Genomic DNA, 72,089 nt, shown 5'->3' with positions numbered 1-72,089 from the left:
GTAAAAAATATTATGAAGCCTTAACAGCCACAGTAAGAGAATTTCCTTAAACTAGTTGTACATTTGGCAGCAACGTTTTTGCTTTTCCACATATTGCAAAACATTATAGTTAACTAAAGCATTTGTGTTTGAATATACAGTAGGAACTTACAAGATGACATACGTGGGAAAACACAATGTTGCTACAATGAAAGCACAAAAGATGAAGGGGTACTTATCCTTATAATTGCAAGGCAATCTCTACAAGTGACCCAGCTACACTGCATTATTTTAGGAACAGCCATTAATATGTCAATGTAAAGGCCATCGGCTTTTTGTTCTGTTGGTCAGTAACTAGACTTTTACCTACAGACACAACTTATCTGGGAAAACATTGTCTGTGGGCAGATATCCTGAGTGAATTTATTAGCTGTCAGGGTTTATCTTGTTTTCATTTGTTCAGTTCCTCTTCTGGTTTCTCTAATATGACTCACAAAGGAGGGAGCTTGTGCTGACAGCAGTTAGACCTGTTGAGTGTTTGGGGAAAGACATAACAATCACTGTAGTACTGCAAGACTACGCTCTCCAGAGTTCAAAGAGTAGAGCAGGATCCTGCATGATCTGAGCTTTCTTAATACATAAATATATTTTTTATATCATATTCAGCGTAAAGAACAGCCTGGAACTGCCGAGTGAGTGAGACAGGTGAAGGCGGACATGACCAGGTGCTAAGGGAAGCAAGAAGTGGAAGGTTATGGCAAGGATAGGTTGCAGTTAGGAGGTCAAAGATAGGTTAGAAGTTTGAAAAAGAGGTAGAGAGGTTAAGCTGCGTACACACTTCCAATTTTTGTCGTTGGAAAGGATCTTTCACGATCCTTTCCAACGACAAGGGAGTGCACGATGCATGCTCTATGGAGAGGGGAGGGGGAGAGCGACGGAGCGGCACCCTGCTGCGCGCTCTCCCCTTCCCTTTCATTAGGATCGGCTGTCGTCCATCGTCCGTGGATCCGGCAGGTCGGTCGTCCGGACGATGGAGGACACCGACTGTACACACGGCAGATTTTCGCCCGATAATTGGCCGATGCCGATTATCGGGCGATAAAAATCTGATGTGTGTACGTAGCTTTAGGTGTTAAAAGGGATAGGAAGGAAGAAGTATGGGGCAATTTTGGGGGGAAAAGGAAGCCTCCCGCCCACTCAAAAAAATCGGGGATGTATGGGGGTTTATTTAGGTGGTGATTGGGGTCCTCAAGGGGCATCTGTAAGTTGTATGTGCCAATAAAGAGAACCATCTCAGCAGTGGAAACTCTAAAAAGTCTATGGTAATTAGGGCCACTTTTAAGGTGGAGTGGACTCGTTCTTGAGTGGGCTTGCGGCTGGGAACAAAAAGTCGGTTTGGGGCAGCTCCTTTGAAGGCTATGGTGTGGTAAGCATTTCCTCTGAAGGCTTAAAATCAGGAAAGATGTAATACAGGCATAAAAGTTCCTAATGCACAGGGTTATTATTTTAAAGGAAGCAAAATGTTATTGGTATTGTATGGTTATTTATCCTATGTTTTATGCAAGTTGCAAATGTTAGTATTTAAATGTGTCAATACAGCAGTCATTGTGGCCATTTCTCCATAAAAGTAGTGTTTTGTCTTGGTTGAGGGGAAGTAGAATGAGGAAATGAAGGGTGGGGAGTGAGGAAGGTAGAGAGGAGGAGTGGTTAAGGACTGGTAAATTGGGTGGTGAGCATCCCAGCTGCCTAGGTCAAAAGAACATGTGGCATCCAGGCATGGAGAAAATATTAGGTTCACCTAAAGCACCATTTGGCAAAAGTTGGCCACCTTGATAAAAGGGACCTCATTGACCCCACAGAACTGCAGGAAATGTTTCTTATAGATTTAGTGTGCTGGCCTCTTCTCCATACTGGGTCCCTATCGTCCGAGGTCTCATTGGGGAAATTTTCTCAGGTTTTTTCACTTGGTTTTATCAGGACAGGAAGTGAAAAGAATTCTATAGGAAGGGTATAGACTTGTATAGGAAAACAAATCTTGCATGAAGCAAATAAAAGCCTGTTAACACAAGCTCTTACCTTAGCTGACTTCCTTCCTAGTGATAATGTTGTCATTGGGACAGAAAGTGAGAGTAAATCTTTGAAATAAGGCCTCTGAGAGCAAAAAAAACGATTGACATTTTAAGCTTTTCCAATTGTATCCAAAACGGAGAAAAAGTTTGGCTGCAATTACACTTTAAATGACTTTTTTTTCATGTTCCTGTTATGATTGTTGCCAAACACTTCTTCTATTCAAGTATGTTGGTTGACGATAGGTTCTTGCTGAGATAATGATTCATAGTAAATGTTTGGTCTGTTTTACATCCCGGTAATTAATATTCCATCAGTCCAAACCAGCAATTTTCCAAGTTTAGCTACAAAAGATGATTTAAAGCCAAACTCTAGGAACAAAAACTATACATGCAGTGGGACAACCCGTGCATTGCAAAGGGTAAATTGTTGTTTAGTTCCAGAAAATCAAAGAAAAACCTAAACTTACCTTATCCTTCAATACTGAAAGGGTTGGTATGCTCTTCTTCCATCTCATGCTCTGGGTTGTGGGTAGACCTTCAGTGTCCTGCCTTACATTGCAGGACTATTGGTCAAGACAATGTCAGTGCAAGTGACCACTGTATGTAGCTCAATAGGGAAAACACTGGGTAAATAAAACCTCTCCACCAGACCTAAACAAGTATTTACTTTTGCAATGTGGGGGTAGCCCCCGTGCAAGTGTATTTTTGTCCTGGAGTTAGGTTTAAACATATCACACACCAAAATATAGTAACTAATTTTGAAAAAAAGTTGTGGTCACTTATGTGATGGAGTACCATATTAATGAAGAAGCGAACGTAAAATCGTCTAAAAATACCAGTTTTGTAAGTCATAGTTATGTGGTCTATGTCAGCCATTCGCAACCAGGGTTCTTGTTCCTAGGGGGTTCCTTGATTTGCAGCTGACCTACAATTTGATGATGCCCACATAGTTTCAGCACCAATACTACATGGCAGAGCTAGCACAGTGATACAAATTAACTTTTTAGCTTTTTTAAAGGTGGCATTCTTACCACAGTCCATTAAAGAAGCATTTTTTGGAACATTTTTTCACTGACCTCCAAAAAATTGTTTGTTTAGGGTTCCTCAAGACATGGACAAAAAAAACAGGTATTCCAGTTTCTGGTAAACTTTATGCTGTGCATAGTATTTTAACTATAAGGAAATTGAATTTAGTTTAACTTTCCAAATCACTGGTAGAGAAAAGGAATGGAATGAGTGCTGCTTTCCAACATGAAGGTCTCACAAGTCATATGTAGATCTAGGCCAATAACATCAGCTCTGTCCTTCCTGGAAATCCCTTTGTTTGGCATTGCTCCAACACATAGGTTATATTGTCTGACGCGGTTATGTAGTATGTAATACTATACTTCTAGCAATTTGTATTCTCTTTATAGATTTTCTTTAAAGGGAAATTTCTATTTTCTGGCCATGCTGTGTCTTGTTCTGACTGAGCTCCATTCAGCTGCAGGCTTCTGCTGTGATGACTTCATGGACACCTGTGGTTCACCATATGCAAGGCCAAGTGGGTATATAATCCACATCCTGCAGGTGGAGATGACGTATTTCAAGACGTTCAGGACATTCGGGTTGGCTGTACCAACTGTTGTAGGGCTTGAACCATCCTTAACCAGGACTTAGTCATAGTACATTTGGAGCAAAGTGACTAATGTTGTAGATGGACAGGACCTATGGGCAGGAGGGAAACGCCACAAATATACTTGAAACAGAGCTTTTATATAGCTGTCTAAAAGGATACTTAGGTTTTTTCAACTTTTCTGGATGAATAACCTGATAAACTGTAGTCAGGTGGATAAGACAAAAAGGAATGCAGCTTTCTAATCAATTATACAATAAATTTAAACATGAAGTGGACCTGGGATCAGCATCTTGCAGTCCCTGTATTAGACTCCCACTAGAATGAGAGAAGAAAAAGCAGCACAAGAAGCCAACAAGTTCAAAAAATAGCCAAAAGTTGGCTAATAGTAGTAAATAGTTGAACGATAGCTGATAGCTGATAGTTGAACGATAGATAGCTGAGCCACTTCATCTATGGACTGGTAAGCTGCAATATATTACTTTTTTGCTTGGGGGATTAGATATACTTTCAATCCTTTGGTTGTTTGGTAGCAGTGAATTGTACACAGTAAGCAGTAAAAGGTATGTCGTATTTAAGAAAAGAGAAGTTTGTATTATCAGGCTGAAATACTGCAAAGGGAAATTATTGGTGAAAAATTTTCCCAAATTGATCAAAAGTTTGGATAGATACCTTAATAAACACCTTTATGATAAAGCCTTGCTATTGGGCGAAGGGAAGGGGCTTGTGTCCAGTGGGGTGTTCATTTGTAAATTACAATAAAATATTTAAAAATAAGAGAGGTGGTGTCACAATTCTTTTATGTGGACTTTTATCTGAAAATAGGAATTGTTTAAAATGCAATCAGAAGGATCTACCAAGGTGCAAATAAAGAATAAGAGCATAGTAAAGAAAGTTGTAGATCAATTGCATGCCATGGGCCTGATTTAATAAAGCTCTCAAGGACTGGAGAAGATAGATATTATGGGAGAACATGGGCGATCCAGCAAACCTGGAATGCATCCGGCCCAGAATTGAAAACGTTTGGCAAATAATAGTGGTTGATTTTTAAGAAATCCATTCCAGGTTTGCTAGATCACACAGGTTTTCCCATGATAGCCTATCTGCTCTGGTCTTGGAAAACTTTATTAAATTAGACAGCATGTGTCACTTCAGGTTTACACTAATAACATATTATGTGTTTGTTTTAAAATTTCACGATTTTAGTTTTTCAATTGTATACAACAGAATGCATGCAACAAAACATTGAAAATACAAACCAAACAAGCAAACGCTTAAAATGGCTGCAAAGCACAAATCTTCTGACCAAGAGCCGCTATGATTCTGAATCAGGAGAGCTTCCTGTTATTACACTAATGTCCCACACAGTGAAGGTTTAGGATGAAAAGTACACAAACCAGGACAAATAGGATATTTACTGTAAATGTGTAGCAAAGGTCAATGCCGCTGACCCCATCAGCACACAAAAAGGCTGAAAATCCAAGTTGGCTTCCTAGAAAAGCTGCTCATTATTGAAAATATTTTCCTAAACGTACAGTTTACAATCCGTGGAACCTATAATTTATAACCCATTAAACCCATACCGGCTGGTAACCACATCCATTAATCTAGTTTATAGTTAATTTATTTAGTTTGAAAATTAAAAAGGTGGCATCAGCTGTGTTGGTTAGGTTTTTTTACAGGGCATGCAGTGGCAATGCAAGACTTTGAAGAAATAACGAGTTTTACCTAGCTTTTAGTTATATATTTTAGACCCGATAGAGATATGTCCTATGACTTCTGGGGCTAAAGGAGTTGAATCCCTCATCAACCCTCTGTAACACTTACCCTACCTATACCCTAACTTTAACCTTCGTCATAACACTAACCCTCTATGTTACCTTAATTCCAACCCTGGCTGTAAACCTAACAATAACCCTCCATGTTACCCTCTACAATAACACTTGTAAATGTACTCCTTTATTTGCACACCCATTTATCCTAAGCTATAGCTCTCTATACTGCAGGTCAACACGCTAGCAAAAGCTACCAATGCCAGATTCTATATTAGAACCTTTGTGCCATGCGTGATCATTAATATGCCCGGATGCTGTCTGGATCCATTACTGTATCCCTTAACCCCCCACCCCCCAAACCTCTTGGAACCAACCTAACTAAATCAATTTAATTATAAATCACTTGCTCTCCAAACTTCTACTTCTACTCCAAATGTTTTAGTTATGATCATACCCAGAAACTAGTTTTTATCTACTAATAAAATTTTATAGAACAGTTTGCATTTATATCTACTGTTCAGTGTCCCCCTTAGCTGGCACATATTATCCAATCCTATTGAAGTCATATGGATTACGGATGTAATAATAAAATATTTTAAATACATTGTTGACAGGAAGATGAAAGATGTTTTATTGAACTAATTCTGCATACCAATGAGCTCACCAATATCAATCACATTGTGACTTATTGTCATTGGTATTAATATGAAATAGAACTCTAAGTTGGTATGTTTTCCTAGAAGAGAAGACAGTCTTCTTTGGAAACTAATGAGCTCAATACACAGAATTTAAAAATATGTGCTAATGATGAGCAGAGCACATTTTAGAATACAAGCTGGAATGCAGAGAACAGCTACAGCCAGGTGGATATTGTACTTGTTGACCTCTGGGAAAGCTGTGCAATGTGCGTATACCTTCTCATGATAAAAGTTATAAGGATTTTTGTCATGATGGGGTTCTGTTAGTTTAACAGTAAAATTTGCATTTCAAATACAAACAGATCAATTCTCTTTGCTGGTGTTCAGGCTGTAACACTGCCACCATTATTGACTTAACATTGCCATCTAGTGACAAATACAAGTATGCACTCAATATGGCAAATATATTATATATATACTCAAGATGTTAGAAGCTAGTTATGTTTTCAATTGACAACCATGAGCCCTCTTAGATTTAATTAGGAAAGACTCATATCTGTTCTTTTTTTGCCACTGCTAATTTCTAAACCACCTTTACCATGTGCCCACAGTTTTAAAACATTTCTAAGCTCCCTCCAATCCTCCATTCTCAACTAGAGCTCTCCAGAATTTGCTAAGTGTTCTTTATGCTATAACTTCCTTATGCTATGTCCGCTTGCAGTAGATAGTAGTTATATATATAACCCATATTCATATTGACTACCCATCTGAAGATGCATCCATAGTCCCTGGGCCCATGCAAAGCCAGTGGCATGACACTGGAGATCTTTTTCTCTATAATTATGGCATTTGATATATAATTTCTCTATAATTATGGCATTTGATATATAATTTCTCTATAATTATGGCATTTGAACTGCTGCTGTAAAAGGCATTCTTCCAGTTGACCACCTATGTATGAGAGTTTTCCCCATCGACCTCCAATTAATTGGTTTTCGAATTTATTCCCAGAGACCTTTTAGGGTTCTTCTAGGGAAGAAAAGTTTAAGAAAGGCCGCTCTAATTTATTTCCTAAAGTTTCCTAGACAGCAGTAAAGACAACTTTTATGTGTTTTCGTGTTGTTTGAATTTGATCTTTAATATGTTTAAATTATTATTATTATTATTATTATTATTATTAATATTAATACAACATCTGTAAAAAGTGTGAGATTAGAGTGAGGCTAATCTAACAGTTGTGTACTCAGCCTCTTGCAGTGGATATTGGTAGTTAATTAAGGACTATTGTGTGCCCCGTAGTGTACTATGGTGAAACATGGGGCCACAGGGAATTTAAATATAGTAATATGGTCTTCTAAACAAACACTGACTAGACAATCCATATTCAAGAGAATGGTAATCCCGACACTACAGGGGCAACAAATGGGCATTTATTATTAATTATTATAAATTGTTGACTTCAAACAGGGTTTTCAGACAAACATACAAAAAATTTGCCTATACCTAGGCAGCCAACAAGCAATTGATACAATATGCAGGCAACAATTAGGCAATCCAGACAATACATGGGCAACTCATGGGTAATTGTTTTATTATATGGACAACAAAAAGGGCAATCACAACAATACTCAGCAATGACAATTACACTGATACTGTTTGCAATAAATGAAACCCAGCCAGTCTCAACCCCCTCTCCCCCAATTTACCTTTTCCTTCAGCTTACAGTCATGAATGGTCTGTTTTCTCATTTACCCATATGATGCCAGGAGGTGCCTCAAATGCCAGGAAGACTTGGAGGAGGGGAAAGCAATGCTTATAGATTTTGAAATTAAACTTTATATAAATGTATATGGAACCAACATCACTTTTGGCCACGGTCAAATGTACCATTTGGCAATAAAAGTGTAGGGCATTCTTAGGGAAACTTCAGATGTACTTGCTCATTGTTAATCCCTGCAAGTGATTGAAACATGCAAGCAAATAAGCTCCCAGAAGACAGCAGTAAAAAGGTAAAATTGGTTACTTGCAGACTTACGTTACTTATAATAAAGATTGGTGTTAAGGGCACATTTACTCTTCAATCATATAACTACAAAGCTAAATGGCACAGAGGTATCTGAGAATGGTAGGACAGTTCATTCCAAACTTTCGTATAAAATACTTGACAAATGACCCAACTATTCCTTATTATAAAGGAGGCAGGCATTTGTACACCACTATAGTTTCTGCCATAGGGTACAGCATTGTATATTGTGCCAGCTGTCCTGGACCAAGACGTCTTTGGCTTGGAATGCAGATTAGTATCCTAAAAACTGACGGAGAGACTCAATTCCCAGTGTAGTTAGTATACATCATTGATACCACTCGGAAAAGAGATTACTGATTCTGTTCCCACAATGATTAACACAAGATTTTGTGGGGCAAAAGAAGATTAAGAAAAACAAATCCGAAAAGTAGATTTACTGCTAATAATGTGTGAAATAACCATTTACCATGTGTTGCCAGTGCCAACAAGTAAAAGTGAAACACAAAGTGACTGTAACTGATTTCAGAAGTCCACTTACATCATCCTGACATAGATATAACACTAACCATATCAGTTGGGTATTGCCCTTTTAAATGTTTTCAATTTTTGAAAGATGTAGCTGTCCTTGACCAGGCACTTACTTTATAAAGTAACAAGTGTCTTACCATTTTTTATCCTGCATTGTCACCTTATGGTACATGTGCCCCTGGTTGGAGCTATAGGTGTGTGTTCTAAGGTATTATACGCAGGTGATACACCTTGGTGTCTATCAGGAAGCTGTTCCAGAATAATGATGTGCAGCTGATGCCCAACAAGGTGCAAATAACAGAAAGTAGCTGGAAAAGGTAAAAATGACATGGAAAAAAAATATACTTTTCAAATGTATTGTTATCCATCAGGCTTTGCTCAAACTGGTAGTGAGGTTGGGGTGCAGTTACGGCTTCCTCATAGCACTGAACCCACACATAACTACGCGTAACGTCTACTCTCTGGCCCAATAGAGAATGAAGGAGAGTGGCAGTGAGCAGTTCAGAATTTCTCCCTGCTGCTTACTGTCAAATCTGTAAAAGCTGGCTCTTGAAGAACCTGTGGAGCACGTGGCTGATCAGCGAACAGGGATCACGTGGGATCACTTGTTCCCATCATGGGTCATATCCTAGCCTTACATTACATCACTAGGGAACAAAACCTGTTCCCCCTTTTTAAATATGGGGGTAAAAAAATAGCAATCCATTTTGTAAAAATGGAGTGAATTGGAGAATAAGGAATATATTAGAGCAGGTTCAGATCTGCTTTGGGATCAAGTGATCCTGCATGACTCCCTGCACCTTACCATGCGCCTGGTCACTTGCACTGCACATTTTACAGATAGTACTGGTACCACTCACTGTCGCCCCTATTTATTCACTATGCAGCTGCTGCCAGGAAAAGCTACATGTCTACCGAGAGGCAACGGTTCCTTGGCAAGAGGGAAAGGTCACCACACCGCAACTCCATCACCAGTGTGAACATAGCCATACTGTTCCTAAATTTTTTTCTTTTGAGTTTTGAATAAAGGAGCAAGGAATTTGAATCCATTTGGATTTTTACTGCTGTCTGTCTCTCATAAGGTAATTAGCTCTCTATATTTAAAACACAGTAGGCAGGAATAACATGTTATCACTAGAAAAGGAGGAGGGAAAATCCAATTAGGACACTTGGGCCTGATTTAATAAAGCTTTCCAAGAGTGGAGAAAATAGACTATAGTTGTAGAACCTGGTTGATCCAGCAAACCTTGAATGGATCTAGTCCAGGACTGAAAATATTTGCTAACCAAGAGTAAATCATTTTTTGGAATTTCATTCCAGGTTTTCTAAATCACCAAGGTTCACCTATGATCTGTTTTCTCCAGCCTTGGAGGTAGGGTATATATAGCAGAAGGAACATCACTTGTATATTAAACGTACCTGTCTGATTTTTTAAATCCACACACTTCTTATTTATTGCAGAAGGAACATAACCTGCATGGGCAGCACAGTGCACAATGCCAGGTATTCCTGCATACTCCTGGATGTGAAGAGGCAAAGGCCTGAATTCAGGTGAAGATGTAAGCACCAGTGCAGGAGCAAAGAGAGGTGTGTTGACTTAAAAAAAACAGACAGGTAAGTTTATTATACAGGTGATGTCCCTTCTGCTATAAATACCCTACCTGCTCCCATTTTTAAATGGTTAGTTCTGCTTTAAATCTGCCCATTTCAGAAAAGATTGACAACAGACAGGCAAGTTTATTGCAGAAGGGACATCACCTGTAAAAAAAACACTTACCTGCCTGTTTGCAATTTTTTAGGTCCACGCACCTTTCTTCCCTCCTGCAATTTTGCGTCCATCTTAACTTAAGTTCAGACCTTGATTGGGCAAACCAGAACACACACAGGAATTATTTCACTACTGACAGCTGGTGGTATTTTGGAATACCAGGCATTGTCATGCTCATACCCAGCTCAGAGTACATTTCGAAAAAGATTGTCACCAGGCAGGTAAGTTTATTTTATTGCAGAGACATGGGCCCTGATTTATTAAAGCTCTCTGAGGCTCTCTGAGGCTTTCATCAGTGAAGCTGGGTAATCCAGCAAACCTGGGATGGATTTCCTAAAAGTCCTTAACTATTTGTTAGCAAACGTTTTCAACCTATTCCAGGTTTGCTGGATCACCCAACTTCACTGATGAAATTGTATTTTCCCCAGCCTTGGAGAACTTTAATAAACCAGGGCCAAAGAGAAAACAATAAATGAGAAAACAATAGAAAAATACAATTGGGAGCTCCCATGTATCCTGTGGTTCATCCCATTCCTGCCTAATTGCTGGAAGGGAAGAATATTACACATTTGTGTACAATGTTTCAAGATTTTCAATCAGAAAACTGATCATATGAGTTGAACGCAAAATTGGCAGTGAGTCAGCTCATGTGTTCTAGGCTCAAGGTAATACTGGAATAAGATTTGGGGTGCCATTACTGTGCTATTCATTGTTCTCCTTGCTGGAGGCTCTGACACGAGAAAGCAAACCATGTTTCAACCAGGATATTCACTTCCTCACAGATACATAGGGCCTGATTTATGAAAGCTCTCCAAGGCTGGAGAGAATACACTTTCATCAGTAAAACTGGGCGATCCAGCAAACCTGGAATGGATCAGGTCCAGGATTTAAACCATTTGCTAACAAATAGGCTTTTAAGAAATCCATTCCAGGTTTGCTGGATCACCCAGGTTCACTGATGAAAGTTTATCTTCTCCAGCCTTGGAGAGCTTTAATAAATCAGGCCCATAGTGCAAGAAACATTGCTTCTCCCTTCTGCTGTATTGAACCGGCTTGCTCACAATTTTCCATTTCCAATGTATAGTCCTGTTTAAGAACAAACAAAATACAGTTATAATATTTGACTTTTCCAAATAAGGCTTTCTTGGAAAGATCCTCTACAACAGAATTTCCTTGTGATCCTTACCTGATCTAGTCTGTTGATTTTACACTCATGACAGGTAAGCTGGAATACAAGAAATGATTAAATAGCTCACGTAGCCCTGACAGCCTGCCGCTCTGCACGTATGGCAGGAATCTTCTCTTTGCAACGTGTGCAAATCTGCTCGTATAAACACCTTTAACCTTGAGAAACATTTTATTGTCATGTGCTTTCCTGTAGCCTGGAGACACCTAGATTCTGCAGTAATAATTAACGACAGGTTCCAACACAAAACCACGTGAAGAAAAAGTTTAAGTTGTATGTTATGGGAGAAATGGACGGAAGTGTGAAGTGATTGCCTGAAATCACCATAAATGAGGCACGAATGCTGATTTTTGTGGCGGAGTGGTCATGTGATGTACACAAACAATGACGAGGTTGGATACCATCCAGGGCTCTATGAGCTGGAGGCTGCCAATAAAAGATATAATTGGCCATGTATACCCAACAATATTTTATGAAGAGGTTTATTTGTTCACCTTTTATGGGGAAGTTTCGGCCATGACAATCTAAAGTTTTTGGAAACTCTGCAGGGCCTGGTGCAGTAACCCATAGTAACCAATCCAAGGATATTATGGTTCATTGTTTTGATTTTTTATTGCTGAGGACAAAGGTTGAGATTTGATTTTTGACCTTTGATAGTTCTTTTTAGCTATTGTAGGCCATCTTTATCCAAAGCTGATATTTAAGTGTTAGGCCAATATTAAACAGGGGGTTCCTATACCATTGTAAAGGTGACTAGTGTTGTTTAACAAGTTAGGGAGGTAAGTACAATATCAACCACTGTTCTCTAGTACCAAAGCAACCACTATCACCTAGTCGGGGTGGCAAATACCATAGCAACTGTTAAAATCTAGTGAGAGGAGTAAGTACCATAACAACCGATATTATCCAATCAGAAAGGTAATTACTATAGCAACCATTGTTGTCTATTCGAAGAAGTAAGTAGAATGGCAACCACTATCACTTAGCTAAGGTGGTAATTACCATAGCAACCATTAAAATCTAGTTAGAGGAGTAAGTACCATAACAACCACTTTTATCCAGTCAGAAAAGTAATTACCATAACAACCATTGTTATCTAACTAGAGAAATAAAAAATAAAAATAAATCCACAGGTAAACCTTTCTGACCCAAAACAGGTTGCCTAGTGTTCCATAACCCTAACCGCATTCACATCGTCATCACAATGCTTTACCAGCAATTTGTACCGTTCACTCTGACCAGTTCAATGAGCCCCTTTATATGCGCATGCTTGCAAAGAATAAAACCTGTTGGAGTCTTGTTTCAGAGGTTGGGCTGAGAGGTGTTTAGGTGGATTATACGGGAACAGATCACATGAGAATTGGAGAGGACACAGATAGTAGCAACTAAATTAGATTTGGGACTTTGCAACAGATGGAGCCCAAAAAGAAAAGGATAATATATAAAGAGAGACAGAGGACAATGGAACAGATGCAGCATCCCGCGTCCTAAACAGCTGCACAGCCAGCAGACACCCACACACACTGGAACTCAACCAGCATGATAAAGCCGTGGGTTTTTTTTATTCAGGACATAAGGAGATGAATGATATATTCAGGTTTAGGCAATTTGCTTCTGCAGAAAGTTTGTAGCTCTGTTTTAGGGTAAGTTAGCTGAAAGTACCAGGAGATTGGTGGTAATAGTCATTCTAGAGCAGCAATGTCCAACCCTAAATTGTCTGTATATCAACCCTCCACAAAGGCAATACTAACATTACTCTCCATGTAACCTCAACAATAACCCTAACAACAATAACCAAAACACTAACTCACACACTTACCCACCTTGTAACCCCAACATTGATTATCACACTGACCCTCCTTCTAACCCTAACACTAATCCTTCTTGTAACCCTTAAACCTTCCTCCTCCCACCCCGCATCCTCATCAGTAAGCCTAACACTAACTCACACTCTTATCCAACCCCAGCACTGACCATCACATTAACTCTCCTAACCCTAACACTAATCCTTTTGTATCCCTTATACCTCTCCCCCCGCCTGCATCCTCAACAGTAACCCTAACACTATCTCATACACCCACCTTGTAACCCCAGCACTGACTATCACACTTACCCTCCTTCTAACCATAACCCTAATCCTTTTGTAACCCTTATACCCCCCCCCCCCCCCCACATCCTTAACAGTAACCCTAACACTAATTCAAGCACTTACCCACCTTGTAACCCCCAACAATAAACATCACCAACTTCTAACCTTAACAATAATCATTCATGTAATCCTCCCTGCAACGTCAGTGGTAATTCTAATACTAACACCCACATTTACCTTCTTGTAGCACTAACTGACACACTTACCCACCTTGTAACCCCAAAATTGGCCATCACATTAACCCACCTTCTATCCTTAACCCAATCCTTCTCTAATCCCTCCCTTTGCAGCCTCAACAGTAACCCTAATACTACCACACACAGTTACCCACGTTGTATCCCCAACATTGACCATCACATTATCCCAACCTTAGGATTAATCCTTCCTATAACTCTTATACTTACTAACCTTGCAAACTGAACAATAACACTAACTCATACATTTACCCTCCTTGTAACAATGTCCATCACACTACCTCTCTGTATTACCTTAACACAAATTTTGGCAGCTCCATAATTCCTGGAACTCTCCCTGTACCTTCAACAGTAATTATAGCATTACCCCACACTAACCCTTCTTGTAACACTGACCAACACACCAACTCTCCTTTTAACATTAACACTTTTCCACCTGTAACCCTCCCTGCAACCTCAACAGTAACCCTAACACTAACTCACACACTCTACCTGTAACTTTATCTGTTACCCAAAAACCCCTAACACAAACATGGCTCCTTAAACTCACCCACCCGGCAATCTTAACACTAACTCCAACACTATTCCCCTGTAGTGTTAACAATTACCATATTACTAACTCTCACATTAACTCCCACCCCTTCAATTATCCACCATCACACTAACCACCCCTTTAATCCTAAAACTAACTATTACTTTATTTATTATTTAACCTTTCCTTAATCCCTATAGCAGAACTTAACACATCTATCTTTTAACAGCTGAAGACGCGTCTTCTTAGCTTCCATATAGATTTGCATTTGACAGCTATCACCAGAGGCCTGGAATGTAAATGTTTTATTTCAATAATTTTAATTTCCCTTATCACTAAACTTTATTCTAACCCTAATTCTAATCCTAATAATAATTTCTATACTAATCCCCTAATCCCCTAATTTCATACTAAAGGCCCCATACACACATATGTGTTATGAGAATGTATACATTAACAGATGCTTGACCCACAATGCAGAGTAATATATAAGCCCTGATTAATTAAAGCTCTCCAAGACTGTAGATATTACACTTTCATCAGTGAGGCTGGGTGATACAGGAAATCTGGAATGGATTTCCTAAAAGTCATTTGTTAGCAAATGTTTTCAATTCTGGACCATATCCATTCCAGGTTTGCTGGATCACCTAGCCTCACTGATGAAAGTGTATTCTCTCCAGTCTTGGAGAACTTTAATAAATCAGGGCCATTGAGCGTGTGTAGTGCTGCACTACATAGCAAAGCACTACAATACTCTACTGTGTAGTAAAGGAAAGTCCAGGTGCCATTTCAGAACTGGTGTGGTGCATTGGACAGCCCATTCAAACAAATACAAAAAAGTTCATACAATAGTCCAGGTCTAGCATGGACAGTCTATGATATCAGTGACATGCAGTAGCTTCCTGGGAGCAGAAGCGATTGAACAGTGCCCAGTCCGTGCTACGAACTGCTCCGGGGAGATTTAGATTTCCTATGGTGCTAGGTAATGGAAAAGTGAAGTCAGGGAAGGAGGTGATCAGGCTGAGCAAAACCAGAAGATGACAAAAACCAGAGAACAAGCCAGAGGTGCTTCTCAGAAAAGCAGTCTAGGGTATCCCAACAAACACCAGAAAACCTTTGCCTAGGCAATGTGCACTATGCAGGATTTGTACTCCCTGGAGTGCTCCGTTCAGTGGGAGCCACCAGCTCCCTACAGCCATCAGATATCATAAAAAGTAACTGGCAATTATTTCTATAAGTTCTGATCCCTTTTTAGAACCTGTTAATGATGATGAGAAGCAATGCCTTGCAAATATGCTTAAGATGTTGAACTAAATTTCCATAACTTCGCAGGTCTCATATTGCAGTAATGATAATGATCGCATTTCCCTCCAGAAGCCGTTGGCAGTGTTTCCAGTGATTGATTCTACACAGATAGAGGTCTGTACAGCCCTAGGCACAGCCTGCACTTTTTTTGGCCCTGGTATAGCAAGCGCATGAGCTAATGTGTTCGGTTTGCCAACTTCTACTTAAAAGGCTTAACCATCCATCCTTAGATGGTGCTTGCTGAGTGGAAGCCATTCTTCACTGATTAGCGAGGCTGGACGTGCTGAATAGATGAAATGTAGGCCAGATTTCAGCCTGATTTAACTATTATTGTATGTATTTATTGTAATTATATAACTCTGCTTATAGTTACACTGCTGATAAACATGGGCGCCCAGAAATGCCAGCCTGTGCAGCCTGGTTTGTGACCCTAATTACAGCCTGTTACTCTTACACAGCCTCAGTCACCTACCCACCTTCAGATTTGAAGCAGCATCTCTCTGCTTTTTGTCTTCTAACAACATGTTACTGCAGCACACCCCTGGCCCGTAGAGCTGTCCCTTTCAACTCTCATTCCAGATTCTGTTATCCCTACTATCCCTACTATTGCCGACTTTTCATATTATCATAAAATAAAGAAGCATTGTGCACAGTCCATATCACTGCAGCGCCTTCTCCCAAGTCTGTTTTGCTGTACAGAGGATTGTAAGAGGCTGATACCAGTTCAAGTTTAGGTAGTTACACATGTTACAAGTTAAATATATTTAAATATTTGGATTTAATTAAAACAAAGAAGCAGATTTTGTTTTTTTAGCCTGCCCAGTGTTCCTTTTTTTTAAATAAAATTCACCGTTTGATAGACCAAATCAATGCAATTGTTGAAATTATTTAAAGTATACGTTCTAAGAGTGTTCCTCTGGAAATTGCTAGGAATTCCTTTTGCAATGAGAAATCTGTGCCTCTCAGGTCAGATTAAGTTACTCCAATGAACTTTTTGGCCATCCATAAGGGTGGGATTCTCCTCATTGACCACCATGCTAATGTGAGCTGTTAATATAGTAATTTTAGCAGAAGTTATTTCAAGGGTTCCCCCATGTTAAAAAGTGTGAACAAAAGTAACCCCCCAGGGTCAGCTTTACCTACCTGGGAATTTTAATCAAAAGCCATCTGAGACACAAAGACGTTGTCTGCCATTGTCTCTAATAAAAATCTGGTCCTTATGATGTGCAGGGGACACTGGAGGGAGCAAACGTTGGAACAAATAGCTGAAGCTGCTGCAGGACAACAGCAGCACTGAGATGCCAAAAAGGTGACAACAGAATTTACTAGAAAAAAAAGGCAACTGATTTCACAGAGTACTTAAGCAACCTAAATGTCATCCAGTTAGGATTTAGATCTAGTTTTAGGAAATGTTTTTTATGTGAACAGCTCCCAGCGTTTCTGAATCTCACCCTTGAGAGTTGCTGGAATATGATCCTTCTGTTGCTTTTTATGTTGAAAATGAGAAACAAACACAAACAGATGTAACAGCATGACACTGAGTTTCCCATTAACTTGAGTGGGGTTTTAGCCACTGCTAAACTTGAGTAATATTTTATACACTGCGGAAAGCCAGTGTCTGCTGGGGGGAACCATATGGTGAGATATTCAAGTAGGCCTCGGTGGAGGACTCCTCTGGACAGTCCATAAATCCGTGGTTGGTAGAGGTAAGGTTTCTAGGTTTGTACCAAAGTACAGGGAGACTGTTTACATACTTAAATACGATGCATAATGCATAAAACAGAAGGAGCCCTGCACAAGGAGACTGAGATGATATTATTACCAAGTGGAGGTAGGAATTAAAAAATCCTATACAGTAGCTGATGAGCTACTAAGGGACTATGGCAGCTCCAAAAATCAATATGTTACATATGCTGATCCATGCTGGGTCTCTACAGGTAAGTGTGCAGGGTGTGCTTGCAAGTGGTCAATCCTTATTTGCATAAGCCAAAGAAGAAAGTTGTAGCAATGCTCCAATGTGGTGCCATTAGTGTTCACTGAGCTCCACAAACTGCACCCCTACAAGGTTATCCTGTGCTTGTAGTTTTCCAAATTATGTCCAAACTATCAAAAGAGCAACACATCTAACCTTTTAGCAATGAAGTCAGGCCGGGTATAACCAACGCAAATACTTCCCACTCCCACTTACTAATTGTTCTAGTCTGTAAAAACAATGGCACATATGCTTACTTGAATATGTGGCTAGGTGTCCCAAGTTTTTTTTCTGGTCCTTCTTTACGTGCCTTATAATGTGAACATTTCCCATTGGGTCCATTGAAGGGTCCTGAATGCTGTGGCATTGTGATGATACTATGAGGGTTGTGCCAACACCAGCCTGGACTGCAGCAGTGAACAAACGGTCTGCAATCTCAGATGAGGCGCCTTGGAGGATCACATGCTTCAGGTTTAAAATGGGCTTGATTTAACTATTTACATTTTTTATACTTGGTGGTAATAGCAGATGAAGGGGGTTTTGATTATGCCTGGGTATGAAGGTATTATTAGCCTAGGACAGGATTAATATTGTATCATGCTAGATCTGTATTTTGAGAAAATGGTGAAAGCTGCCAATACCTACTGGTTATTATATGGTATGCTGAATTTATTAAAGCCATGCTGGTCACTAACTGCTTTTATTTCTATTCTATGTTATTTTTCTGTATTAATCAAACCAGCCTGTCATTTGATTTGAAAAATCACCAAGGGGGAACCCTTGAAATAACTTTCAAGTCTTCAGGAAACCCCTTTTTCAATTACTATATCCACAGCTTACAGTACATTATTGTGGTGGTCAGTGGGAAGAATGTCTCTTACATTGCTGGTCAGTAGGAGGAATGTGACCCTTACAGATAGCCAAACATCATTGGTGACATTTAAACTGACCTGAGAGGTACAAATTGCTTTTTGCTTAAGGAACCCCTAACAACCCCTGAAGGAACCCTGGTTGTCTGCTTTTACACTTTAATAGAATGTATGGTGAAAGCAAATGCTCACTAAAATGAACTTTATGTTAAACATTTCCTTTAAATTCCCTGGTTGCACCGTTTTTTGATCTCCAAAATATTTGTGTAAATTGTGCATTAGGTCTGAAAATAAACCTAGAAAAGCTTAAAATACAATACCTTCCTATGGGGATGCCGACACTTCTCAGAGTTACACAACTGTCCCCTTCATCACGGCCACAAATGTTATACATATGTACTACAATATTTCCAACTGCTAAAACCTTTCAGTGCTCTTTTTTAAGTAAATTGAAGGGCTGCTAAAGTGACACAGACATTGCGGTCCCGGGTCCAAGCAAGGGACAGAAATGGGCAGTGGAGTGGGTGGTAAACCTACCCAAAGGGCTAATTATCACATAACTGATTAATACAATTTCAATGCATTTCCCTCTGCATGCACAGGATATGTTTTGTGCATAGATCACATATAATAACCAGTTTATAAAACCACAACAGCAATAAATTGACACAGCAGACCAAAAAAGCATGAAAAGTAAAAGATAAAAATATCAAAGTTATTAAAACACTTAGGTTTCCTTTAAAGAGCCTTTCGTGTACACATAGCATGTAGCATGTCTGACACGTTACATGTCATAAATCTATTGCTGTAAAAAGCTTGACATAACCAATAAAAGAGCTAACCCAGGTTGTAGACACTATAAATCTAAATATGACATTTTGAATTCTTTTTATCTGATTGGATTAGGCAGCACATGTTTACAACCAAGATATTATATAACTATTAAATGATATATAGCATGGATATTGTAGCTGTCTGCACATGTAGGTGAAGATCCTGGTCTATTCAATCTCCATTGTGTTCTATATATATACCTGACCTTGTACCTTCATACTGAGCAATTCCACCAACACAGGCTAAAGAAAATGGTTGTGCTGACATCTAGTGGACAAAACATAGAATGCAGGGCAGTGGTTTTTACATACAAATACCATTTTTTTATTTTTCATTTTATGATCTGAGCAGAAATTTTTTAGGAAATAAATACCAATGAAAGCTTTCAAATTGGACTATTTAAATTTGGTTTTAGATTTGTCTGAAATGTATTCATTAAAATATATTTATATGCAGCTGGCAAATGTACCTGCATTTCTCCTAATTTCAGTATCTTTATTCTCAGTAGAGCAGAATTCATTCTGGTAGAATAAGGGACAGTAATATAAGTTATTCAGGTGATAGTATATAGCACAGTATTGTCCAATCAAAAATTCCAAAAGCTTCATATTAGGAGGAGATAGTAGAGTTAGTGGGCTGCTTATTTATTATCTAATCGTATGCAGGAGCAGACTATAGGCCAGGTTTTTCTGCTCAAATTCTGTGTAATGTGAGGTCTCTGGTATTGCAAGACCAGACTCTGCTATCTCATTCAATGGCTGCTCAGAATAACAATATTTTGGCAGGTGATATATATATATATATATATATATAGGTTGACATTAAAAAAAATCCAGCAACTTCTGGACCTAAGGTGTGCTAGATTTTCGTAAATTCCGGATTTTTGAAGGTTATATATGCTGTTAATATTAAAATGAAATAACACTATAAAAAATGACACTAAAGGAAAAGCAAATACAATTTTAATGTTCACCAACTAAATAAAATAGTTTTACAGAATTTTAGTTCAACTAAACAAAATAGTAATCATTACTGTACCCTCGAAAAGAAGCTAAATAGCAGATAGGCTGTCAAGTTGATCATCTACATGACTGACAGTAACAGCATCCTCAGCAACAGGAACAGCTACAATTTGTGGAGGAAAAGCAAGACCTAACAGCTGATTCTGAAGTACAGCACCATCAAAACATAAACAAGTCTCGGGTAAATTTGAAAATGTGCTCCAAAATCCATGCCGGAAAACTGAAGGATCAAGATTATCGAAGGCCGGATTTTTGAATGTCAACCTGTATATATACAGTATATATATATTTATTAACTTACAGTTCAGTTTATTTATATAGGTGTCTGAAGTTCAGCAGGTCATTTTTACATTCTAGGAAGATTTGCAAATCTTAGTTGCAGCACCTAAGCTCGTTTTATACTTTTATTTTTCAGCCCTCTACCTTGTAACTTACAAATCTAAAGAATCATTAAGAATAACAGTTAATCAATATTAATATCAGGTCACAATAAGTTGCCTGCAGCTCAATCACTGATTGGCTCACTGGAGTTGTGACATTGCAACACATTGCTCATGCCATTTAGTGCATAGATTGTATGACCAACCATCGCCTGTATATTGAATTATTTAATATTTGTTGACTTTGTATTGTTACAATTGTGTATTTATTGTTATATGAATACCTTCTAAAACCCTCATATTGTCACCATTACCCATTTCCTACCCACATTTTGGGATGATCACCTGTTTTTTGTTACATATTCTTTGGATTGCTCTTTTATTGCCCATGTATAGACCCAGTTGTCATTGGTTGCCTTAAGTATTGTCATATTTTCACATATCAACTCAATTTAGTGTTTGGTGGCATCTGGTTCACATGTGTACCATAGCCTACATTACCAGAAATGTATCTCTTTAGGTCTGATATATAATTCTGATATTTGGCCATGTACCATATTCACGGTATACTACCTAGGTCCACATGTACTTCCTGCAGAATCTCAGGATAATGGGGTGGGGGTGCTTTCAACAGGAACTACAGCTATCAGTGAATGAAGACTCTACTTTACCAAGATGAAATTAGCATAAATAATACCCTGGGATTTGGAGCTGCAGGTAAGTGCAGGCTTCTCTACTTGCTAGCATTCTCTATTTTCTTCATTGAAGAGGTATTCAATACGGTTATCTATCCATTGAATTTTTAAATGTATTTTTAACTGAATTTAGTAAATAGATTTTAGTAAATAGATTTTGTCTTGAAATCATTCTCCTACAAGCTAATGAACAGCAGCACTCTATAGAAGAGAGTGAAGATTCTGTGTTCCATTGTTCATTCTGCAGGCTGGGAGTGTGTCCTCCTACAGTGCTGTAACTGCTCTAGAAGTCCTAGACTTGGCTGTATTGTCCAACAAGGTTTTAATGATTGCCATTGATGATCTGTACACAGGGGAACCCCTTTGTCTACCCTACTTTAATATACCAAGTTGGGTTTTAGTAGTGAAAACTAAGAAACATTACAACCAGCAACAACAATTTTATTATGTTGGCCAGTTACATCCAAAGTCCAAACAGTTTTTTCCCATGATAGAAAATAGTTGAAAACTATAATTTCCCTTTTCTTCTCCTTCTCTGGTTTAAGAAATTTCAATTCTCTTCCAATACTGTGGACACTACAACACTTATCTGCACTAAACAGATTCTCCTCAATTCTTATTTGGATTTCAACTTAAAATGTCACCTTTTCACCTCACAGCAATCAACAGAACCAATAATGAGAGTAAATCTCCAAAGCCGGGACAGAAACATCAAGAACAACCTATAAGGGGCTCCAATTCTTCCATGCTTTATCAAAAACGTTAAACAAAATGCCTTAGATCAGGGGTGCCCATACTTTTTTGGCTTGCAAGCTACTTTTAAAATGACCAAGTTAAAATGATCTACCAACAGTAAAAGCTTGGACTTAATAATCCCTGTGAGCGGTAGAGTTTATTTTGAAAGGCAGGGCCCTGCGATCTACTCGGGTTGCCTTTGAGATCTACTGGTAGATCACGATCCACCTGTTGGGCCCCCCCTGCCTTACTTAACTCCCTTCCACCCCTCTGCCTACCATCCTGAAAAGTTTTGTTTTCTTACATTATAAAGCAAGATATACTCACTTAATTCTTCTTCAATGTACCTTGCCAGCTCCTTTGCAAATGCACATAATATGAAAATTACAATTGCACCACACATTTTTGGAATTGTTGCACACGAGTAAGAACAATAATTCAAGGGCCAGGGTTTTTTAATAACTCTAAAGGACTGTATTTGTACATTTTCCCCTATCAACTGGGTTGTATTTTCATCTACAGCCTTTGGAATCCCTAAGCATTGCTCATTTTAATTCATGATAAAACTAAGATTCATTTTTCCACTTAGCGCCCAAATATCAAAAGAGCACAACAATCACAAATTCAAAAGCTATAGCAATGTTTCTCAACCAGGGTTCCTCCAGAAATGTCCAGGGGTTCCTTGGGGTTTGTACCTCTTAGGTCATTTTTTGTGACCCCAATGATCTTTTTGGCTATCGGTAAGGATGACATTCCTCCCAATGGCTAGCAATGTAAGAAGTATTCTTCCCACTGACCATCACACTAATGTACTGTGAATTGTGAATATAGTGATTATAGACGTGAAGTCCTGACAGTTATTTAAAGGGTTGGGAAAGGCTCTGCCATATCTTCTAACAAAATAACTGCCAAGTGGTAAGGGAATGGTTTATACCCCCTAAACTGATGACATGTAAAGGCTTTACAACTCGTCACTCCATTTATTTACTTAAAATTTGAGAATGAGAATTATATTAAATGAAATTAATTTGTCAGTATTTTTATTTTTAAACAGAATTTGGGTTCACAGTAGTGCAAATATTGTGGGCAATAGAAATCATTCAGCTTGCACTAGTTTATTCTACAGGGTCTCTTCTTTCCGAAAATATAGAATATTTGGGGTGTTTTTATATAAATGGGCAGTTTACCAGGTGTGCAAAAAAAGTAAGACACAAAACGTTTGTCAGCAAAAGGGTTAAAAGGATCAAACATGGGGAAATGTTGTGCTTGCATTGCATAGCTGTACCACTTTTTTGCTTTGGCATACTCTTTAAAAGTTTTCTTTGATCGAATGTTTTTTGTCACTTTAGGTCCCTCCAGTATAACACCTATAACACCTGATCATACAATTTTAGGTATGGAGAAATAAGTGAAATTACCATGATCATTCAGGATGTGTTTGTATTAGGACAGAATGGGTTTGGAGTAAAATTGTCTCTTTAAGTGCTACTTTAGATTTAACAGCTGCTTATTGATTGGAGGATTTTCTGTGATCTGAGCCTGTGCTATTCCACAGAGAAATGACTCTTATTAAGAATGAGGCTACAAATAACCTCGTCCGGGAATTCTGTCACTACGCCTGTAATTATCTTACAACCGTGCCATGTCATGATGGAGCCAGACACCTCTAGGGGAGATCTAATGAATATAAGAACAGAATATTAAAGGGACAGTAAACCTAAAACTAATCTGCTGGAGAATTTAACCACCTGACATTTCTATCATTTATCTATCATGGAGTTTATCAGCCAGATCCCCGCACATCTGAGTCTGTGACCTTGTAAAAATAATCATTTTTATACTTTCTGCTTTTTACACATTGCAGAAATCTTCATAGTTGTCACACAGAACAAATGTCCCCATTGAAAGATTTCCCCTCTGTCCCAGTTTAGATGACAGTTCAATGCATTGTCTTTCAGTTCCAGACCCAGTATTAGTGATCACCAGGACAATTATATAGGATGCATTATGGTAAAAGGGGCATAATAATATTTTTATTACACAGTATTTAATTAGCGCCGACATATTACACAGCACTGTACAAAGTCACGTCACTTGCTGTCCCTCAAAGGAGCTCACAATCTAATGTTCCTACCATAGTCATGTGTCATGCAGTAATGCAGTCTAAGGTCTATTTGGGGGGAAGCCAATTAACCTAACTGCATGTTTTTGAAATGTGGGTAGAAACCAGAGGAGTACTTGGAGGAGACCCATGCAAACACGGGGAGAACCTCCATGCAGATAGTGTCCTGCCAAGATTCGAGCCTGGGACCCAGCACTGCAATGACCAGATTAATATTAAGGGATGGAAAATGGATAGGCTGAAGCTGGGACACAAAAAGTTGAGCAGGGACACTGAAAAGTCCTAGGTAGGCAAAAATGAGGAGGTAGAAGTTATTAGATTTTGAAAGGGAGAGCTCACTATTAGAATATCCAAAACATAACCTCTGAGCCACCAGGCGGCAACAATATAGAACAATAAAAAATTGGTAGGGGTTGTTACCCCTCACCACACACAAACATTAGACTTCAAATATACTTTAGGTTATGCTTAGGATATTTCAACAGTGAGATCTTCCTTCCACAATCCCACAACCTCTGCCCCCAAAGTCTTGCCTACCTGGAAATAATATTCTTTTTTTCTTTTTTTTTTTTTCAATTCAAATTTTTAATAAAGGTTTTTACTTTTTTAAACAGTACAATAACAGTAACAATAAAACAGCACAATAAAAAAAAATAATAAAACACATACAAAAGAAAACATGTTAAACAGAATGAAATGTAAGAAAGAAGGCAACAACAACCAAAAGAGGTTCACAGTCGGAAACATTGTATATCAAATAATTAATTTGATTTTCACATTAAAGTAAGAATATGTATTTAAACAATATAGGGAGGGTTATAGGACTTCATCCAACCACATACCTGGGAATATTCAATGTCCCTGACCCCCTTTTGGTGTCCCAGCTCCACCAATTCCTTTTTCTATCCTATAAAATAAATAAAGTGCTGCAATAAGATCCAAACCCATATAGCCTGCAGACCCAGTAACCAGGGGTGTAGTAGGGCGGACGTGCCGTGACATTTTTGGGAATGCCCCCAGACCCCATATAGGCTGTCCCTGCGCGCTCGCCATGGATAGCCTTCACTTTTTTGACAACTACACCCTTGCCAGAAAAAATGCTCTCTCCAGCATCTACCAAAAACTGAAATTTTAATTTCCAGTGGACTAACCTTTAAAATCCTTAATGATAATATATTTCTGATAAATTAGCAATTGACAACCTTTGAAATATAGTCATGGGGAGTTTTCTCTACCCAGTAATGCCTGCATTGATTTTTTTTGAAGACCCTGAATAAAATGGAGGTCATTTTGCACGGATTCTGCAATATCCTGAATTACTACTCGCCCATCTGGCCCTGCCAATCAAATCGCCTGTGTCAGGTGTACAGGGCTGGGAACCGCCTGCCTCGGCATCCTTGCAGAACAATGGAAGGCACCAGGAGACAGGCAAAGTAGATAAGCCAGAGACGGTAGAGAGGAGCAGTGCAGTGATGTCAGAAGACGCACAACTCCCCCCACCTCCATACAGCCAGAAGGAAGCATCCTCTGCTACAGGGAGGGAGGATGCAGTAGAGCCAGTGTGGGGATCCCCGTCTATTATCCTCTATGCTGCAATCCAGCCTTGGAAGAGAATGTCCTTAAAATCCCAGGTAACATTTTATTTTATCTCCATCACACCTTTCCGCTTTGACGCTATACTTATTGTCTTCTCATTCATTTTCTCTATGTGCATGTTTGGGGTGGGTGCCTTTGTTCTAGTTTATGGCTTCTATTACTTCTGCTGCATTGCTGTAAAAAAAAAAAATGAAAAAAAAAAAGCGTCCAGTGCAACGATTTGATTGGACGGTGACGAAGAATATAAGGAGCCAGAGATACAGATTGATACGACGCCGTGTCAGATAGTAATACATGTGCTCTACTATGTCGGGATTGCTTGTTAGGTCAGCCTGACACACGTTTTCCCAACACGTGTCTTGTATGTTGGATGCGCTATGTGCGCATCACTTTGGAATTAAATACTAATAGTCAGCAGCAATGCAACATATTTTCTAAGTATAGCTTGTATTAGAATTGATGCATACATTACAAGAGATGAATGAGCCAAAAACTAATGAGCAGGTACCAGTATCACCCCATGCATCTCCAGGTGATCCAACTGCACCAAAGTGCTAACTAATTGTTTGAAATAATATGTTATTATTGCTCTTGGCAATGTCTTATTAAAGATAAACTTGGGCGTTGTGGCTCTGAAAGTAGGGAAATCTTTATTTAAAAGACTATAAGACTTAAATCAAAACGTTTACAAACTGACATGCACAAAATAGCTACCCTTACAGCATGTATTATATTTATGGAAGATACAGGGGCCAAGAAAAAAAAAAAACTTTGATCATTCTGAGATAGTATCTTTAAATTTTGAGCTAATGGGCCTGATTTACTAAAGCTCTGTAAGGCTGGAGAGGATACAATTTCATCCATGAACCTGGGTGATCCAGCAAATCTAGAATGGATTACCTAAAAGTAATTCGCTATTTGTTAGCAAATGATTTCAGTCTTGGACCAGATCCATTCTAGGTTTGCTGGATCACCCAGGTTCACTGATAAAAGTGTATCATTTTCCAATATGTTACAATTCTGTGTAAATATCTTAAAACTCTCACATTAAATCTGAGGATGGCCATGCATTGATCGATGAAGCTTCACTTCACTCACTGCAGAGAGGTATTTCAGACTTCAGTTCTTTCTTCAGAGCTGTTTGTCCCGCAGACCTAAACTTTGGGAGATTTCCAGGGCTCTCCCAGCATACAGCATGCACACCTTAGCCACCTTCTCTCAGGCTGCAACTCCCTCTTGTCTCAAAGACAGGTGCCCTATTTATTATCCTTGGCCAAGTGTTCCAAAGCCAATTCTCAAATTCTGGCCTGGAAAAATGTTCCTTCCAGGACACTCTGGGCCTGGATCCCAAATAAAGAGCTGCAAATCTACAGTACAAAATGAAAATTGAGGGAAACCCATTGCAATGACCTCCAACTTATCCTCACATTTTCACTATGCTACAGTGTACAACCAGTGTGAACAATTATATATATATGATATCTACCAGATAATACCCATGTACCTGGTTACCACTGTGCACCCATCAACCAGCCCTGTTCTTTGCCACCCCTGCTCTGACCACCAGTGGCAGGTAAATCTGAGTTACATTGGTGGCCAAATTGGGGGAGCGGTATCAGCCCAGCTAAGAATAAGAATCCCCAATGAATGTTCAATCAATATATTGATCAAACATCAATAAAAAACGGCTGATTTTCATTCTAATAGATTTGTGTTAGATTTGATGTTTATATTGAATCCAGGGTTGAATCTATCCTTCTACCATACAATCTACAAAGTCTGTAATAATATTTCAAAATTCTCATGTTTTTTTGTTTTTTGGCCTTGGTGCTCTTTTGTATGTTTAATAAATATAGCTTAGTGTGCATTGCCATTTTTACACCACATTACATAAAAATGTGTTGCAATTGAATCCCACATCAACACATAGCAGTGAATTGTTGCACGTTTGGCTGCAGTGTACTGGTAAAGTGCATTTGGGGTGCCGTTAAGAATGAATGACAACCCAGCTCACCAATAAATGCCAATCTAGTTATGCACAATTTTGCAGCACTGCCCCAGCTATTCATCCATGGAGCCGGTGCTGCAGACTTATCCTCTTCTGATCCAGTCTACCGAACACTTCCCCCCCTTCTACCCAAGACAGGAGCTAGAAGATGATATCAACGGCAAAGAAATATAACAAAATTCTTTTGAATGTTTGTCTAACAGACTAAAAAGAAATGAAGTTCATTGCCAGGGTTTACATATCCTGAAGTGCTCATAGACATTGGATGACGGCTTCTGTTTGTCAATGTCCTTGAGGAACTGTAGAGGAGACTGAAGTGCAGCATATACTGATAACCAGCAAAAAAGCCTTTAATATATATTTAGTTAAAATAAAATCTCTACATTCATGTATTATAATAAATTATATATAAAGAAAAGACTTCCAGCATAGGTAGCAAGATAATCAATAGCAGGTAAATGTAAATATCCTTGGTATAAAAAAAATCTCTTATCCCCAAAAAAAGAAATTTCAAATTAAAAAAATAAAATCAATTTATTAGATATTTTGCATTTGATGTGTTTTTGCTTTTTCTGCATGTTTCTGTGTATACTGTAGTTTCCCTTTAACAAGCAGACCTGGTGAAGTAAACAGGCCTGTGCTCCATGATGTGTCTGCACGCCCGGCCCCCTCCAGTCTGAGCGCTGACTCAGCTTCTCTCTAATAGTCACTGCATCCTCTTGTTGTGATTCGATAGATTAAATTCAGCATCCATTTGCTGCTATCAGCACCTAACTTCCTGTCATCAGGATACCCCTAGGACACAGACAGGGACTGCAGAATTTTGGATTAGGGTCCCATTAATATTTCAGATATGAAGCGAATTGAAGGGAATTGAATGTAACATACTAGGATGAAGCACTGCAGCTCCTGGTATGTTTTATGAATCCGATCGATGCTTAAAGTGGAATCAAGTTCTGCTGCCAGCATGCCAGGGTTTTGCCAAAATTTGCACAGTATACACAGACTTTGTGCAAATTATACCAAATTGCACCACTGTGGCACTGTAAGAGCCACAATGCCCATCATTGCTCCCATTGACATGTTTGCCAGGTCTTTTTTTTCAGGGTCGGTGTGTTCGGCCCTTCTCATTGGACTGGTGGGAATGACCTAACTTTCAAGATAGCACAGGAATTACTTTGTCCACAAAGAATCACATTGTGTTGTACCTGGACATGATCATTTTTTCCAGTTCATTTCTTTGAAAAAGTCTACTTATTTAAGGATGCAAGTACAGATCAGATTACAAAACACATTTAAAAACAATTTCCCTTGATGACCTACAATTGTTTTATTTTATACATGTCAGGAGCATATATCGATGCAGACTTAAAGATACTTAGATGCTTTGTGTTTCTCAAACAGGGTTCCTCCAGAGGTTCCTTGAGCAATGAGCAGTTCATGACTCATTTACAACTGGCACTTATGGTCTTTTTGGCTATCCGTAAGGGTGTCAGCTTTCCTACTGGCCAGCAATGTAGGATGTATTCTTCCCAATGACTACTAAGCCAATGTATTGTAAGCTGTGGATATAATCATTATAGTAGGGGTTCAATGGTCCCCATTAAAAAAGGTTGAGAAACACTGCTTTAGGTTATTGGAGCAGCAGCACAACCAAGTAAGTAAGAGGAGGTGATGGAGAGGTCAGCAATGGCAACTTCCATGTTTTTCCCATAACAGGTTTCTTTGATCATCAAAAAATTTCCACAAAATAACTGATCGTGTGTTTCTACATTTTGTTTTCCAGACCTAGAAAAACCTGGAGATAATGGCTTCAACTGCATCCTCACCTCCCGTCGACCCCTCGGCCTCAAACATGGTCACCCAAGAGTTCTGGAGGTCGCAGGTGTGTGGATACACTTCATCAGTTACGGGTCACATCAGTCATCGAGCCAACAATTTCAAAAGACATCCAAAGAGAAGAAAACTAATTCGGCCTTCACCACCACCACCCCCTAACACCCCATGTCCACTCGATCTGATTGATTTTGTAGACCTTCACCCTCGAAGATCTTTTATGGAACTCTTGTTTAATGGGTGTATATTGTTCGGCATCGAGTTCTGTTATGCAATGGAGACAGCGTATGTCACGCCAGTACTTCTTCAGATGGGTCTTCCAGATGAGTTCTATAGCATGGTCTGGTTTATCAGCCCCATCCTGGGTAATATTGATTTCTGCATGGCATTATGATCAGACTAGTGAAGCCTAAAATGGATACTACTGTGTATGAATGAAAAGATAATCTGTTGCCAAGATATGGACATTAAAGTATTTACAATTTGATAACAAGCAGTCAGTGATCTTTAATACTCACTGACACTTGTAGCTGTGGGTATTATGGAGCAGTTAATCCTATAATTTTACAGCAGAAGCACTGAAGTCTTCCAAGTTCTTCTCTCAGCAGACCAGCTTCCATGGTCCCCTCCTTCAACAGCAAATCAGCAGCTTAACACATTTTGATCCTTCCTCCCAGTGGTGACTCAGCAGCTCAGCTCATCCTGATTTTTCCTTCCAATAGTTATTTGGCACCTCATCTTGAGCCCTTCTCCTTGTAGTTAATCAGAAGCTCAGGTCATCTTAATCTTTTCTCCTAGTGGTGACTGCACTCCCTTCTTCCAGCAGTAACACAGCAGCTCAGCTCATCCTAAATCTTTCCCCCACCTTGTCTGACACCTGCTGTGACTTTCTGCCTGGATACAGATGCCACCTTATTTGTCACCTTCACTGACCTTCCACCTGAATATTTACGCCGCCTTGCCCGTGGTGTGTTTTGTGACCAAGCCTTACTCTCTGGCTATCTCCACAGCTACCACCTACCTCCGTTAGTCCTCCCTCTGGTGGAGTGACCCTGAGGGGTGCGACCTTGCAACTCCTTACAGCAAAGATCCCAGTAGTCACTAGGATTACCGGCCAATCACTACTTGCAGGGTGCTCCGGCGAGAACCAGGTGTTGCTTGGATTCTGCGCCCTGGGTGATCCCGCATTACCTTCCAGTAGAGGAATCACAACACCTAGGTTATTAGCTCTCCCTGTTCCTCCAACTCCTCCATCCTAATTTCTAATATAACCAAAAGTAAGAGCAATGTGAGCTGAGCTGTTCGGAGAACAATTAAATGGACTTCAATGCTTCTACTCTGAATTTGAGGATTATTTATCCACAGCACTTACAGGGCCTTTAGCCATTGCCCAAACTAAACAAAACAAAATTTTGCTTTAAATTTGCCTTACCAGTTTGCTGAACACGCAAAACAAATTACTAATTGCAACCATCCATTCTCATACCATACCATAGTTTAGCCCAAAAATTGATGGGACCAGCTAGGTGTACATATCTTTTCGATAGCAGGAAGCTGTGGTAAAGTCTGCATGTGATAATGAATTTCCATGACTAAAAGAACTGAAATTCAATTATTTAAAGGGGTGAGCCAGGGACACCCAGGCTGGGGAGGTGGAAGCTAAGTGCTGCTGGATGTCTTCATGCAGTTTCAAATGTACAATATGAAAAGCTAATTTTCTGGTGTTGTTACCCAAATGCTGGTCATACACAATAAATATTTTTCTACAATCCTACCCATTCCTACCAATCAGCTTTCCTCAGCCAATCAGGGAGCACTAGAGGTTTTGAATGGAGAGACTTGTCCCCATTTAACCTCTAGTGCCGGGGATCGCAAACAGGATTCCCAGAGCTGCAATGAATGATTGCAGCTCTGAGAATCCTCTGCGATCCCAGGGCACTTAAAGTTAATTAACCTCTAGTGCCCGGGGATTGCAGTGGAACTGCAGAAGAACTCTCAACAGAGTTTCTCCATTGAGAGTTCTTCTGCAGTTCCATTGCGATCCCCGGGGCACTAGAGGTTTATTAACCTCTAGAGCCAGGGATCTTCTCAATGAATGCTGCCGCGGGGCAAACAGGAGGATTCCCAGGGAATCCTGTGAATACTCCTGTTATAATTTTCTCGATCCTCCAATGGTTTCACAAAATCGGTTCGCCGAAATTACGCGGAACCACCGGAAGTTTGAGAGGCATTCTCACTCAATTCTAGTTAATAGTATAGCTAAAGTAAATGTTACAACCAGGTTGTGCAGTGTATTACCAGCTTAGAGCTGAGCATAGACAGTCCAGTCTGATGAGCATGCTATGCTATACTGAACAATCTTCCATAGATCCATCAACAATTCTTTAATGTCAGGGTCTGCCTGAATGGATAGAAATGGAATGGATTGTTAAAGTAGGTCCTCATATTAAATCAGTATTGATAAACCTTGGGAAGATTGTACAGTTCAAGCTTTACATACATGACCAGTTCAACCTCCCTCCTAAAGTATTAATAATATGAATTTTATTTCTGTTTGAAAAGGTTTCCTCCTCCAGCCAATATTGGGAGCATGGAGTGACACCTGCACATCCAGGTTTGGCAGGAGGCGGCCATTTATACTTGTTCTTGCCATAGGTATGTGTACTCTAATGTTTACAAGATAACAAGCAAAAGACTTGTTTTTGTCCACAGGATGGATTGTTCTATCATATGTGGCACTAAAGCTGATGTAGGCTCAACTGATTGACATGAATTTGCTTATATATACACACTGTACTCCCTCCCTTACCATGACCTATCCTACCTTTTACCTCCACAGATGTCTGTTTACTAAGACCCCAGCGGTCACTTCCTCGCTTTTTGGTTACATCTACCACCACAAGTCCTCATTTTTAGCCTGTATCTGGGAACAGAACAGCTCCATAGACTTTTATAGGGCCAGTCTACTCTTGTCTACCCCCCTGGACACAGTAGCATAAAGGTCTTTAGCACTGCATTGTACAAATCCAAGCAATACGTAGCAAGACTTGCAGCTGACAGATGTGAATTACCATAGGTAGAGTGCCCATGGGACCCCAGTATGTAGACATCTGTTGAGGGGGAGGATGGGTTAAGTAAGGTCAGGGTAGCGAGGGATAAGTGCACTGTGTATAACATGAGGTCTAAGGAATATGTAGAGGCTCTCTTAGCCCTAGGGGTCTTTTGTATTCCATTGTGCACCATATCACATGAACCTGCAACCATCACCAATCTTTAATATTGTATCCCCACTAGCTCTAGGCAAAGCAAAGGTTCAATTAGACATTATAGATATCTAGGTGTATTCCATCAACAATTTTCAGTATTTCACCTTGTTTATAATTGAAAGAAAAGGTAAGGTATTCCTGCCCCAGTGTGACAATGCTGCTCCTCCATGGGAACAGAATGGGTATTACTGGCAGATGAAAAAAGGGAAAGAAAACTAATGCAGCTACCACAACTAATGACTGTTGAGTTGCAATATATTAAATATTTGTTCTTGGGTTTAGATATACTTCATAACAGATGTCTGGATATGGGATAACAAATATGCTATGCAAAGTTTAGGCATATTACTGTATATATTATACTGTATATGGTGTAACCTAGCCAAGGTCACAGCACAGCATATATGAGACAGACCAAATAAAATTGCATGACAAGGAAGGGGAACTTTAGGAGTAAGCGATAACATGGGGTTATAAAATGTGGAGCTGAAACACCTTTATGTGTTCAGTGCTTGAGCTAACGCCCTTAGGACAATCATCCCACTATTATCTGTTCACTGATAGTTGTCTAGGTGAGTCAACAAAGCATTGTGATCATCAGGAGAATGGCAATAGCTGGGCAGAGCACAAGGCTGCTCATAGACTGGTAGATTTTGCAGTCGATAAAGTAGTTTGCCCATTCTTAAGATGCATACACACGTGCAATAAAAGTAATTGGAATGGATCTTTCGCAATCCTTTCCAATGACTAGCACTGCAGGATGCATGAACAAGTGCTGTACATACATCACCGTTCTGCTTTATGAAGAGGGGTGGGGAAGAAGGACGGAGCGGCACCCCGCTGCACGCTCTCTCCCTTCCCCTGCATTAGGATTGTTAGTCATCCATCGTCCCTGGATTCGCCAGGACGGTCGTTCGGACGATGGACGACTGGTGCTGTACACACGCCAGATTCTCGCCTGTAGACTGTTACGACTGTTCATCTCTTATTCTAGACTGTTACGACTGTTCATCATACACCGTCCAAACGACCGTCCTGGCGAATCCACGGAAAATGACAGATGAATGAAGTGAAGGGGAAAGAGTGCAGTGCCCTTTACACACGCAAGAGCCCTAAGCCGAATATCAAAAAAGAACCATTGCATGTGTGTATGTAGCCTTATGGTTACAGAGAGCCAATCTGCAGCTCATGTTAAAGCCCAGTTGAAGTTTCCTTTATTAACAATGTAATGTAATGAGGCTGCAGCAGAGGTTAAAATACCCTTTGCTGGAAAAACACCTAAGTGGCTGACCACTGCCTAATACAGAATACTGCAATTTGAATCAGTCATTAAAATACACTCCCTGCCCAAAATATTCCCTTGCTCCTGCTTTTTTTTACTCTTTTTAGAGGTTAAAGTATTTTTTACTTTTGAGTTGGTTATAATAGGTCACTTGCTCTTGAAATACAATTTTTGCATTATTGTTGCCCACCAGTAGATGGTGCTGTGTTATGGTGCTGTGTTCTCATGTAATGTGTGAAACAAACTCTAAGGGTATGAGTTTGTTATACCTTTATGTGAAAACACATTGCCATCTAGTGGTGTGGCCCTAGTATAAATTCTTCTTCTAATGGCATTTTTCAGGTCAACAAAAATATAAAATCTTGATTTAAACAATATACATAAAATAAAAAAGGAACTGGTGACACAATAGATAGCTAGATAAACAGAGGAAGATGAATGGATATGCCCAATAGTATAAATTGTTGACAGTGGATAATGAGATATCTCACTGGTGTCAAATATAAATCCTATTCCCATTCCCTCTCTTCTTGCTGGATCCTCATCACCAGTCATTATATATCTTCATGCAAAAGTTTTCCGCATCTGTTCATAACGATATTTGCTAATAAAAATAAAAAAGTGCTTGTGTACAACCAAGAGAACATTCTACACTCAGACATCATCATACATTGTCCGTCACCAAACCCTACATAGTTTGATAGTTGTTGTAAGCTCATCTGGCTGTTTGTGGATAACATGAATGCAAAATATTCCACAAAATTAAATACTTTTCTAATAGCACTTATTTTATTTTTTGTTTCAGGAGCCTTATTTGGCCTTACACTGCTGCTGAATGGGAGGGACATAGGCTTGTCTGCATCAGATACACAGACTGATCATAAATGGGGCCTCATTCTCACCATCTGCGGAGTTATCCTCATGGATTTCAGTGCAGATTCTGCAGACAATCCCAGCCACGCCTACATGATGGACGTGTGCTCCCCTGGGGATCAAGATCGGGGACTCAATATTCATGCGCTGCTTGGTGGTAAGTACAGCACACACCTCAACCACATTCCCCCAAGATTCCTTAACTGGCGTACAGTGCCTAGTTTTTTGGTGAATGTTCATTATCATCTACAAAAATCAGAAACATTTCTTTTCTTACTTAATAAAGATCCTTTGCCTTTCTGCAAAAGATAGGGCGCAGGTTTAGGCTTCTTAGTATGCAGATTTTATTTTTTAAACTAACAAAGCTTTAGAAAAGAAAAAAATCTTTATAACAGTGGTTGTGAACCAGTGGTTCACGAGAAAATTTTGGTGGTCCGCAGCTCTGGCCGGCATGCACCGGCCAGAGCCACAACCACCGTGGGGTGGTGCACTGGCCAGACCTCCCGTACGAGTCACAGGCTCAGGGCGATGGGCGGGTTCCGGCATCATGACGTCACTATGGGGGAAGTTTTTTCCCCTTTGAGTGACACGGCTAACTGTGCATGCGCAGTCCAGAGCCCCTAAATTTAGTGGTCCGTAGGTCCATAAAGGTTGGCCACCACTGCTTTATAACATATCCATATCTTCAAAATCACATTCTACATTGCAATTAGCTTTTCCTGCGTTCCTCGAGCACAGTGTATCTCAACCAGGAATACATGGATCCAAAGAATTCCACCAGAGGTTGTTAGGGGCAATGATAATTTTTTCCCTTTTTTGTCAGTTTTTCTGACACCAATGATCTGGGTTACATTTTTCCCAATGGTCAGCAATGTAAGGGGAATTGTTCCCAATGACCACCATGCTATTGTACTGTGAACTGTGGATATAGTAATTATAGAATTGGTTCACTGTTATCTTTTTCATGGGATATTAAAAAGGTTCAGAATGGCTGTTCTAGCATGTTTCGTACATTTAGAGATCATTTAGAGATGATCAGAGGTATCAGAAGATTGTAAAAATGTTGAGTACAGGATAGCTGTTACCTATTTTATGAGATAAATGTAATTCTGTATATATCATTTCCTCTCATCCCTGTATTCAGCCAGCAGGTGGGTCAGTCAAATGTTACCATGTGGCACCCAAATTAGGAAAAACAATAAAAAAACCTGACCACATTTCCCAGTCATGCAGCATTATAATGGAAACCTAGTATCTACATGCAGACAGAATGTTGTAGTAGGAGATTTTACATTTTGGGGGTTTTGAATTTGTAGTTTAGTTCCAAAGATAATACCTATAATTTACACCAATAAACCCAATTGCTTACACAATTTTTTCTTTTCAATTTTGGGGCTAGTTGACTTCTAGGATCTTCTAATTTACACAGTAGCTGTTTTCCCATTGCAAAGAAAGTAAATAAATGTGCAATGTTTTGTCATTTCAGCAGCTCAAACATTTTTTTACCAATATCCTGCCTTACAACCACTTTGTGACCGGAGCCATTTTCAATTCTGTCTGCAGCAGCAGTGAGCCGTCACCAGAGACATCCTTAATAACACTGTAATAAAAACTTTATTTTCTTCATTAAAAGTTGGAAGACATCTGTGGGAGTATGAGAAAGTTATTCCCATGGTGCTATAATAGCCGAAGGTACTGATTTTACTGCCAGATTGTTTTCCAACTGTTTAGGAAAATAAAGTTTATACTGTTTGTTGAAGAAGATGTCCCTGTGACGGCTCATTTCTGCTGAAAACAATTCCCTTGATAGATAGAGCCATTTCACTAAGTACATATATGCATTGGACATGATTTACTAAGGTTCTCCAAGTCTGGAGACGATAGACTATCATAGGAGAACCTGGGTGATCCAACCAACCTGCAATAGATTTTCTAAAAATCATTTTCTATTTGCTGGCAAATGTTCCTAATCCTGGACCAGATCCATTCCATATTTGCTGGAACACCCAGGCTCACCCATGAAAGTCTGTCTTTTCCAGTCCAGCGTAGCTTTCATGAATTAGGTCCATAGTGTGATTCAATGTCTAATCTGGACAAATCCCAGTGTATAAAGATGCCACAGTGCCTGGATTGGGTTTATACTAAAGCAGAAAACTCTGCAGACAAACTGGCAGTCAAAAGATCTTGTGTTGCTGGCGAAGCCAGATTATGCACAGAGCAAACCTTGGCAGGGGCCCATGACTTGGTGGATGTCCAGGGTCACCACCTGAAACTTTTATTCTCCTGCAGTTAATCAGGAAAATATTGCATTGGATACAGCTGTGCACCTGTCTTTCAATTTGCAAGGGAAAATGCATTTGTAGGCAGTTGGTATCTAATGAATCCAAGCAAGTACAGTCAATAAAATTGGGAAGCTTCTTCTGTTCCAACTCCACTACTTAACACTACTTAACTGTCAATTAAGAAGGTGTGGGGGCAAAGCTGTTACACTGCCCTTTCTGCCTTTATCCGTCTTTGATTCCTGGGGGGAAAATCTCCTGTAATTGCAACAGCCAGAAATAAGCAACAGGAAGCCATGGTCCAATAATCAGTGATAATACCTTCCTATATATGTGTTGACTCATTCAGTTCAATACATAAAGTAAATACATAAATTCAATACATAAAGAATAAAAACCTAATCTTGTCAATAAAAATAAAAAGACCACTATGGTTATTGAGGGATTAACTACTCCTTGGTTCTTTTGTTTAATAATGTCTTCCAAAATGTACTGCAATAAAAGCAATTCTTTTTTCTTCTTTTAGGCCTTGGTGGTGGTTTTGGTTATGTAGTTGGTGGCATTAACTGGAACAAGACCAGCTTTGGAAAAGCCATGGGAGGACAGTTACGGGTTATCTATATGTTCACATCAATAACTCTGGTAATCACAACAATCCTAACATTAATCAGCATCCCAGAAAAACCTCTTCAATCCTTCAGCAAGAAGAAGAAAGTGATGAAAAGCCCCAATCTTCCCCTGCCTCCATCACCTCCCATATTTTTTGAAGAGCAAGAGCAAAACCATCAACAACCCTCCCAGAACTCCAACCACTTGTATGCAAGCTTCACTAGTCCTATTTCTCCTCTCAGCCCACTCACACCAAAGTATGGCAGCCTCATCAGCAGGGATAATTCCTTAACTGGTATTAATGAATTTGCTTCCTCTTTTGGTACTACCAACATTGACAGTGTACTCATTGACTGTTTTACTGGAGGCCATGACGGTTTCACCACAACCTCTGGTAGTTTGCCAAGGCAGTCCAGTAGCCTTCCTCGAGTACCCGAGAATCTATACTGCACCGGTAACCGTAGCCTGGACTCTGCAGACAACCTGACAAGTCCTGGTACAGACAGAAATTGTTTAAGAGTTGGGTCCCTCGACGCGCCAAAGGCAAGGTCATCAGGAATTCTGAAAAGGCCGCAGTCCCTGGCTATTCCAGATATAGTAACAGGAACGTGTCCAGAGAGCAGCCGAAGACGGAATGTAACCTTTAGCCAACAGGTAACATGGACAATGATGATTACAATAAACCAGTAATTAATAGTGTAGGAATTTAGGAATAACAGCCACCAGGGTCAATTTTAAGCCTTTCATTTCTAGGGTGTATACTGGGAATCTATGCCCACAATGATGTGATAATGTTTCATTAATGAGTGATCACAGAGAAAAAACTATGCTGGAAAAGTCCCAAGTGCATCTTCAGAACTTTAGGCTTTAGATATACTTTAAACGTGGCATCTGGGCCATCAAAACCATGGTTATGCACTTGTAATTATCAATTTATTTAATGCTATCTTTCTATTACATGATTCTTTTTTTTATGACTATAAACATTTTATTATATAAAAGAAAACCTTTCCTGAGAGAAACACAGAGGATTCAATTGCTGTCCTTTGTTTTTAGAAAATCTGCTGTTTTCTGACTGCCTAGTGACTGGTGAGGACACGGTCAGTGACTCCAACAATACTAAATTCAGAAAGTCAGAGAGCAGCAATGGCAATTCCCAATTTACCAGTGATTTTTAAAGTTTAGCTCCATTCAAACAGATAATTTATATATATATGCACCAATAAAATGAGTCACCTAAACCCTCCTAAATCCTAAATAGGAATATTCCTTCTATAACAATATAATAAAAACATCCTCATGGTGGGACTCCGAAATTTGGCTTTGTGAACCTCTATGTCATTCACCTTAATAGTACAACTAAGAGTAGCCTTGTATGTAGTCAGCTTTTATGGTGTTTTAGAAACGGTTTTCCAAGTCAGTATAATTTCCATGCTTTTGCAAAAGCCAAAATGACCATTTCTATTTAGCATAAAGTAAATTAATATTTTGCTTTCACTTGATCAGAGTAGAAAAGATTATTATTATAACACCAACATATTACACAGCGCTGTACAAAGTCCATAGTCATGTCACTAGCTGGCCCTCAAAGTGGCTCACAATCTAATGTCCCTACCACAGTCATATGTCATTAATACAGTCTAAGGTCAATTTTGTGGGAAGCCAATAAACCTAACTGCATGTTTTTTAAATGTCGGAGGAAACTGGAGTACCCGGAGGAAACCCACACTAACATGGGGAGAACCTGCAAACTCCATGCAGATAGTGTCCTGGCTGAGATTCAAACCTGGAACATAGCGCTGCAAGGTGCTAATCACTGTGTCCCCGTGCTACCCACAGTGGCTCAGATGTTGAGTTCCTTCGAGCTTCCCATGATCTCCCCAGTCTCCTGTCAATCAACAAACCGCACACCTCTTGTGTAATAAAATTGGCCAAGTTGACAGCTTTATTTTACAAACAACTTCTTTAGTTTAATAACAACAACAATAATCATGACCAACATAATTTTACGAAATAAAGTCTTACACCACCTACACGATTGGTTCTAGATCCATAAATTACCATAGAACACCAACCTACATTCCTCAGTAGCACTCGTTTTTTGTAACCGGGCCCCTAGCCACTATACATGGCCTCAGGGACAACTAATTGGTTCCCCCAATTTCTTAATTCTTCACTGCCCTATTGTAGCTCCAATCCATGAGGACTTTCCCCCCACCCCAATATGACAGTGCTGGGTGCCTAAGCAATTAATCACCATCATTGTCATGGAAGAGTAGAGAGTCAAATGTTCATCTGTACCTGAAGTGTTTGAATGTGTAGAGAAGAGAAGGGGATTAGGCTGGTAAGAAGTTTTTAAATTATGTATTTGTGTTTATTTTTTTAAACATCATACATAATTATACATAACAATGGCATGGGTGTACATCTGAAACTTTGTTGTAACATCACAAAGTTCAGATGTAAAGAACTGTACAATTGACTTCTGACCGATATGGGATTAACCGTTTCAATCACATATGTGACCTGACGCGTTTTGCTGCATCAAATGATGGTAAATGATGGCAGAAAAGTGACAGCCAAAAACTGTATTCAAAGGAGCATCTGCAAATTATAGGTGTGGACAAATAAAAGGAGTACTTGGGGAGTCCAAAATTGAAAAAGTCCTTGATGGATGCTGCAGCACAAAATGGTGGTTGGCAGAGGGATCACAGGCTGCCAACCATCATTCAATGCTACAGAATTCATATTCCTCAGCAATATCACCAAGACCCTTTGGGATTTTGGACCTGGTTCCCCAATTAACTTTTTTACAACACTCCACAATATCCTACCAAATAACCCTCTGGGGTACATACAGCCTGTTTCTTCATACATCAACCTCCCATACCCTGTTTTCTACTAACTTCTCACCATCACAATAACAACTATCACGATCGTACCCCTGAAGGAGCCTAAAAAGCGAAACACGTCGGGCCACATATGTTATTGAAAGGTTAATCCCTTATCTGTCAGAAGATAAATGTATAGTTATTTACATTTGAACTTTGTGATGTTAAACAAAGTTTCAGATGTACACCTATGCCATTGTCATGTATAATTATGTATAATGTTTAAAAATATAAATACAAATACATAATTTGAAACTTCTTCCAACCTAATCCCCTTCTCTGCAGAGATAATCAGAGATAGGACAATTTACCCTCTCTTTCATCTGTACCTGAAACTACTGGAGATTTTTCTTCAATCCCATTGGCTAATTGGATCAATGAGGGTCCATAGCGATGATGCTGCTAGTGGGACTGCCAATAAAGTAAGCATGTTGCCCTGCATGGGCAACTAAAAAGTTGGCTTTAGTGAGTTTTTTTTACTACCCATTTAAAGTTTTGCCTAAAGCCAAATGGAGAGAACAGAAATGGTGTTCATGTTTTAATGGGATTATTGGGGAATTTAAATAATCTCTGACAGTTTTGGGATTTATGGGTGCGTGCAATGCTTAGGGAGGTATAGATATCCCAGGGAAATGAAGTAGCATAAACTTTTGTGTGTATAAATGAGGCCAAATACATGTGATCCTTCCTGGACATATGGGGCACATGCTGTTTTAGAACATCTCTATGCTTCAGGTTTAAATTGGTTTTATTAAATGTTTATTTTTGCAATTTGCGTTTGAGGACATATAAGGTGACTGTGCATGACTTAACATTACATGGTTTAATTTCTAGGTGTTTCTGACTGTATTGTATGCTGATATGGAGTTCTTATGGTGCAGGTGGCTAACATATTGCTGAACGGTGTAAAGTACGAAAGCGAACTCAATGGATCCACCGAGATATCTCATCAAAAGCTTTCTATGAAACTCCTGTGCTCATCCATCTACCACATGCCTAAAGCGCTGCGCAATCTATGCATCAACCATTTCTTAGGTAAATCCTGGGGCTGTGTAGGAGCTAAGACCTGTCTTAGTAAATTGCAAGAGTTACACCAGGACTCCCCATCTTAAAGGCCTAGGCAGAGCAGGAAAACTTAGCAAGCCTCATTTATCGGGATATCAAAGGGAAACATACAGGGTTATCAATAATAATTAGCATCACATTAGCAAATGATACCAGACTCTTTTATGTATTAATGAATTTTTATCAGAAGACACTATCATAATAAATGTTTGCTTGGTCTGTAGTTCTTAAGCAGTGCTAAATGTAAAAGATTGGTTTAAAGTGAAGGGTTCCAAGGTATTTTATTCTTCTCAGGAAACATCCTGGCACAGGATTGCTCTGAAACTCTTTTCTGGTATTGTGTATGGTGGGCATGGTATTAGCATGTAAAATTCAATTCATACCCATCGACTTAAGAAGACTTTTCTTTTATTTTGCCAAATTGCTGCTCAGAATTAGCTCGTACTTTTAATATTTAGGACCTACGAATTCAACTTGTCACCAAGCATACATTCCAACTGTTCCAATTTTAGTTGAGCAAATTTCCCAAAGTTCAGATGCCTTAAGCAGTTAAAACGTTTTCTTAAGCTGAGCTTGTGCTTTGCCCATGCAATATTTGTACCCTGACTCTAGTCAATGCCTTCCAATAATTTCTCTTCCAACCATGTGACAGCACCATTGCTTAATGCTTTACCTTTCAGGCACCAACAAAGCAACAAAATCCCCTTTGGTTTTCAGAATAGGCAGTATCATGTTGCCACAATAAAACCCCCCAAAGCAGGCAAAATCCAAAACCGAGGGGTTTGGTGATTGATCGGTGCTTGAAGAGCTGATTGGTGATATTCCAAGCAGATCACCGTGCTACTATTTCTGATTTAACAAAATATGAAGTAAATTTGATGAATACAGCAGAGGACTACATATCAGAAACTGATTTGTTGAGTTCTCATCTGTTGCGGATAGATCAGACGTATTAAAAAATATCAATTATATGTACACCAGGTTTATCTATGAATGATTAGGTACCAGGGAAAATAACTGAAAGGAGAGAATCTCATACATGTGTGTGATAGACCTTAAGGTTGTAAATGGTTCCACCTTTATAAACTGTAGTCTATGATTCCTCATTAAATGATACCCAATACATTATTTTTTCTTTTTGCAGGCTGGCTGTCATTTGAAGGAATGCTACTCTTCTATACAGACTTCATGGGTGAAGTGATCTTTCAAGGAGATCCTAAAGCTCCGCACAATTCCGAGGAATATCATAAATACAATGCAGGTGTTACAATGGGATGCTGGGGAATGTGTATATATGCCTTCAGTGCAGCTCTATACTCAGGTACCTGGACTGTGATTTCTGCATGATGTTGTATCTCTCCCCATATTTCATTCATATTGAACATGTTAAAGATAAAATATAAACATTTTAGCGAATGCATTATTTTTACAGACTTACAGGCTGGATACACATGTATAATAATTGTTGTTGGAAAGGATCTTTCACGACCCTCTCCAACGACAAAAGATTGCACGATACATAAATGAGCTCTGTACATACAGCACTGTTCTGCTCTATGGAGAGGGGAGAACGACGGAGTGGCACCCCATTGCACTTTCACCACTTCACTTTCATTATGATCATTTGTCATTCAACGTCCTTGGATCCGCCAGGACAGATGACGAGCACTGTACACACACCAGAGGAGATTATCGGACGAGAATCGTGTGACATGTATACGTATTCTAACAACTGTTCTGATAAGATATCAGCAACACAGGAGCATTACTTCAGGAAGTTGAACAACCCATACATTTTCTGTGTAGATATACAGGCGTCAGATATTTTGTGATCATTTCCAGTAACAGGCGAACAAATGAGAGTTGTATACACAGCGCTGTTTAATTCTTTGGAAAGGGGAGGATGAGTGAGCAGCACCTTGCTGCACCCTTCTCCATAGGAAAGGAGAGCAGTCATTCCCTGTCAATTGGTTAGCAATCTGCTGGCGCAGATTGATGAATGACTTCAGGGGACAGCCAGCGATGTATTTATTATTTTCTCCATTAGGCTAGGAGGTGGTGTCCCCCATCCTGGCAGCATAAAAGAAACAAAACTAAAGCTATCATACAATGCTTGCCTATCAAATATTACTACCTGCTCAACATTTCTGAACCAAATAATTCAGGTACCTACATCAGTTATGTGTACCAGGGCAGAGAGTAATAAAAGGTATAGCTTCCTATGTTGTAATAATTCCATAGTAATGAAAATTTAAGGGATGTTAGCTACCAGTGTCCCCCACCATAACTTACATTTTTGCTTTCCTACACCTCCCTGTTCCAGAGAAATTGGGGCTCAAATAAGGGAAGCTGACAGGGTAGCATAGTGGTAGGAAATGTAAGGCTAATATAAATAATGCTGCTATGTAAGTAGTGTGGCATGCTGTCCCTTCTCCATGGCACCCCAGGCTATAGGACAGCTGTGCACATTCTAGATTTTCCCCCATGATAATCATCATCGTTTGTCTTGGACAACAACTATTTAGCATCCGTACATATCATAGGAAGGAGCAACAGAGCAAAATCATTATGTAGTATTGCAAAGCTGGAAGCAAAGCATGCAATCTGCAAACATGAAGTCAGGATATAATGTTTTGTAAAACATTAATTCCAAACTCTCCCATACTTCTCAGAAAATATTTCATTTTTTCATACATCGGTTTTTAAGAAGCCTTGATACTGGTCACATAATATCACAAGGCTGGAGGTGGACAGTGCCAGAGGTTGAGGGTAGGTGGGTATTGCAGCTGGTTATTTTTTAAAATGTACCCCGTTATTGGACTTCAACAAACTGATAGATTTACATCACAATCATTTTATTTACATGTATATGTAAAACAATTATAAATACTATATGTTCATTTTAATCGCTATAAACACCTCAAGATTGTAACCGATGGGATAATGCAACCATCACCAAAATGACAAATTTGTAATACATATTTCCTTTTTCTTTTATATCAAAGCCATCCTGGACAAACTGGAGGAACATTTCAGCATCCGCACCCTGTACTTTATAGCATATCTTACATTTGGACTGGGCACTGGTCTTGCCACGCTGTTCAGTAATCTTTACATCATCCTGTTTCTGTGTATAACGTATGGAATCCTCTTCTCCACACTGTGCATCCTGCCATACTCACTTCTCTGTGATTACTACCAAAATAAAAAGGTATTTATGGTCCATTTAAAGTAGTTGTAAACCTGAGCAGTCAAATTTCAAGAAAGACCCAAGTGAGCTTTCAGTTTAAGTCAGCTTTCCAAGTACATCAAACCAACAAAGTGCACCATATCATACATAGAATATATGAATAGAAAAGGCTTTCTGTTGCAAGCATACTACAGAGAAGGACCCTTGTACTGTATGTGGAAGCAGTAGTCTCACTGCAGATGTACAATACCTCTTGCTGAGTCTGAGTTGTTTAATAAGTAAGTGGCATACATAAGCATTGGAGAGATTTTAGCATTTTACAAAGTACAGTAAGTAACAACCCAAGTTTATTTGAGCTTCTGTAAAATTACAGGAGCATTGTTGGATTTAGTTAAAGCATGTGGAGGCCAAATTCTGCAGAAATATAAGTAGAACTGTCAAAGCTAACTTGCAAATTACTTGCAAGCAAACTGCTTCTTCCCTGGTGTTCACCCAAATATCTTTGTAATAGGATTAGTTAAATTAAGATTTCTAGGGCTGGCAATCACTTCTGCAGAATGTGACCATTTGATGACTCTTTCACTCTTAGGGACATTTACAGGCATACATTTTTGTTTTGCAAATGGACATCATCTACATGTGTTGCACATGCTGTATTTAAAGGGACACTTTATTATTACACAGTATTACTATAGTGCCAACATATTATGCAGTGCATTCTATAGTCATAGTCATGTCACTAACTGTCCCACAAAGGGGCTCACAATACAATGTCCCTACCATAGTCATATGTCTTTCATATAGTCTAAGGTCAATTTTATTTGAGAGGAAAGCAAATTAACCTTGCTGCAAGTTTTTTGGCATGTAGAAGGAGACCAACACAAACACAGAGAGAACCTGCAAACTCAACGCAGATAATGCCTTGACGGAGATTGGAACCTAGGACGTAGCTCTGCAAAGACCAGGGTGCTAACCTCTGAGCCACCGTGCTGCCCATTTAGAGCTTAAACATAAAATATATGCCATGTTGTCCCCTGACTGACAATATTAGTATTTGCAGACGATCAGTATCCCTTTGACTTTCGTATGATACCAGCCTGTGCCATGCCTAGCCAGGACAGAACTTAGAACCTCAAGCAGTGCCTATTGCTTTAAATGGCACCCTGGCACAAAGAGCTACCTGGGAAGAAAAGTAGAGCACATGTACATATACTGTAATTTGAAGAAGAATGAAAATCCTAAATAGTCACTAAAGTTCTATACAATAAAGGTATCTCCCAATACATTCCTTTAGAAGAAAGAATCCCAAGCTGAGCTGCCATGTCTCGTGCCAAAAAGATCTCAACTGTGTCTGATAGTTGATCATTACAGCACAAATTAAACACAGAAATACCAGAACAGCCCAGATGTGTTTTATATATACATTATATTTTATATTGAACCAATGTTTTTTTTCCAGTTTGTAGGTTCTAGTGCAGAGGGCACCAAACGTGGAATGGGTGTGGATATCTCTCTTCTGAGCTGCCAGTATTTTCTTGCCCAGATCTTGGTCTCTATTGTCATGGGACCTCTGACATCAATTGTCGGCAGTGCCAACGGAGTTATGTACTTCTCCAGCCTCATGGCGTTTGTGGGCTGCTTCTACTCCTCTTTATTTGTTATCTATGACATTCCACCAAGTGGAGATCTAGATGACGAGGAGCAGCCGCTTCTACTAAACATCTGAACTGTCTTTGTTTTTAAAAGGAACTTTTTGTTTTAAACTCAATAAACACTTGATGGATATTGAGCTGCCTTTTTTGGGTATTTTTAAACCAATGTCCTAATGAAATGACCACAGTTTAAGAACAAGTGACAAAACTGTGTAAAATAAAGCATTATACATGTCACAGTATGGGTTGTATGCAATATTTATATGATGAGGGTATTTGTGAAAAGCAAAGCAGAATATTTATTCAGGGGGTAAGAGATTGCCTCCAAGGTAAGCAAAGTTTAGGTAAGCACTTGATTCAAGGGCTGCTAGGTTGAAGAAAGGGCTCTCCATGCTATAAATGCCACTGCAGCCATTCGTGTACAGAAAGTCTAAATCTAAACTGCAGGCAATGAGCTAAATACAAAGTATATTACTTATATGAGGAACATTTTTATCTGGGACTGTAAAGACAGTAACCCTTGCCACAAAGCAAAGCCTATTTCTTGACTACTTCAGTAAAGTTTGATCAACAACACACCAGAATTGGATAATGAACCTGCAAAGGCACACTGATGAGCTCATTCTGCTCTCTTCTCCTGCCAGCATGTTTTTTTATTAACACCTGTATAAAGCAAGGTGTCACTGGCTATCCATTACTCCCCATGTGTGGATCCTTCTGTATAGGAGATAACAAAATGCTGATTGCAACACAAATTATAATACACTTGCTACATCTAAAACACAGTTATTCATTTTTTTCATCCATACCTATATTGTTATCTACTTTTTTATATAAATATCTTCCAGAAGCTTCATAACAGGTAAAATATGCATCCAAAATTGTGATATTTTAAACAGATTTTAGAAAAGGAACCAGGTATGAGAATCAGAATGGGCCGTGCAATACATATATCAGACCACTAGGTGGCGCAGCAGATCAGTACGTATAGAGAAAAAACAGCTATAGGTTTTTTAAAAATGTAAAGCAAAAATATTTGGGAATCTAAAGTATCAAATAATTACCAAAAAAACATTATATGATCTTTATTATTACAGACAAGTACTAAAAATAACATTTCCATTTATTGTATGTCAATATTTTATAAATATCTTTAACAGCCATTGGCTGTCAATCTCTATTCTTTCTTCAGTTTGCCCATCTCCCTTCTAGCAAGAACATCTTAAAGTGGACTTAGCACTTAGAGATGATGGAAGCTGCCATTGCTGTAATCTTTCTGAAGACTTCTAATTACCTGGATGCAAAGTTGATATTTTGGAGGAAGTAGCTTCACTCACACACAACAGTGTGACAATAACCTGAACACAAAAGCTGGGCAAAGATCAGAACTAAAGCTAGGAATTAAAAAAAGGGTCAGCAATTACAACTTACATAAATTCACAGTATGGGTCAATTTTATTCAGTAGGTCCTACACAGGCTGCCCACAAGCATGTTATCAGTGCTAGGCTTTCCTATTAGAAAGCACAACATTATCTCAAAAGTGGGTTTTCAAGTGTTTATTGGCTCAATACAGGTTTTATAAAAAAAATAATTTATAAAAAAATCAGTTTCTAAAAGTATTAAAACTGTTCAAACCCCTTGAAGATTCATTTTGAAAATAAAATTGTCAAATCAATTCTGTCACACAGCAAGGCAATGCTAAACAGGAGCAATTCCACAATTTTTATTATATTGTTTCTGGATTCATAAACACTGCGCCTGATTTAATAAAGCTCTCCAGGACAGACAATTATGGGAGAACCTGGGGGATCCAGCAAACTTGGAATGTTGCAGGTTGATAACATTTGCCAACTAATAACAATGATTTTTAGGAAAACTAATACAGTTTTGCTGGATTACCCAGGTTCTCTCGTGATAGCCTATATTAGCTCCATTGCATACTAAAATAAAACCTGCCCTGACAACTCGTAAACTGTGCGCCAGTTTGGACTGAAAGCCCAATCTCTCAAGTCTCATCCCAACAAAAGTAATTCTGTTATAGTTAAACTTTACAGAGATTTGCTTATATTTTCTGTTGTGCCTCTAGTACCGGAAGTAAGGGAAATCTTTTTATTGAGACATACAAAAAAAAACTGATGGAGTTTTAACCATTCCCTACTGGCTTTGGGATTTAGCTTTACTTTACAGAGACGACCCTTAACAATTCTCATCTCTAGAATACAATACAGCCGACCACTGAACTGTTACAAAGGAAACTCTTCACTTACAAACATCTGCTGGTTGTACTTGAAGAAAATATTTGAATAATGTTTGGCCGTTACATGTTTTTGTACAGTAGGTAGCACCAGGTGTGTCTGCAGACAGATGGGAACACAACTGGAGGGCCAATATCAGTCATTTCAGAAGTGGCACAATCAGTGTCAACACCCCATTCCATTGATTTTGACAACTCGGCTTGGCCTACAAAATGATACTTATTAGTATTCAGTAATGGAGAAATTTCTTGGTAATGCTGGTTATATATATATATACTGTACATCAGGGGCCCCCAACCTTTAGTCCATGGCCCACCAGCGGGGTCAGGAGAAGGACTGTCCAGAGCCGCGGACTATGTCTCCGGTACACATCGCACCTTCAGGGCAGTGGGCATCTCTGGACACAACCCGCCCATTCTCTCATCACAGCCTCAGACCTGTGATGGGAGAGTGAGAGGATTCTGGCATCATGACATCACTCTGGGGAAGTTTCTTCCCCTTTGAGTGGCACATTGCTCCCTGCGCATGTGCAATCTGAAGTCCGTGCATTTAGTGGTCCATATGCACCAAAAGTTGGGGACCAATGCTTTATATCCTATATATGACTTACAGTAAAAGTGTCAATTCGACTCCCCATTAAAAAATCTGAATTGAGTAAATACATGAACTGAAGTCATTTCCAACTAGGATTGAAGCTATTCCAACTTCAGATTGGAATCTGAAAAGTCCGGGTTCTGATCCATCATTGACAGGTACAGTAAGCCACTGGGTGATGACAGCTGGCGTTGTCCAGGGACCAGATTGGCTGAGCCCCAACTGACAGGTGTAGTATGGCTCTGAAAATCCCACAGTTGGAGTACCAGAGCTGTTATCATCCAGTGGCCAGATTGGCTAAGCCATAGTATAATGCAGAAGTCGGCATACTCTGGCCACTAGGCCAGATACGGCCTAGCCGGTAGTTTGTTCCGGCCTAACGGCTAACCCACGCCAGTGCCGAGACAAACAACCAGATCCACTGGAGCTCCAGAGCTGCACGCATCTCTTGAGCCTCCGTGTTGTGGCTCCCTTCCCTATTTACCGTTGTCGGCGTTAACACTTCCGCCGCCGGGGTAAATAGGGAACATTTCCCTTCAGGGGGCATTCCTGGTGGGGGCAGAGCCATTTGGGCGGGAGTCGAAAGAGAGTCCAGCCTAGTGTTCTCCTGCCTACCCCTAGTGACCTAGTGGCCAAAAAAGTTTGCTGACCTCTGCTATAATGAATGACTAAAATCCAGAAATGGATGTTCCCCCTATTGAAAGATGAGGCTTGTGAGTAAACCCAATCCCTAGAAAAGAAGAGATAAAGTTCAGAAAAATGTAAAACAATATTTATACAGTGTTACATCAATTCTTTACAAGGTTTACCTGTCATAGTAAATAGACCACTCAAATGAAGTTCATGCATTCAACGTCATGGAACAGAAACTGACGCGTTTCGCCATTGGGCTTTCTTAGAGGATAATGAGATACATAATCATCAATGTTCCATTGAGGCTTTTGTAATGATTCTCCTATAAGTTTGTAGAGGAGTTTGCCCAATGAACCTTGTATACCGAAAATTTTACCTTAAACAGAAGAGAGATTGCTTTTCTTTTAAGGATCTCCCCTTCTTTAATTAAGGGGAGACCGAGTTAATGCAGCAGCATCAGTTTAATCGAAGACAGCAGCATCTTTGACAGATATAGTGTGCTTCCAAAAATTTGACCGATCACAACCGATTCAATTGGAATATGTGTGTTCCGAGCACCTCTACAGAAGACTCATGTCAGCTTATACCATGTTAGCACAGCAGCATGCTTCTCCATCTTCCAGTCTGGACTTACCCTACTTGCATTTAAAAATACTTTAGTTTATATATTTATAATAAAAAAAAAAAATCCTGTACATTGCCCGTAGCTAAATGAGCAATATCGTCGCAATTTGGCAAATTACCATGATCAGGGAGGGGCCCCTCATCTGCCCACTCAGCAATGGACCAAAGACAGCAATGTGTGCGCCCTCTGCAGAACACACTGCTCTTTGTTCCTTTAATGGCTGGAAAAAGTACTTTTGTATGAAGGTTGGTGGAATTATCATAATACATACAACATGGAAATGTCAGAATGAGAGACAGCAGGGAAATACATTACATAATGGTCAAAGATTAGAGAGGGTTTTATTCTCTACACAATCCTCAGTAAATTCCTTCTTCTTCTGATTCTTGTAGTAAAGCAAATGGAAATCATAATGATGCTGGGCCAAGTTTATATATTTTAAAAGTTTGTAAATTGATAGTATATATCGGATTTGTAGTAAATATTAAAAACGTTTTTCATAAAAAAATCTTTGGGATAAGGGGAGCATTAATGAGGATTCCAAGAAGGGACACCATCAGGAAGGGACCAGGGGTACTTCTGTACCCCGATCGAAAGAGCTTGACTTTTGCAATGCAACTTTTAGATTTGGGGGAGGAGAGACTCAGGGCGTTTACTTAGTATGGAGCCCAGAAATTTCTAGTGGTAGCCTTGGCACTGGGGAAGAGGAGAACACATATGATGCTCGCTTTAAGGATTTTCACTCTGATTGAATTCTAATTAAATGCTGTTTAAACCATAGGAGGATGTAGCCAACACTGAGCCCTGTGCAGGACTAACCCCCCCCCCCCCCCCCCATCAAACACTAAACTGACTTTGGGCTCTTGTGGGTGACCTAGTTGGCTGAAGAGGATCCAGGGCCATCATGGTACACTTTGTACCCCTGCTTAAGTCAGGGGCAGACAGGGCCATGTCTGCCCCCCTGGCTTAAACAACCTTGGGGTAGTAGGGGTGATGAGCAATTGTATGTTTGGCATCAGGGAAAGAGAGGAGCTCAAAACACCAATCAGCATCTTATAGGGATACACCTTGTCAAGTAACACAGACAGATCACCAAATGTGGTCTATCTATAGGGAAAATATCCTTATTTTTTTTTTTTTCCTTTGTCTGCGGTATTTGGGTGCATGCGGTATCTGGGTGCACCCAGCTAGTCCAGTGCCAGCACCTGCAAAGTGCCCAGAATGGTGCCAGATGCCAAGAAGATGTAACTTCAGAAACCAAGCACTGGTGATGCAGTATAAGCCGCTGTCCAATAGCTGGACAGAAATGATGTCTGACTTATGGAAGTTGTAGGTTATAGCCATCAGAGCAAATCATAACATGCATAATGATTCATGCTGGACATGTATTTCCACATCACATGATGATCAGCTAAAACAAAGAACAGATTTTATGTACCTTCATTGAGTTGTATTGATATCTCACTCATATCGGGTGTTCATTTTGGGGCTCTATGGTGTAACTGAGATATGTCTGTGAATGCTGTAATCATATTTTCTACCAAGTTCATAAGCATAAAGTGAAGAAAATATATTCATAATATGTAATAATATTATTAATATTGATAATGTAAATGAAAAAACTAAACAAAAGTATGTAAAGTATTTATTTATCTGAGCTTCTACCAGCTTGAAGTTGGTGACAGGGTCTCTTTAGGAAAGGAACATATTATAAATTCTAAGCCTAATCTAAATGGGGGACATTTCAAAACAGCGTGTGTGTCCTGAGGGCAATCTACACCCACATGTTTTATTTTGGGAAAAACAGCATTCAGAGCAATGCCTGACTTACTAACATAATATTATAAAGTATATTATTGGACGATGACTGCATATGCAAGCCTCCCTGGGCATTGTCCCTGTTAGTGTTGCTATTGTACAAAGGTACACATAAGGTACACAATGGCTTTTAGTGTAAATATCACCTGTGTGCCTGTTGTTAATGTACAGAGCAGGGAGTATTCTCATTGGATGGTGCTTTTGAAAGGTCAAACCACCAGCCAATAGAACCACTGCCCACTATATACCTTAACAATGGGGTTACATTCATTATTTAAATTGGCAACAGCCAGCTCATGTTCATTTTTACCTTATGTTTATGTTTAAACTGAACAAGTGAATCGGAAATGTTTAACCAGCATTCAACACAATGCAAATTCAAGCACCACTAATCTCAGCATCTCATGAATGAGATGAAAACTGAATATTTAACCATCCAGGAACTTGCATGAATAAATACCTGATGGATCACAATATACATCAATAGTATCGTTTTTATGTGAAATTGGTAAAGCTGTCCCTGAGCTCCAACAAAGCAGCTGTGCCCGAACCCCACTTCTAATTCACAAATTGTTTTTCTCTTCTACGATTCGTTTTTTTATAGCGTTCTTATCACGGCTCATATCTCTGAAGGCTGAATTCACAAAGGTACACGACACGCTTTATTTAGCTTCCTCTGTGCGTAGTGATGTTTCCACCAATAATATAACACAACAGGGAATGTGTATACAAGAAATTCACTACAAATGTAGCTGTAAATCTGGCTGCCTTTCTGCATGCAAAATCAAAGCTTTGTATATTTCTGATTACATGCTTTGAAGTGTATGTGAACCCATTCCTCTATTCCTCCCAGATTTAATCATTTATATTATCATTACATAGTATTTATATAACACCAACATATTACGCAGTGCTTTACAAAGTCCATAGCCATGTCACTAGCTGTCCCTCACAATCTAATGTCCCTACCATAGTCATATGTCATTTCTCATAATAGGAATTTAGTGCAGATCTAAGTTAAGCTTAGGGTTCGATTAATGATGCCATCTCCAAAACCCGCCTCTACCTCTCCCCACCGAACTGGACTACTATAACCTCCTCCTCTCTGGTATTCCACTAACCCGACTCTCTCCTCTACAATCTATTATGAATGCTGCAGCCAGACTCATCCATCCTTCCCTTTGCTCCTCTTCTTCTGCATCTCTTTGCAGATCTCTCCATTGGCTTCCATATCACCTGAGAATCAAATTCAAGCTCCTGTGCTTTCCCTTCAAATCCCTCCACAGTTCTTGTCCCGCTTACCTTTCTGACCTGATAGAAAAATAACCTCTCTATTTCCGCCTAGGACCTACATAAAATAAAATAGCCAGCATCACTGAAGTCCATCATGGAGCCGGTAGTGAGGATAGCTCCTTCTGGGGATGCAACAAGGATGGTCCTGGACCTGTCATCAGTGCAGGGTGGCTGCACATGGGTAACTATAAGACATATTTATGCTGTATAATTTCTGATTATGGCAGAAACGCACCATCCACCGATAAATTTAGTTCTGCTTTAAGTGTTCCACTTGGCTATTTTTATGCTTGTGCCATAAGAAGTATTATGAATTCACTCAGAAATACAATCTAGTTGGAATTACAGACTAGTTGGGCTATGTCGAAATTAGGATGCCAAATATGAATAATATATAAAATATTTAAGTTGCCACAAGAGCCGTTCTTCTCTTTTCTTTCTTCCATATTTATACAACCAGGCTTGGCAACCGCATTTAATGTGAGCTAAGAAACCAAAACCTTTCGGGTTCTCACTTGCAACTCTTGGATAAACCTTTTCCCACCATGAGCATACAGAAAGTCTCCAGAAACGTCTTTCCTACTTGTGTAATTGGCTCACTGATTGTTTCACCAATCCACAAATCGGTACAAATAATCCAACCCCTGCTATAGGAATCTTGGAGAGAGTTTTAGAGGCATGCTCCCTAAAGGTTAAGTACTTCTAATATACACATGTGCAATAATTGTCATTGGAAAGCATCTTCCACAATCCTTTCCAACGACAAAAGACGATGCATGAACGAGTGCTATACATACAGCGCCATTCTGCTCAATGGAGGGGTGAGGAGGAGAGCGACGGAGCGACATCTGCTGCTTCGTCCATCGTCCGTGGATCTGCCAGAACGGGACGATGGACAACGAGCACTGTACACACTCCAGATTCTCCTCGGATATCGGCCCTGAGCCGAATATCGGACGAGAACCATTGCACGTGTGTACATAGCCTAAAGAGTTTGGTTAAACAGAGTTTATTTCACTCCATGAATAATACTACTTCATTTGTGATTATTATTATTTATATCATTGGTATTTTTATTATTTATTTATCTTGTGTTAATTCTGTGTCCAAACCTAATGTAATGTTTACTCTATATTCTATATTGGATTATAACCAGGAAAATAGTAATGTCCCAAAGGGTGCCAAAATAAATTCTTACCCTAATTATTATCTCTAATTTTAGCAAAACAATACCATTGGGAACCACACTCAGTCACTTCATATTTCTATACCTAACTACAACTGTTCTCCTCCTTTTTACTTTTATGATCATCAGCTATCGATTACCAAGTAAGTCCAAATCCATCATTTCTGCAATTCATTTTTTCTTTACCATTACTATCACTGATCTTCCTTCAATTATCCCAACCCTACTGCATTACCTCATTATTCCATCATTTCTTCCATACACCGGAATGTATCATGTTACAAAATACATCATCTATAATATTTTGAAAATATGTAAACATTATTGTTCCGTATCTATATGTAAAATATGTTCCTATATACAGGTATAATCTTTGTAATACAGCTTGAGTCTCTAAGTCCCCTGAGGGAACCATTGTGTGAAACGCATCGGGATATCAGACAATTTTTGTAAATGATATCTTGATCCTATGTGGTTTGTAACATTGGTTCCGACAATATTTCCCAGCATTGTAGGACTATATCTAACTGGGAATTTTTAACAAATCTTTATGACAGTAAAATACTGATTAATTTTATTGCCAAAAAAGCCACCTTTGCTCTTCCTTTTTTCTTGGATTGTAACTAGCAAGATTCTCCAAAAAAAACCCTAAAGAAACCCGTTAGGTGAATCGCGTCGGGCCAAAAAAGACGACGGCTTCTAACTTCACACCATTACCATTGATTTATGTTTTGCTTGAGCCTTACATTGTTTAATGTTTTTGTACTTTGTACTAATTGACTTTTGCCTGGCTAAAAAAGCCCTTTCTCTTTTGTCTTCTATGTTTTTGTAATAATCAATTCAAGGCTGGCACTTAATGTTACTATTTAATCTATTTTGGATAATCTGAACTTTTTTTTCTTTCTTACTTCTGAAGAGATACAGACACTACTCCTCAATAGAACACTAACACTGTACCAGGAGGCTATAATGAACCAAATCCCCCCATTCAGGTATTAGTTTGTACAGCACATGGTGAATCAGAAAGCTTTATCTTCAGAACAGAAAAATGTGTGAATCTGCAATGAAGTTTGTTAAAGTCCTTGCACTATGCATAGATCGTCCATAGAGGACTGTTTTATAATCTGCATTAGAATATGCACAGAGCCTGGCAGAGCTCAGCCTTACATACCCTGCTTGGTTCTATTCTAAGCAATGAGCATGCATTCACACATATGCGCATGTACATACTTATGCTGGATTCTAGATATTCAGAATCTATCTGATACATTCTCTTGTGTCGCCTTTGCTTTAGCACTCACAACACTGAGAGGCAATCACTTGGGCTGATGCGCTTTATATTGAAATAAGATGAGAGAAGAAAAACGGAGAGAGGAGTTCATCAGTCTGCTGCTTCTCCTTTACTGTCCATTCGCAGGCTGAATATTTAAATGTTACAAAAAACGGCAGAAAACAAATCAGCTGTCCTTCCCTATCAGACGGATCTGTTAGTGTGATGAGACTCAGACTTTTTGGAGAGAAGACATGAAAACATATTTTAAAATAATAATAATAAAACATTTTTTTTCATAGGGTAAAGGACCTCCTAGTCCCATTTCTTAATAACCCCTGAGAATTGTCTGCAGATTCTCATTTTCTCTGTGTCATCTATTTATTTGCAGGGTGATGTTCCTGTTTGAGTGCAATGAGTCAGATAGAGAACTTCCATATCTAGAACTCACAGAACTGATGTTTGGAAGTAAGGAAGTAAAAAAAGGTTTGGCTAGGCTTCCTTAACAAGGGGTATCCATAATACTTCAGGGGTAAAGGGGCAAGTGATGGGGATTGGGGCTAGATCTCTCAATAATGATAATAAAGAAAACGTAACTAGATTGTCTGCATTATTGAAAATTTGCAGGCCAGAGTTATGGATGCAGGTCAATGGATCCTTCTTCCAACTCCATGGGATTCCCTTTATTGAGTGAAGCTGGGTGATCCAGCAGACCTGGAATGGATCTGTTTCAGAATTCAAAACATTTACTAGCAAATAGCAAAATACTTTTTTCAGGTTTGCTGGATCACCCAGCTTTACTGATGAAAGTGAATCCTCTCCAGCCTTGGTGGGCTTTAATAAATCAGGCCCAAAGTGAATGCAGATTTTATCCCATTATCCTTTACTAAAATTGTTGGTTTACAAATGAATGATCTTACTCAGCTCACAGCGGCTGGCACCACTGGCACCAGATCATTGGTTCTAATAGAACCAGCATCTGGATGTTTGGCAGCTGGTAACAGTGAGCGGTACTGTTGAGGATAATGCTCACTGTCACCCCCTATTGATTCCTTATGGGACTGCCCTATGAGTGGTGAGGTTGCGGTGCTTTTGCTGCTTTGAACCTAGCTGTAAACCAAGACTTTAAATTTAGGGTTAGGGTTAAAGCTGAAATCCTGATAATTATACAACAATACAGCTGTGTGTAAATGTGACCATTATTTAATGCTTTTTATACGCATACATGCAGGGACCTGCATTTGTATCATCTTCTTCTACAGCAGGGTTCAGGCAGGAAAAGAGAGGAGCAGCACAATGAACCAATCAGCTGTACTGTAATGCTAATGTGCCAACAAGGAGCTGCTAATAGGAGAAATGAAAGGGAAGATGAGCTGATGTGTCTGCTGCTTCTCTTTTCAACGTCCAATAGCAGGCTCTGTGTAGGGAACCTGTAAGTGATATCGAACATATACAAAAATGTAAATCCTTAAATGTATTGCACCAAAAACATCATGTGCCTAAAATTACAACCATTACTCCCTAAAGGTGTGTTAGTTGTTTCACCTGAGCCCTGTAGTAAACGATGAAACATCTGTTCCAGCAGCCTGATGTCCCAGGAGATCTGCAGGCTTGTCTAGAGCTGTCTGAAATGAAAGACAATAAAAGCTTTTTAGAGCGCAGGGTGAAAGTGTAGAACTCACATAATTGCCTCTGGGTGAATGTGAGCAGGAGAAAACCTATGGGCCTGGTACATCCAGATACAATTAGATCTGAACGTATCTACAAAGCTGCTGCAAGATGAATATTTTTTGGAATGTTTGTTCACCTGGCGTTGTGTTCCTGATTATCCTGCAGACAAATTGTATCCACCATTGTCATATCTACGGATCCATTCCAGATGTATAGAGGGAGCATGGAACAAATGACACACATAAGATATCTCTTTAAACAAAAAGTTTTTTATGCAAATTGCACTGACTTGAAACTGAGCCAATCAAATTCAATCAAAGCATAGCATTGGATCAATATGTTAGGGCAATTTGCATGCAATTTACATATGCTTTGCCTAAAAGTAACATTTTTTTTTCTTTTTCTGTATGTCATTGACATCTCTATCATTTACGAGATGTATATAATAACAATAATATATAATAACAAAGGTGTATTTATAGGTCAGGGTAGAAGCCAGGCCAAGATTTTATTGCTACCCCTGCTTGGGACTACATTCATCATTCATACATTCTTCCGTCAGGTTTTTTCCATCGGGTCCTGGCCATCCCTGTATCAGTCTTTGGACCGGCGCCATCTTCTCTTCTTTTGCGTTCTCCTTCCAACATCACCCATACTTGCACTGAGCAGGCGTGAGATGGGGTGACGTAGATAGGGGCTGTCTACCCTTTTATGTAAAGTTTAGGCATGCTTTAATGGGAGTGCAGAGCTCCCGGGATGTATGACGGAGGTATCCCCGGAGGCTCTGGCTGCTCCTTCTGATCTCGGACATGTGCAGAAGAGACATTTTTCCTCTTAGGGAAAAAAGATTCCAATCTCACGCATGAGCAGTGGAATCGGCTCTCTTTTTTCCCCCTTTAGATCAGCTACGCCACTGCATCTCTCACGTGCAGAGCGAGATCAGGTGACCGAAGAAAGAAGATGGAAGACTCAAGATGGCGGGGCCCGGCGTTTCCTCCACACCGGGACGAAGAGGAATTTCAGGACAACACAGGATCGGATCGTGTGATTTTTTTGTTTTTAGTTTAGTTCTGCTTTAATTTAAGGAAAAGCTTCTCAATATGCAGATGGGGCCCCTCCACCCTTACATCAAGAAAGCCACTCCCAATAACTCATCACACACATCTTGTTTTTTACTGACCATGTGACACAAGATTTACTTATCTCAGTCTACTGTCTGGGTCCCTCACCAGCATCAAGCAGGGGGCCACTAATCTAATGCTAAAGCTGTGCCGGCACAGATCCCCAACAGACCCCGTGCACTGACATCAATGCTGTAGACTCTCCCTCTGGATCCTAAGAGGACCCCTCTCCTGAAGAGCCAATAGAAAGGCCCTGATTTATTAAGGATCCCCAAGACAAAAGAAGATAGTATATCATGGGAAAATCTAGGCTATCCACCAAACCTGGACTGGATTTCTTAAAATCATTTACTGTTACTGGACTAGGTTTGCTGGATCACACAGGTTCTCCCATGATAGTCTATCTTCTCCAGTCTTGGAGAGCTTTAATAAATCAGGACCAAAATGTCCACATGATGTAAGCACTGGGGCTGTGACATTGATAACTAAAAAAGGACGCCACTTCCATTAAATAGAAGAAGAAAAAAGACTCCGGACTGAGCATGTAGATAGGCCAGCCCAGCTGGGTGCTGAAAGCTACATTCCGTATAAGAAAATAGAAGGAATCCTTTAGGAATCCCAAGCATACTTTAATAAAGCTCTTGAATTATGGCACCTTTATTCCCACTAAAACAACCTCCATATATTTCACTTGTGCTGGGGCAATGTTAGTGACCTATACACACCGGGCTTGAATTATCAAAGTTCTCCAAAACTGCAGAAGATAGGTTATTATAGGAGAACTTGGGTGATCCAACAAACCTGGAATAGCAAAAAATTTCAATCTTGGACCAAATCCATTCCAGGTTTGTTGGATCACCCAGGTTCTCCAATAATAGTCTATCTTATCCAGAGAGCTTTGTTGAATCAGACCCATTGGCCCTGATTTATTAACGTTCTCCAAGGCTAGAGAGAATACACTTTCATCAGTGAAGCTTGGTGATCCAGCAAACCTGGAATGGATTTCCTTACAGTCATTCGCTATTTGTTAGCAAATGTTTTACATTCTGGACCAGATCCATTCTAGGTTTGCTGGATCACTCAGCTTCACTCATGAAAGTATATCCTCTCCAGCCTTGGAGAGCTTTAATAAATCAGGCCCACTGTGTTCACTATGGGCAGAGCTCTCAGGAGGTGAGGACAGGTACAAATGGCTCTTTGTTTCCAGGTACTGCAACACCTGTATAAAAGGAAATTAAATACAAAAAAGCAATAATACTGATCTGAGTCACTTGTGAGTCACATAGGTGTCAAAACAGAATTATTATGTGTTTATAAGTATTAGTTTATAGCACATCTAAGGACCAGTTTACTGCTCTTGAGTTTAGAAAACTTTAGAAGTCTTTGGCTGTGTGTGATTGTCACTGGAAACAAATGATCGAAATTGTCCAGGTCAAAAATCTGTGTACAGCAGCGGTCGCCAACCTTTCAGACCTCACGGACCACAAAATTCATCATTGTAAATCCTGCGAGCCATTAATATGATTTTTTATAAAAAGATAAATACATTTGTAAAATAATGATCTTCCTAATGGTGCTGACAAGGACTGTGGCGGCTCTGATTTATTGATCAGCTCACAAGTAAGTGAAGTATTACTATTGTTACTATTATCATTAGTTGTATTATCTTTGGTATTACTAAATAAATGCAAAATATTTGTTTGCTTTTTCTCACTCATTATGGGATTATTTCATTCCAGTCTAAGACCAAACAAGAAATGATAGTCATACTATCTGATGCCATTCATTATAACAGATAAAGAAAATACACAGCTAAGGTCATACTTACCTAAAAGATCATCTGAGAAATAAACAAATAAAATAAAACAATGGGATGAGAATCGGTATTGGCGGAGCGGGGTGACTGTTGTAATGGTGGAAACAATACTGAAGCGTACGGCTCGGCAATGGTTGGCTCATACAACTTAACACTACACTGACGTCACGCTGCGCCGCCATTGTTTTTCTGTCTCCAGTGCAGTTCATGAATTTAGTGAAATATAAAGGCGAAAACTGTCATTCAGAATATAGGAATTTATTACAATAATATTATTATAATAATAATAATAATATTATTTTTATTAATAAAAAGTAAAACTTGCAAATAATGTCCAAATTTTTCTCGGGGATCACTGGTTGGCGACTGCTGGGGTACAGTGATCACCCAATGTCGTTCATTGATGAACAAACAAGTGGGGACGATTGAGGAGAGCACAATGGGGTGCAACTCCCTCATCCTCTGTTTTCCTCTCTCTATAGGACAGAATTACACTGTGTGTACAGCGCTCGTTCCTTCTCCTATCGCTGGAAATTATCCGGAAAGATCTAATCTAACGTGTGCACATAGCCGTAATCTCCATCCTAAATCTTTCCTTATCTTCATGACAGATAAGAGTTTATCTCAACACCATCATTTTATGTGTCCAATTCTCTAAGTGCTGATAGGAACAGTAAATAAAGTTATGAGAAAAATGCCATCTTAAGCTACATATATACAGCAAACAATAGTTACCCGAGACAAATAGTTGTGCTTGTCCCGGGTGGAAATCTGACATGTGTACAAATATCCCCCAACTTGGTTCATCAATCAGCCACAGTGAATTGATGAACAACTGATAAGGACCAACTGCTATGCACTCCTTTAGAGAACACAGAGAGTTGCTGATCCCTATTTCTCCTCCCTCTCCATTGAAAAGAATCATAATCGTAGCGCCCATTCATTCATCTGTCATTGGAAACGATCGTGACAATCATCTGGTGTCTATCAGACATCATTATAACGCTTTACTGTAAAGTATAATTTATGTATGGTGTTCTATTAAAGATTCCAGTAAAATATTTCCTAAACTTTATAGACACAAGGAAACCTTTTATTGTTTTGGCTTTACAAAAAGAGAGAACTGAAACCTTCTAGATTGTAAGCTCTTCAGGGCAGGGTCCTCTCCTCCTCCTGTATCACTGTCTGTATCTGTATGTCATTTGCAACCCATATTTAATGTACAGCGCTGCATAATATGTTGGGGCTATATAAATCCTGTTTATTAATAATAATAATAATAAAAACAAATTTAATAAACATATAAAACATTGTGTATAATATGATCCTACTGCTTGGTGGTTTTCTCATGTTTTACAGTAATATATATGTAAATATTTGTATGTAATTATTTGTTAAATGTGACATATAATTGTAAGCAGGGCCCTTTCCATCTATCACTGTCTGTATCTGTCTGTCATCAACCCCTATTTAATGTACAGCGCTGTGTAATATGTTGGCGTTAAATAAATCATGTTCATTAATATTATTATTATTATTATTATTATTATTATTATTATATTATTATTATTAATAATAATAATAATAATAATAATTAAATTATTGAATGTTGTAAAGGAATAGAGTCAAGATTGGGTTGTTGCAATTCTGTATTTGACCAGGAGGGGGCTACAGGGAGCTCTCATCTGGCATTATGGTGCTGGTAGAGAACTCTTAATATTGTCAAAGTGATAAGAATGCAAGTTTGTCATCTGCAGCCAATTTATTCAACAGCACTTCATAATATGTTGGCTGTTTTAAATAAAATGTATTATTATTAATAATAATATTATTATTAATATTATTATTATTATTATTATTATTATTAATAATAAAAATAATAATAATATTATTAAGAAGAAGAAGTAAAAGAATGCAATAGTTTGTCCAATAGAACACCAACACCACACATCATGCAATACAGATTGCTGTCTGACTGGTGGGACACTGTAGTGTCCATGCTGCTTTGATGGAATGCCTTAAAAGATTGTATATAGGGGCAACAGTGCTTTATGAGATCAGTCCAGCAATTTAGACAGCATTGGCATTGCATGGGGATATTTTGAAGGGGATAGGAAGGGATTGACCCTAGTCAGGGGTAGGTGACCAGCTTAAGGGTAAGTCAAAATGAATGTTTCCAGGGTAAAAGCATTGACTTCTGGAAGGCTGGGGTCTGCAGGGGTTGCAACAGAACATTGCAGTAAGAAGTGACTTCATACCCTTGGAGCTAAAACATCCACGGAAGTCACCTAACCCTTGACTATCCATGCATATTATGTAAAATGCAATATCAGGCAAGCTGTGAAATCAACCAGTTGCATGCCAAATATCTGCATTTTTTGATACAATTGATCCCAAATTTAAGAGGCTTTTCCAGCACTTGTGATCAGGACTGCAGCTTCTCCCTACAAGGTGGAGGCCAATATTCAGGCCCCAGCCTTCCAGAAATCAGTGCTTTTACTTTGGAAACATTCCGCTATCTACAAAGGATCAGATTTGAGGCCATTGAGAAAATTAGAATGTTGTCAGCCTGAGGGATTCAGCAAACAGGGCAGCTGAAATGAATATCAGGATACAAATTGAAGCCATTTAGCAGCTCTCAGCAGGTAGGCCATGTCCCCTGGGTTGCATGCAAAGTGTTCAGGTTGATCTGGAGTGTGACTTTTAGACAAAAATATCCTAATGGTCCATTATTACCGGTAGATCCTATTTGCAGGTATTAGGCCCATGTTACTGGCAAAACCAACTTGTTCAATAAAAATCTTGTTTTGTAAAGTTGTTCAGATAACTATTATCTCTGTCATAAAGATTTTATTGAGTGTTATAAAATGAGATTGTTATATGGCCCCAATGCACAGACATTTTTGTAATGATCTTCCTAGATTCCTGCAGCAGTTCTAACCAACATACAGCTTGCCTCTCCCTTTGCACGCAGTGCAATGAATGCTGAAAGTTGGAATGTGGCACCAAATGCTGGACTTCATGCAGACAGCAACAAATGCTGGTGGAAAATATAAATGGGAACCGATTTCCCTGTTACACTGGGTTAGGCGGTTTTGCAATCTAGGAACCCCTGACAAACAGATATTCAGTGTAGTCCGATTTGGTCAAGAAATTACCGTAAACTACTGATTGACCAGCCAATGATGAATCCATAGCCTGCTGGTATCACTCTGCTGTTGGTCATGAACACACCTTGTTGATTGGACTATGGTGGAGTAGCAGCATTCTGATGAATCATCACTGTATTGTTGGTCCTGCACACGCCTCCAGCTTGCTGATTGGAGAATGATGGTGCTAAAAAATAACTACCCTTCTGTTATTCATAAACACTCCTCTAGCCTGCTGATTGGACAATAAAGGAGCAACAGCCGTCTGATAAGTCATCACTCTGCTGTTGTTTGAGAACACACATTCAGCTTGATGATTGGACAATGATAGAGCAGCAACATACTGATGAATCATCACCCTGTTGTTGGTCATGAACCAGCTTGCTGATTGGACAATAATGAAGCAGCAGCATACTGACGAATCATCATGCTGGTCATGGATGAAAATGGACTTTCGGCCAGTGACTGCACAACGTCCTTTTTCATCCAAAGGGAAAGGGCCAAAGTGTACCCCAAGTTATGATCAGCAAACTAGCTTGCAGGTTCTGGCCTTACTGCGCCCCCTACTGTTGAAGGCAACTACCACTTTGGTGGTTTACCCCAGCCTTGGCTTTACTATGCTGATTGGACAATAAAAAAGCAGCAGAGCACTGATAAAGTTATATCAGACATGTCCCGGTCCCTATGGGTTGTCCATGAAGCAACAGAACAAATCCAGCATGACATATAAGAAAAAAGCTGCCCGTTGCTTGTGAGCACTTCTGATCCTCAAACTGTAATATCACCGTGATTGCTTGAGAACTGTTTGCAGTTCCTTATAGAAAAGGGAACAAGCCTTTCACTGTGCACACTCTACAGAAGTGAAGTTTGTATATCAGTGTGAATAAACATGAGGTTGCTCACATCCCACAGTTTTTTGGCATATGTGTGTTCTGCTTCCGAAATCATTTTTTGAAATACTTTTGATTGATGGAATTTGTAAGATTTTGTAAATTATTGTTCTCTTCCTCCTGTGTTGGTATATATGTATATCTCAAACTTACATATATACCAATGAAACACAGCAGGAAGTGAACAATAATTTACAAAATCTTGTATGTAAAAACTGGGCAGCTCAAGTTAAAACTTTCCGAATGTATAATCTGATGATAATGGGTTAAATTTCTGCCTCTCCCAGCTTGGTGATTCATTGCGGCTTCCCGATGCCTGGAAGATTTCCTGGTTTATAGTACAGTAATGGACCAACCCTGGTTGAGAGATGTTTATCCCACACCAAGTCATTGGGATTGGTGCCCAGTGAGCTAGGTTTGAGAAGGGAAAATATTGGGACTCTCAGAAGTAAGAAGCAAAACTTTGGAGAAATAGTTGTGATCTTGCGGGGCCTGGATGAAGGTCCGGCTGGGCTTTGGGTTTCAGTCAACCAGGAAGAAGAAGCAGGAACTATGATAGCCAAGAACGCCCGGAGATGCCCACTAGATGACCCTATGAGAAGCCGAGGGTGCAGGATTTGGGACTGCCAGGGAAGAGTTATTTCATTTAATTTGGGAGGATCATTGGTGCTTTGATTTCCATGGAGGTGCATCAAGGAATATGCCTAATACTCAACTAATCTAGAGGATGAAGATAGTGAGGGGCCCATGCCCTCCAGATTGTGAGTTGCCCTTCACAACATCTTGCTCCTCTGGTAATTTTGACTTATTGAATAAAATCTCTAGAACAGGCTTTTCTAACCTTTTAACAATGGTGGAACCCTTGAAATAACATTCATGTCTTTAAAGAACCCCGGCTATAATTACTATATCCACAGATCACAGTATATTGGTGTGGGGGTCAGTGGGAAGAATGTCACCCCTACAGATAGCCAAAACGATCATTCTGGTCACATAAAATTACATGAGAGGTACAATTTGCTCATTGCAAATTGCAAGAACCCTCAGCAAGAGGGTTGCAAGAACCCTCAGCAACCTTCGGAGGAACCCTGGTTGAGAAACACTGCACTAGACCAAAGGGAAGGATTGAGCCAGTGTGGTTTGTATCCCACCAGAAGAGAAACCCACCAAAAATCCAGCTGATCCTACAGCAAGGAGTGCTATAAAAAAATCAGTGGCCCTGATTTGTTAAAGTTCTCCAAGGCTGGAGAGAATACACTTTTATCAGTAAAGCTGGGTGAACCAGAAACCCTGGAATTCAGGTTTGCTGGATCACCCATGAAAGTATATTCTCTCCAGCCTTGGAGAACCTTAATAAATCAGAGCCAATGGGTTTGCAAAGGAGATAGCAACACAGCTTCCTGTGGAACACAGGACAATGGTATGCATCTGCTAGTGAGTGATAGTTACATTTATTCCTGAAGGTGTTCAGTAGGATCACTCAAGTTCTTCCACCACAGGGTCACAGTCCTGTGCACAGGGACACAGTCCTATACTAATGTTTCATCCCTGAACCATCATCACCTATTTAGAAAGAACACAATTATCTAAAATGTCTTTGAATCCTGCAGCATTACCTGTACCCTTGGTTGGAAACACCCAAACTCAATTAGTTAATTTGCCAACACTCTTCTAGCCATTTTTTGTGCTTGGGACACTCCATATACTTCTGGCCATATATTGTGCTTGTGACACTCCATATACTTCTGGCCATATATTGTGCTTGGGACACTCCATATACTTCTGGCCATATATTGTGCTTGGGACACTCCATATACTTCTGGCCATATATTGTGCTTGGGACACTCCAGTGCTTGGGACACTCCATATACTTCTGGTCATATATCGTGCTTGTGACACTCCATATACTTCTGGCCATATAAGTGATCATATTTGGTAAACTCTTAAGAACATTTTGTGAAGCAAAGATAACCTAATCAGCTGACGTGGCCGGCTCATTTATTGTAATAGCACAATTAAACAAGAGCTGTCAAAACGCAAGATGAATGATGGGACATTTTGTTGTTGAAAGTTGCCACGTCCGGTGTAATTGTGTTAATATAAAAACTTCAGAAACCTGTTTAACAAGAAAACGAGCCTGTTCCATGAATACATGTTCTCAGCTTAATGAAAGTGCTCAGCATATTGTTGAAAGGGATGAGGAAGTGTAAAAGCAGACAGGAAAATGTAGATCAGAAATATACATTAGGATGTGAGAAAAAAATTGTTTGCACACAGTCCAACAAATTTGTTAAGAGAGTATTCACTCTCAATATAAAAAGATATCTATTGGGGAAATGGGACATTGCATCTGATTTATTAAAGGTCCCCTGGAGAAGATAGACTATCATGGAAGAAACTGGGTGATCCAACAAACCTGAAATGGTTTTCTTAAAAATCATTTGCTATTGGGTGGTACAGTAACTGTTTTTAAACCTGGATCAGAGTCGCCAGGTTCTCCCATGATAGTCAATCTTTAATAAATCAGGCTCATTAACTAAGCAGCACATACCTATCCTCTGAAGAAGCCAATCGGCAAAACGAGTCGGGTTAAGCCCCATTCCTTTGGATTACAATTAGGGATCTATTTGTCTAACATAAGGGTCAACCACTCCATGATGATAATGGGGCAGACCCAAAGTACTTCGCTGGCTCTACTATACATTCCGATCTATGATTTACTTTGGTGTATGTCATCTATATTTACTATAAATTTGAAGTGCAGCAAAGAACCCCCTCCATTTCTCACTATATAATTTTAAGCAAAGGGGATTACCTATATTCACCACTAGCCTAATCAGGCTCATTGTTTGAAAGCAATAAATATCCCTATTTAATGTACAGCGCTGAGTAATATGTTGGCGCTATATAAATCTTGTTTATTATTATTAATAATACTGTACAGTATAATAATACTGTATAATAATAATAATAATAATAAATATAACCGGGAAAATCAGCCTTCCACACAAATGCTATCTTAAAGTGGACAGATCACTGAGAGGTTACGGAAGCTGCCATTGCTGACCTGGTTCTACAAAATCCTGCTTGCCTGGTCTGTGTTCCGCGGTCTTTAATACCTTATGAATCATTGAACCAGAATGAATATGCAGCTCAGGTGTTCAGTAATTGCCACGCAGTTATCAAATGTCTTTATTACCCGTGTTCACAGATGTGGGTGATTCTAGCTGTGCAGCGGGGTGCCCCTCCATCGCTCTCCCCCTCCCCTCTCCATAGAGCAGAATGATGATGTATGTACAGCGCTCGTTCATGCATCGTGCAGTCTTTTGTTGTTGTAAAGGATTGTGAAAGATGCCACCAACCTAGATTTTCTGCTGTGGAAGGTCCTCAAGCAGAGATGCCACAACACCTGCACTGCACCCCCTTATAAAGTAGTGTAATGCCCCGATGAGTACTAATAGAGTTTATTAGGAGTGTTTGTTTACAAAACTCTACATTTAGGAAGCTGTGGTCACCACCCAAAACCATGAACGTCTGACCACCACAGAACGTATAGCCTCAGACAGGCTCAGGAAATCTTCTATAGGTAATGTTGGGGTTAATGAGCTACGACTCCGACAGATGGCAGCTAGGCAACAAAACATAATAAAAAACACTCGTTTAACCATTCAATGGCCATTTTACACGTTATTTCCTCCTTAGATCCGGGATGAATGTAATGTTCCATGTTACAGCTGGAGGCAGATACGACTCGCCACTAGTGAACACATGAATATACTGTATGCATTTATAAAGCAGGTTCCCGATTGTGTCGCCTGTAACCCCCTATACTAGACCAATGCTAGCAGGCAGTAAAACCCAGCTACTCAGGTATCATTTTTTATTCAGGAACGAGCTGAATGAAGAATGATACCTGTACAGTCTACTCCTTCAATATCCAATCAGAAGGCTGCAATTATGATTTGGTAATCTGTGCTGTTGCTGCAAACTCACCAATTTCAGATTTCATTTCGTGTGTTGCCTAGGATGGAATGAATCAAAATATTGTTTCTCAACTTTAACACAAGGGAACCCTTGAAATACCTTTCAGGTCTCAGGGAAGCCCTATAATTATTATAGGCACAGCTCACAGTATATTGGCATGACGGTCAATGGGAAAAATGTCATATTTGCAGGTAAGCTTCCCTGGGCTGGGTCCTCTCTTCCTCCTGTGTCACCATCTGTATCCAACCCCCATTTATTGTACAGAGCTGCGTAATATGTTGGCGCTATAAAAAACCTTTTTAATAATATCTCAGAGTTAGGATGGCTTACAAAACCCTGATACATAAGGCAGCGTTGCTATTGGATGTTATGCAATGGTCCAGTGGGTGTCAATCAAAAGTGGGCGTTCCTACATAGAATTCCTACACAGAACTGAAGTCCAATGAATGAAAAGAGGTGGGGCAACCATACTAGGAGGGAGGGGCTTGATGATTCTCATTGTCCTCCATCCAGCTTCCATTGCACGAGAGAAGCAGCCCATACTGTAACCAATTCCAGACTTTAGTACAGAACTTTTACACTTGTACAAGACTGAAGGGAAGGTTGGAGATCCAGAGGAAAGAAAAAATAATGACAAATGTATGTTTTATATAAAAGAAAGATTTATTTATAGTACTCAACCTGAATATACAAAGTAGTGGTCAAGCATCAACTAATGAGGTATACGGTTTAACAACCCAGAAGACTGGCTATGCCTCAAAAATCTCTGCCATACACACTTTGATAGTACATTAGAATACAGAGAAAAAAAATTTACATATTGGAACCTTGCAATTTTTTTTTTCCGAACTCTGCTTGCACCACGACTATATACCGAACAGCAACAGAATCGAGTCCAAAGATCTATACAGAATGCCCAGATTTCCCTCCTGGCGATATCTTTGGCCTTCATTGCATATGAAACGTTCTATTCTAAACACCATTTATATTACAAGAAGGTGGAATACACATGGCTGTACTATCATGAAAGACATGTGCTTCAAAGATGTACAGAAAGACAAAGCAAAGCTATACCACCACTTAAAAACAAAAAAAAGTTATGATCTTTTTTTATTGTAGCAATCAACCAGTACAAACAAGCACCAATAAATAACATTTTACAAAAAACCTTAGCTATCTGGGCTGCGTGATGTTAAAGGTCCTCTAGTGCATTGTGGGTTTTACAGTATATAAAAAGTCATTCTGTAAAATGTACAGATATAAAGCACGTTCTCTACAATTTTAAGTCAACCATGTCACTGTAGCTATAAAATGTCTGGGATGTGGGGAGTGGGTGGAATTAAGCAGACTCTTTCACTTCTGTGGAATCTCCGTTTTCTGTCTTCTGTTTTTTAGGTTCGGTTTCCTCCTGAAAGAAACATGAAGAGAGATGATGAGAAAATGAATTCTTGGTAGTGTGGCATGTCTTTACTAAAAAACTGCCTGCAGTAAGAAACGAAGGCTCCACTAGGGGGCGCACTGCACGGCTATTATTAATAAACAGGATTTAAAAGGAGCCAACATATTACGCAGCGTTGTACATTAAATAGGGCTTGCAAATGACAGTGACACAGGGGGAGATGACCCTGCCCCGAAGAACTTACAATCTGGCTATAATCTTCATCTTCCTGTATTTTCATGGTTAATATAGAAACGATTATTCTCTCACTAATGCAAGGGGGGCGATGGACAACTTAGGGGTCACTACTAATATTAAATGATATTTGTATTTCAATTCAGTCTCAAAATTTTGTAAAGGGTATTATTATTAGTCCTAGTTGTCAAAGACACCTACTACATTACCTGCTCTTCATTAAAAGCATTTTACATTTAATAATAATAATAATTTATATAGCGCCAACATATTATGCAGCGCTGTACATTAAATAGGGGTTGCAAATGACAGACTAATACAGTCAGTGACACAGGAGGAGGCCCCGAAGAGCTCATGCTACCATACATGAAATATTTTATTTTAAAAAAGTGTGGTTTTAGTAGATTCTTCTACAAATCTGTGACAGGATGTTCAGCTAGAAGCTGTACTTGGTGTATCAGAGATGAATTGCCCCAATTAGCCCTTGTTTTGGATAAAGGTAACTACTGTGGGGAGATATTTTAAGTGTCAGGATACCAGAGCAGAACACGTAATTAGCCCCTATTAGGGAACCACAAGTCCCAGCTGAGACATGCGGCATTATGTGATTCTGATAACCAAATTAGAATCCCGCATATCACCGGCACGAAGGCTCTGATGGATGACCGGTTCCTATTCTCCCCCCTGAACACACAACAAATTCTTCTTACCTCTTCTTCTGCTGGACGTTTTACAGGATGACCGTCTGATTCAGTCTCCTCGCCTTCACCTTCTTCCTCCTCTTCATCTCCTTCACCCTCACCTTCTCCTTCTACTGAAAGAACAAAGGTAAAGTCCATTCAATACCTCATCACTTCATGGATGAGAAGATAGAAACAAATGCATAAAAACACATTGAAGGGTCTCTGAAAGCAAAACAGTTGTGAGAAAAGAATCGTCCTGACCTATATACTAATGCTGTGCCCTGCCGGCTCTATTATAGATTTAGTTTCACCAATTCTATGCTGCAGATCTGGTAATGGAAGTTGCCACATTGTTCACCAAATATTTTGCTTTGTAACGGATTCCCTTACAAAATAAATAACACAAATTTACCTTCATCCTCCTCCTCTTCAGCATCATCTGCGGCCTCCTCGTTGTGTTCGGCTCCGTTCTCTTCCTGGAAAAAGATAAAGAAATGTTTATTGATCAATTACTGGGCTTAGGATTG

At 39.4% G+C, this 72,089-nt stretch overlaps 1 protein-coding gene across 1 annotated transcript; it reads left to right on the top strand.

Moving 5' to 3' along the window:
* The first annotated feature begins 25,501 nt into the window (after window positions 1-25,501).
* SLC45A1 (solute carrier family 45 member 1) lies at window positions 25,502-47,176 on the top strand. Its single transcript, XM_072426246.1, has 9 exons — window positions 25,502-26,024; window positions 29,784-30,198; window positions 32,396-32,488; window positions 35,187-35,411; window positions 38,060-38,796; window positions 41,915-42,068; window positions 43,243-43,419; window positions 45,104-45,309; window positions 46,748-47,176. Exons 2-9 carry the CDS (start codon window positions 29,805-29,807, stop codon window positions 47,012-47,014), a joined length of 2,253 nt encoding a protein of 750 aa, XP_072282347.1. The 5' UTR covers window positions 25,502-26,024; window positions 29,784-29,804; the 3' UTR covers window positions 47,015-47,176.
* The last annotated feature ends 24,913 nt before the right edge of the window (window positions 47,177-72,089 follow it).

Source organism: Pyxicephalus adspersus, chromosome 11, assembly GCF_032062135.1.
Source record: "Pyxicephalus adspersus chromosome 11, UCB_Pads_2.0, whole genome shotgun sequence".
NCBI lineage: Eukaryota > Metazoa > Chordata > Amphibia > Anura > Pyxicephalidae > Pyxicephalus > Pyxicephalus adspersus.
The sequence above is the reverse complement of the archived record's forward strand: the minus strand, read 5'-3'. Positions and strand labels throughout refer to the sequence as shown.

Excerpts from the sequence above, each read along its gene's own strand:
- SLC45A1 (XM_072426246.1), top strand. The coding sequence starts at position 29,805 with ATGGCTTCAACTGCATCCTCACCTCCCGTCGACCCCTCGGCCTCAAAC. Across the intron at positions 30,199-32,395 it reads GTTTATCAGCCCCATCCTGG|GTTTCCTCCTCCAGCCAATA; the intron begins GTAATATTGATT and ends CTGTTTGAAAAG. Across the intron at positions 45,310-46,747 it reads ATTACTACCAAAATAAAAAG|TTTGTAGGTTCTAGTGCAGA; the intron begins GTATTTATGGTC and ends TTTTTTTTCCAG.